Source organism: Rosa chinensis, chromosome 5 (genome assembly GCF_002994745.2).
Source record: "Rosa chinensis cultivar Old Blush chromosome 5, RchiOBHm-V2, whole genome shotgun sequence".
Lineage (NCBI taxonomy): Eukaryota > Viridiplantae > Streptophyta > Magnoliopsida > Rosales > Rosaceae > Rosa > Rosa chinensis.
Window position 1 is genome coordinate 84,933,113 of NC_037092.1, and position 72,089 is coordinate 85,005,201.

At 38.8% G+C, this 72,089-nt stretch overlaps 4 protein-coding genes across 14 annotated transcripts in view; all 4 read right to left on the reverse strand.

The window, feature by feature from the left end:
* Window positions 1-6,625: 6,625 nt before the first annotated feature.
* LOC112202287 lies at window positions 6,626-21,140 on the reverse strand. 9 transcript variants are annotated; one of them, XM_040506911.1, is made up of 5 exons: window positions 20,811-21,140; window positions 10,317-10,384; window positions 7,946-9,982; window positions 7,493-7,560; window positions 6,626-7,136 (listed from the first exon to the last, which is right to left on the reverse strand). In XM_040506911.1, the coding sequence occupies exons 3-5, from the start codon at window positions 8,143-8,145 to the stop codon at window positions 6,817-6,819; spliced, it is 588 nt and encodes a 195-aa protein (XP_040362845.1). In that variant the 5' UTR covers window positions 8,146-9,982; window positions 10,317-10,384; window positions 20,811-21,140; the 3' UTR covers window positions 6,626-6,816. The 9 variants fall into 9 exon arrangements, with proteins under 9 accessions (XP_040362845.1, XP_040362844.1, XP_024198994.1 ...); XM_040506910.1 differs by having other exon boundaries at window positions 20,734-21,140; XM_024343226.2 differs by lacking the exons at window positions 10,317-10,384; window positions 20,811-21,140 and adding an exon at window positions 12,207-12,537 and having other exon boundaries at window positions 7,946-8,724; window positions 9,915-9,982.
* A 2,778-nt stretch (window positions 21,141-23,918) lies between these two features.
* LOC112164688 (octanoyltransferase LIP2, mitochondrial) lies at window positions 23,919-25,285 on the reverse strand. Its single transcript, XM_024300974.2, has 2 exons — window positions 25,166-25,285; window positions 23,919-24,791 (listed from the first exon to the last, which is right to left on the reverse strand). The coding sequence occupies exon 2, from the start codon at window positions 24,786-24,788 to the stop codon at window positions 24,078-24,080; it is 711 nt and encodes a 236-aa protein (XP_024156742.1). The 5' UTR covers window positions 24,789-24,791; window positions 25,166-25,285; the 3' UTR covers window positions 23,919-24,077.
* Window positions 25,286-25,943: 658 nt separating this feature from the next.
* LOC112164687 (protein adenylyltransferase SelO) lies at window positions 25,944-31,149 on the reverse strand. Its single transcript, XM_024300973.2, has 8 exons — window positions 30,728-31,149; window positions 29,948-30,057; window positions 29,168-29,224; window positions 28,779-29,078; window positions 28,121-28,368; window positions 26,975-27,281; window positions 26,616-26,889; window positions 25,944-26,436 (listed from the first exon to the last, which is right to left on the reverse strand). Exons 1-8 carry the CDS (start codon window positions 31,109-31,111, stop codon window positions 26,182-26,184), a joined length of 1,935 nt encoding a protein of 644 aa, XP_024156741.1. The 5' UTR covers window positions 31,112-31,149; the 3' UTR covers window positions 25,944-26,181.
* A 38,537-nt stretch (window positions 31,150-69,686) lies between these two features.
* The window catches only part of LOC112165070 (disease resistance protein At4g27190), a 4,913-nt gene continuing 2,510 nt past the window's right edge, over window positions 69,687-72,089 (reverse strand). Inside the window, exons 2-3 of one of the 3 annotated variants that reach the window (XM_040505514.1) lie at window positions 70,866-72,089; window positions 69,687-70,153 (exon numbers count right to left, since the gene is read on the reverse strand). The exon at window positions 70,866-72,089 is cut by the window's right edge and continues 1,682 nt beyond it. In XM_040505514.1, the coding sequence (XP_040361448.1) occupies window positions 70,870-72,089 (1,220 nt within the window). In that variant the 3' untranslated portion in view covers window positions 69,687-70,153; window positions 70,866-70,869. Of the gene's footprint in view, window positions 70,154-70,475 lie in introns of those variants that run through there. The other 2 variants (XM_024301478.2, XM_024301479.2) reach the window with 2 other exon arrangements.

Below are 72,089 nucleotides of genomic sequence, written 5' to 3' on the forward strand. Positions count from 1 at the left end.
TCGATGTAGCCAAGTGCCTCCTATAGTTGTCGCTATTGACCGTAAGGATGCGGAGTCGTTCATTGATCCTAGCATCCTCTGGGATGACGAGGGACGCGAACTCGTCATCAATGTCAGTATTGCCAGTGGTGGCAACATTGGCCATCTTGTCACCTTAGGAAGTTCCTTTGGTAAAGATATTCCCTTGGCATCCCAATGATGGTGAATACAAAAAGACTCTGGTGCAAGTCCCACTGGGCGTGCCAAAATGTTTGGCTCCAGTTTTGTTGCAGCTGGTCAACAGTCTCTTTTCTACACGGGTGTGCCAACACCTTTCGGGTGCGATCATTGGGGGGTCCCTTGACCTGACTTCTTTCAAGCGATTGTGGACGAGGAGAGCACCAACCTCCTCGCCGGATTCTTTGTGCCTCGTGGTGAGGACTTTTGCTAAGCTTCTTTAAGAGCACACAATCGATACTCGACGTCGTAGATCGAGCAGAGCGAAAATCACTAGGAACTGGGGAGAACTTGCTAAAGCGTGACTTTAGCTTGGCTGGTTTGCGAGGGCATTACCCTTGCTTGGCTGGTTCCGTAACCGTTGTGGTCGCGGTACTACAGTCGGCTCCCGAGGAGACTAGGACCGAAGCACGTTGACAAAGGGTTTGGTGGCACTGGCAGTCGGCTCCTGAGGAGACTAGGACTAGAGTGTGATCACTGGTAAGAGAAAGAGAGAGATTCTCTGGAGAGACTTGAGTAGTCGTAGAGATTAGTTGATGAATTGTGTGTTGTTACTTCATCGTAGCCTCTATATATAGGCTACCAAGCCATAGTGGTTGGCCTTAAACAAATCATGATGGGTTAACCACTTAAGCACTTAATCACTAATGGAATTGTTAGGTTTAAGCACTTAAACACTAACGGAATTGTTAGGTTTAAGCACTTGAACACTAATGGAATTGTGGTAGGTTTTCCAATTAAGCCACCATAAAATGTAGTTGAATGCTTCCCCACGTGCATGTCATATTCCTTAATTGAATGGAGTATGAATATTCGCATTCTTGCAGCTTGCATAATCTTCCATAATTCTACAGGTAGGTTTTATTTAGCCTCTAAATAATATATTTCGAACTTGTCGACAATATATAGCTTAAGCCACTGACATTGGCTCAATTTCTTCAAGACACGCCTTGTCAGGTCAAAATGCTCATTTTGGGTTCAAACAACAACATTTGATGTACGTGCTTTCTGGACATGGATAAGTAATAAAGTTATCTATTTTCTCAACAAAAAAAAAAAATACTTATCCATTGTCAGCGGTCAAATTCAGAACTGAACCATTAGGTGCAGGAATAACCCCATTTGCGCACCAAACTACCGTTCTGTCTGGTATCTTGGCATATACCCTATAGAAAGCAAGAAAATATCTTTGTTTGAAGATGCGTAAATCCAAAGGCAAAATCACCAGAAGCATCCACTGTTACTCTACCATTAGTTTGTGCAAGTACAGAAACTGGAATCAGAAACAATGAGGAAATAAGCAGAAGCAGCCGTACAGTAAAAGACATTTGCATTTGCTGCACTAATGTGGGTGAACAATTGTTACAAATCTATAACCATACTTAATGAAGTATGCTTCGTGAAATTTATGGTAGTAGATACATCTTCAATTCTTCATTGACAGAGAACTTCCATTTTATTTTCAAAATTTTCGTGGCCACCAATTTGTAACTCTATTTAAGTCAACCTTTCTCTTGTATTGTTCCTGTTCCTTTGAAGAAGAAACTATGTAATTTCCTAGCCAAACTATTAAGACTAGTTAACAGTGGAAAAGAATGAATAGAAAGAAGAGGACAATTATAGGCCGTCGAATTTAATCTATAAGGAGGTGCTGTCAAATCTGAACTTAAATTTCGCACAGTAGGACCCGCTAGAAATATCGAAGGAAGAACGAAACCAAGAAAGACTGCAGAAATGATTGATACTAGAGAAGACTACAATGTCTTCTCCCAAACAGTGTGGTAGCCTTTTTGAGACATCAAACCTTCTGTTCTAACAATTATCACCGGTCTCTATCTGTTACTTTAACAGTGACAAAATCAGAAATGTACCGAGCATGCATGATAATTACCCAAAATAGAAATATCCGTTAATATCAAGCCGCTGTTCATAAAATGATACCATTCTCTATGTATCATATATTGTTGGCGTGAGTCATGCCATGTAATTAGGATTGTGAATATTGTGTATTATTAGGATTATTCTGTTGTAATATGTTTCCTAATAGGTCTGGTAATTAGTTTCCTAATAGGTCTTGATGTATCTTGTATATATACTCCATTCTTGGAGAAGGTAAATATCATCAGAAAATTCTCAATCTCTTATTCCTTTGTTCTGTTTGACTTGGTATCAGAGCCGAGATCCATTCGGATTCGGTTTGTTCTTTCCGCTGCGAATAGAGGGTTCTTTTGATTCGGTCCTTTTAGATTTGGTTGAATTGGTTCTTTTGGTTGGTTGATTCTCTTGCCTTGGTTCTTTTTATCGAATTGGTTCTTTTGCTTCTGCAAGTCGTGAATTGGTTCTTTTTCTTCTACAAGTCGTGAATTGGTTCTTTTTCTTCTGCAAGTCGTGAATTGGTTCTTTTGCTTCTACAAGTTGATTTCATCCTTTGTCCATCAGTTCATCCTTTTTGTTCTTGTGTCCGTCCATATCCATCCTGGTTCTTTGGTATTCTTTTTGTTACAATTTGTAGGGTCTGAAAAAAAAAAAAAAAAAAAAGGATGGTGGATTTGACTCTTACCGACGGTAATACTGGAGGACGTGGTGGTAGTCAAAGAGGCAAAGCGGCAGTCCAATTGGTGCCAGAACCTGACTTCTACGGCATTGCAGGGCAAGATCCCTCACAGGGTAATGTTTCCTTGACTAAGGGAACTCGAGGTAAAATTGGTGTTGCTTTACATGTTTCTGACTTTACTGGTAGTGATACATGGATAATTGATTCTGGTGCGTCTGACCATATGACCTATGATAAGTCCTTCTTTATGTCTATGTCATCCCCTTCTATATCCCATGTTTCTAATGCAAATGGTGCGTCTTTTCCAGTCTTAGGTATTGGGTCTGTTCAGGTTACACCATCCATTGTATTGCATGATGTGCTTTATGTACCTTCATTGTCTCATCATCTTTTGTCTGTATCCCAGTTGGGGTCACAAAATAAATGCTCTGTAACCTTTTATCCAATGTATGTTATTTTTCATAATCTGTGCACTAGGGTGATCATGGGCAAGGGAGACCTGAGGGGGAGACTGTTTCACTTGGATTGCATGTACGCAGAGCCAACACAAGCACCGGAACAGCCTTTAGCCCTGACATTGAATTCTGACAGATTAAGTGAGCTATGGTTATGGCATAGGCGTTTGGGTTATCCATCTTTTGGAGTTATGAAGAAGTCCATGCCTTCATTGTTTTTGGGAGTTAGTGAGTCTAGCCTGCATTGTGAAACTTGTGCTTTGGCTAAGAGTCATAGGTCTAGTTATCCTTCGAGTTTTCATTCTAGTACTATGCCTTTTGAGTTAATTCATTCAGATGTATGGGGTCCTTCTAAACATTCTACCCTTTCTGGAATGCGATATTTTGTGTTATTCATTGATGACTTTACTCGATTATCCTGGGTGGTTTTACTTAAGTCCAAAGACTCTGTTTTCTCTGCTTTTACAGCATTCCATAAGCTTGTTCGTACTCAATATGATGCTCATGTTAAGGTCTTTCGTTCCGATAATGGGGGTGAGTTTGTCAATCATTCTTTTCATGAATATTTCCAAGACCATGGCATCATACATCAAACTTCATGCTCACAGACACCTGAGCAAAATGGGGTGTCTGAACGGAAAAATCGTCATCTTCTGGACATGGCTCGGTCTCTTCTACTTAGTGCTAACATGCCTAAGTATCTTTGGGGAGAGGCCGTATTGTGTGCTTCTCATCTAATCAATCGTCTTCCGTCTGTCCCTCTTCAAGGTCGTGTCCCACTTGAGGTCCTGTCTAACTATGTTTCTATTCCATCTTCTAATACTCTTCCTGCTCGTGTCTTTGGTTGTATTGCTTATGTTCATCTATATAAGAATCAGAGGTCAAAGTTGGATGCTAGAGCCCTTAAGTGTGTGTTTGTGGAGTATAGTTCTCATCAGAAAGGTTACAAATGTTATCATCCTCAATCCCAGAAGTTTTATGTCACCATGGATGTTACGTTCAGTGAAGATGCATGTTATTTTTTACCTCCTGTGACTCCTTGTCAGGGGGAGAAGTCTTGTTATTATGAAGATTTGTTTAGTGGGCAAGATGGGAGACTATCATCCGAGTTCTCAAGGCTGGAGTGTTTTGGAACAGAACTTGCAAAAGAGGACAGCAGCCCACCGAATAGAGAAGAGAATTTGGGTGGAACGGAACTTGAAAAAGAGGACAGCAGCCCACCGAATGGAGAAGAGAATTTGGGTAGTCAGTTACTGACCAGTCTATCGGATCAGTCTGACCGGTTGGTTGAAGAGGAAGTTTCTGATTATGTTTCCGATGAAATTCTCGATGTCACCAATGCCGTTTTGAACAGTTCTTCTGTCTCTCCCTCTCCTTCAGTGGTCTCGCCTGCTCAATCATCACCCGAGGTATGTTCTAATCCTTCTTTATCTAATACTCATTCTGTGTCAACTAGTGTTCCTTCTTCTGTGTCAGATATTGTTCCCACCAAAACTCTGCCTAGTCGTTCCACCCGTGGTCAACCCCCGAAGCACTATGAACCTACTCTAAATGCCAAAGCTAAATACCCCGTTGCCAATTATGTGTCGACCCATAGGCTGTCTAAACCGTATGTAGCATTTGTGAATCAATTATCTTCTGTGTCTCTCCCTAGTAAAGTGCAGGATGCAATGAGGGATGAGAAGTGGATGCAAGCAATGACCGTCGAAATGGATGCTCTTGAGAAGAATTGTACGTGGGAGCTAGTATCATTACCACCCGGGAAGAAGACAGTTGGTTGTCGGTGGGTGTATACTGTGAAACACAATTCAGATGGATCGGTGGACAAGTACAAGGCAAGACTAGTGGCTAAAGGCTATACTCAAAAGTATGGAGTGGATTATGATGAGACATTTGCACCAGTGGCCAAAATTAACACAATTCGGGTACTTCTTTCGTTAGCTGCTAATCTTGATTGGCCTTTACAACAGTTTGATGTTAAGAATGCATTCTTGCATGGTGATTTGCATGAAGAGGTTTATATGGATTTGCCTCCTGGATATGGTACTTCTACTGGAGAGCAGGTGGTGTGCAGATTGAAAAAATCTCTTTATGGTTTGAAGCAGTCTCCCAGAGCTTGGTTTGGCAGGTTCACCAAGTTCATGAAGAAAATTGGCTACCGGCAAAGCAATTCAGATCACACCTTGTTCCTTAAACATCGGTGTGGTAAAGTGACTGCCTTGATTATTTATGTTGATGACATGGTTGTTACAGGTGATGACTTTGAGGAGATTCAAAGGTTACAAGATCAGTTATCTTTAGAATTTGAGATGAAAGATTTGGGTAATTTGAAATATTTCTTGGGAATTGAAGTTGCTCGTGGGAAGGATTGTATTATGTTGAGTCAGAGAAAGTATGTTCTCGACTTGCTGGCAGAAACAGGTATGCTTGACAGTCAACCTGTTGATACTCCTATTGAGCAAAACCATAGGTTAGCAGAGTACTTGGATCAAGTACCTACGAATAAAGCAAGATACCAGAGGTTAGTTGGCCGGTTGATTTATTTATCCCACACTAGACCAGATTTAGCCTATGCTGTTAGTGTGGTGAGTCAGTTTATGCATAATCCCAGTAAGACTCATATGGATGCTGTATTTCGTATTTTGCGGTATTTAAAGTCTGCTCCAGGGAAGGGATTACTCTTTTCAAAACACAGTCACTTGGATGTTTCCGGGTACACAGACGCGGACTGGGCAGGTAATATTACAGATCGCAGGTCTACTTCGGGCTACTTCACATTTGTGGGTGGTAACTTGGTTACTTGGAAGAGCAAGAAACAAAAGGTGGTGGCTCGTTCTAGTGCAGAAGCAGAGTATAAAGGAATGGCCCGAGGACTTTGTGAGTTGTTGTGGTTGAGAAATTTGTTGAGGGATTTGGGGTTCAGGCAGGAAAAGGCTATGCAGCTTTATTGTGATAATAAGGCTACAATTGAAATTGCTCACAATCCTGTTCAGCATGATCGCACAAAGCATGTGGAGGTAGATCGACACTTCATTAAAGAGAAGCTGGATGGACAGATCATTATGTTTCCCTTCGTTCCTACTGAAGAACAGTTGGCAGATATTCTTACAAAGGCTCTCTCAAGTAAAGCCTTCTATGACTCACTTGACAAGTTGGGCATCTGTGATCTGTATGCACCAACTTGAGGGGGAGTGTTGGCGTGAGTCATGCCATGTAATTAGGATTGTGAATATTGTGTATTATTAGGATTATTCTGTTGTAATTAGTTTCCTAATAGGTCTGGTAATTAGTTTCCTAATAGGTCTTGATGTATCTTGTATATATACTCCATTCTTGGAGAAGGTAAATATCATCAGAAAATTCTCAATCTCTTATTCCTTTGTTCTGTTTGACTTATATAACTAGTAGATATCCCGCCACTAGATTTATTAAACTTTATAATACACAACCCAAAATTCCTTATTATCTCAAGACAGAACAACTGCACTATGAATCAGAAACACATAAAAGTTAGAGAAGCAACCTTTGTTTCAGTCCAAATGAAGTTGCTTAAAGTTGCTGTATGCTCTTAGTTATTACCATATAGTTGGCTTAGTAAGACTTTCTCCTTCTCTTCTTCCTTTCCTCATTGTCTTCCACATCAAATTCGGAAGTAAATGGCATTTCTTTGTTGTTGCTAGAGTTGCACACCTTCGATTTCTTCTGTGCAGGTTCTCCTTCAAATTTGAAACTAGATAGCTTTTCTTTGTTCTGCACGCCCTGAGTGAACACCGTACCCGAGGGATGCAGACCTCTTGCCTGTCCCTCAACCTGTGTCATCCGATTACTGGTGCATTTAGGTCTTTCCATCCTGCAACTCTTTTTGATAAAGAAGTTGCACACCTTCCTTTGCGTCAGTGCAGGTGTTTCATCTGTTTTTTCATGGTAATATATAAACCTTCAATACAAAATGGAAACTAATAATAGGAAACCAATAAATGACAAATGCTTTGCTTGGTTTTTCTTTTTTTTATATCAAGATCAAAAAGAAATTACACAAAAACGCAAGACCCGGGGGAGAGGGCGGAGTGCTTCCGAGTGGAAAATGATTTTAAAACATGTGAGGCATATGGTTCCTATTACCAGAGAGCAGTATTTACTAGCAAAGACACTACCTAAAATAATTTTTTCCAGTTTGAGAAATTTGTTCAACAATATCTATCATAAGGGCTTCAGAAGTATATTCGTAGTTGAGTGCCTGATAGAAAATTAATTAACTTTCTGTTACCTTGATTACGAGATAATGAAGCCATAATCCGTTGGGCAAATTCAGCTACTCTTAATTTTTTTCCTCTCCTGTACGAGCATCAACAAGGCAATTGATTTAACAAGCATGAAATAAACTTTACATGTCACCAGTCATTTAATTGATGCCGATTTGAATTTACAAGCACCAATTTTAATCTTGACGTCATCCAGAATTAGGTACCCCATGCTCATGCAATATGCGGATAATTTTATTTTACGTGCATGTTACATGCAAAATGGGGAACCTTATTTACTTTATGTATGCAAAGGCTAAGAAGAGATGACTGCTTAAATAAATCAGATGGACACAATGACAATGATGATACTACATCTCTCTATCAAGGTTGAGCCCTACAAATGATGAGGATAGTGCCCTCCTCAAATAATATAAATAGATAATGTTAAGAAGACTTGGGATTACAGTAATAATTACCTTAAAATTCCTCTGTTATCAGACTGTTCATCTGGTGCATCTGATAATTGGCACGCCCAAAAAATGGTACTCCAGGTAGCGCATGTATGAACAACAGCTGATGAAACCTCTGGCACTTCTTCATGTGGCAAGAGATTATTTGATGAACCCATTGAGCTAGGCGGAGGAGAGGGAGGCTTCCAATGCTTTCTGATTCTCATTTTCGGTCTCAAAAAGTACCAAGAACAGATGAAAAATAAAGAAGATTATGACAGAAAATTGAAGATGGGGGTTTTGTTAGGAGATTGAAGATGAATTTTACAGAATGAAAATCTTTACTCTTGGGTTTCTTAAAAAGAAGAATGATAATCATCAAACAAAAGCGAACATGTAGTGTATTTAGTGGCCAAACATTGCAATTTTACCACTGTAACACCTCATAGGCAAATGTATTTTTCCCCTCAAAAACCCCTACAGGCTTAGTATGTGGTTACACCTCTTGATTTGATTTGAGTTATAGTTTCAATCTGAAAAGCATCGAAAATCACACTAAAGGATGCAACAATTCCCACAGATTTTGAAAAAAATAAAATAAGAAAACAAACTAAAGGGTACGAAAAAAAAGTTTATACCATGACTCCATGAGATGATTACACAGGAAAGGCCCAGTTTCTGATGTGAGACACAGAGCAACACAGAGGGGTGGGGATTGGTTTTAGATTTATTTTGAAATAATTATTTACACAAGGTGGAGGGTTTGACATAAAATTACCTCAGTAGGTACATATGGTGCCTTTCATCTGTCAAAAGTAAGAATTATCTATCACTAAATTTTCATAACTGCATTTCCATTTAAGCATAGGGTATCCAAGCAGATATAGTTGCAAGGGCAATTTCTATATAATAGATTATCAATGGATTTCACCTGGTCAGTTAGTGACCAAGGAAATTATGCTCAACCACCGTTGGATGTAAATCTTACATCCAACGGTGGAAATTTACATCCGACGGTGGTTGAGCTATTGGTCAGTTACTGACTAGGTGAACATCATTGAATATATTATTAGGTAACTCATTTAATAATGATACCCTGAACAAACTTTTTCTGTACAAATGTCTGCAGAAAACAAAGGAAAAATCATCCAGGAGTTTAAGATAGTTATACTTTAAAATCAACCAATTTAGATGCATCATGCATAAATTGGTCATTACCGCCAAAAACTAAAGATTACTCACACAAAATAAAGGCCAGACAATTAGTAATGCTTATATTTTCTTAAATTAATATTCAAAGTCCATGCTAGAGGGTCAATGAAACCATACTTTTTCTCCTTATACCAAAGCAAAAACCCTGACATCATTCATCTTTGCAAGATATAGAAAGAAAACTTCCCACTTCCCAAATGGCATGTCTTAATTAGTGGCTAGCCAGAAGCATTCCTTTCGTACTCTATTACTTTTGTTAAGTTTTTCGTCAATCTAGCCTTCAGTGATTTTGGGAGAAAATTATCATTACCGAATTTGTCTGAAAGCAACCAACATGCAGATTAAAATATTTTTTAATCGGTTAGTCTGACAGCATTGGTTATGCTCGTTTGAACTTTTCTAAATATGTAGTTGAGCAATAGCCATAGGCCTTACCCATGGATTAGCATCAGATGACTCTTTATATGTGATGTACTCAACTATTCAACAGTGTGACTCTCTATTTTTCATTTTCTTTCAGTTTTTTGGTTGAAGTGTATGCCTTTAGTACTGGATTTTTCAAATGTTTCAACAAATAATCATCAAAATGTAAATTGAGACATATAATAGCACCAGAACATTTTACCTGTTAAACCAATCATAGGAATTGATGACCATTGTGGCCATCACCTTTCTTTAAATCCACACGACATTGTTTGATTGTAGTTTTACATAAAAGCAGAAAGCATACCTTCCAAACTCTTTCTTTAGAAGGATTCTAATTTAAACAAACGTATTAGTTTACCTTGTTGAGAAGATGTACAAGAAGCAACAATATCAGCAGTAATTGCAGCAGTTGCACTTTCTCAAGTCCTGCAGAAAAGTCAGTTAGTTGAATTTACAAGACCTCATGTTCAAGATCCTGTAATCCAATAGCAATAAGCATATGAAAACTTTACTTACAATGTCAACTTATGAGTATCCAAATAAACCGATTCAGAGCTTCTTCATTCTCATTAAAAACAAATGCATAAAGTCATGTAGATGTATGAATCAAGCAAAGAAAATCATAGTTGTTGATGGATTCACTGGACACCTCAAATGGCAGATGAGAAATGGTATCCATTTCCCCAAACTATATAACTAATTGGCAATTACAAAATCTCAGCAGATGGAAAGGGATGAGAAAGGACAAGAAATTAGTTACCCAGGAGAACCAGTACGTAAGAAGTTATTTCCTTTCATCTGCTTCTCCTCACTATTCCGTTATGAGGCCTAAATGAACATAAAGTTAAAATCATACCTTTACAAACTCTAAGGAAATCTTTACCAAGTGAACTAAGCTTTTCAGGCGTTATGCAGCTTGCATAAGAGTTATTTTTTTTTTTTTTTAACAATGCATAAGAGTTATTTAATATAAAGACAATAACAAAATTAATGTGGGAAAATGCAAATTCCTAAAGTGACAGTGAACGGGTGAAGTAAAAGATTTGTATTTATTGTGTCTCTCCTTGTTAACAAAGTTTGAAGGCCTAATCTATGTACTGATTTTCTGTTCCATTTCATCATGAAATTGATTCACCATTGAAACTTGACCAGAACAATTTTATGTTGAATAGCTGGACCATTAAACATGTGTATACTCTTCTTCAAATAGAAAGTGATTATTTTGCAAGCTTTGTCGTGAACGAAGATGAGCAGCCCTGGGTCTGGTCACAGGTTGATAGAAACTAGGTTGGCTATTCAAATTCTCACCCTTATTTAGTAAACTTCTGTGAGGACAAGATGCAAGAATTTAGAGTTGTGACTGAAGTTTGCAGAGGGAGGTTTCTGGAAAAAATGCTATGAGCATATTCAATACTTGAAAACTACATATTCCTATGAGGAAGATAGCAAATCTGACTGTAACATGGGGCATTTATTTTATTTTATTTTCCCCTTTTTGATTACCTATGTGTGCATTGCTCAAATGCAGTTACTACTGGGGTAGCATTTAAAGATCTAAAGCAGTTACATGTTGTACTGAATCATAATTGAGATATTAACAGAAGTCGACTATCACAAAGACTCGCAAATGCAGGCAGAAGTCAATCACACCCTGGAGGAGGAGGGAAACTGCTACAAAGTAGAAGTCTGTGACCCGGACTCAATCAATTCTTCCATCTGACACAGTTTTGTTTAATTCTAAATCAAGTAAAGGCTTCCCAATTAGAGATGCATATAGCATATCAGGAAAGATTTAGTCCACTTAAAATATGTACAAGGCTTTTAATCAATTATGTGTCCTGGGTTGAATGCTCCTGTTTGTTGTTCCATTTGAAGACTCGTGTGATATGTTACTAAAGTGTTAGAATTGCTAACCACACATAGGAACATCTAGTACACGAGATTACTCATGAGTTGAACAATCCTTAGGAAACTTAGTCTACAAACATCATTACTGTTTAGTGTTTACCATAACAAACTTATAGCTAAATATAGTATATTCTCATTTCTAAATCTGCCACCCCTAGATCTCTTGAAATCTTCAATGGGTTCGGTTAATGAATCTCCCTACCATCAAAACATATAAAGGGAGATGATGTACAATGGTTCACATATGCATCCAACAAAACAAGAAACTCGTGTTATCACAATGGAGCGCCTTGAAGCAAATAACAGTACTAAATTGAAAAACAGAGACAGAGACATCAAAGAAAACATCAATTATCCCGAAAATGCTCTACTTTTTTACCAGACAGATTCATTTCATAATCTTAAAGATAAAAAGTACAATTGAAGCAACATCAATTATGTACAAAATGACTGAAATGTTAGGAACTCTCATTTCACCATCAATGGCTAAAATTGGAAACTGGCAATTTCCTAAAACAAATCAATACTATTTCTAACAGGGTTCCTCTGTAAATACAATTTTCTTTCTTCTCCTCCTAAATCTAACACTAAAATCAAACAACTTTTCAAAACCAGTAACAAACAAATCGAAACAAATAATGTATAAAGATCTCATCTTTCTACCTATATAACACTGAAAAAATCAATAAAGCTGCAAAATTGGGTTCTGTTTTCCCTAAACAAATGTCAATGTCTCCGTTACCGGTTGTGGGTCGGATTCGATTTGCTGGGTGGAGCCTTCTTCAAGCTAGTCTCTATGGGTTTGTGGGGATCCTCCATTGCTTTGTTGGGCTTGTTTTGGTTCGAAGAAAATGTGGCTACTGAAGGGAACAATCTTCTGGGTTGGTTTCTGGGTCTGATCAGATGGGTTTGTGGGTCTGAAAGTTGAGAACTTTGGGAAATGTGGAGCATGAGAATGAGGGCGAAGAAGGAAAGCAAGAGTCTTTGCGTTCTGGGTTTCATGGCGGAGATTGAAGAAGAGAAAATGGAGTAGTGTTTAGGAGAATCGATGAAAGTTGCAGACTCACAGTGCATGCTTTGGTTAGTTTGGTTAACAAGTGTGTGTGATATATATAGATTACTGACTAGTGATTACTTAATCAAATTACTTTGGTTAGAAATGGATGGTAACTTTTTTGGCCTAATTACATTTGCACCCTTCATGATTCCTTCACATTACACCTTGCACCTCATTACTATAAAGATCTCAATTTCATGCTCAAACCCTCAGTGTGAAAAAAGTAACATTTTTGGACTCGTTTGCTTCACGAATTGGGGGGATAGGGATGCGAAATATTTGTCTCAATAGAGAAAAAATAAGGCGAAAAATGGTTTCTTCCATACCCCAAGAGATTCATTTTCACTTTTCTTTTCTTACATTTATTACTCACATTTCATTATCTTATTGCATTAATTACAAATTTTCAACAATTTTCTTGATAACTTTCCTTATATTACTAAACACTTAAATAGAAAGTTCATGGGAAATTTAATTTCTCATCCCATGGGTTTTTCTTTTTGACAAACCAAAAGAGGTCTAAATGCAAACCACTGCAAGTGGCCTAGTAGTTCTTGTCTAGTTGGGTGTGCTCTCCAACCTAGGTTCGAACCCCGAAGTTGTCAAAGTGGTCAGGCACTGTGCTGCAATGCACAATTGGAGCATTTCACATGCGTCGAATGAGTTTATCTTAAGCCTAAGAAGCATTTGGGTTCCCCTTGACAAAGTAATAAATGAAAGGGAAAATCGTCCAAACAGTGTCTGAACTTTTCCAGACTATTAATTTTCATACCTATACTTTAAAAAATATCAAAATGGTACCTCAAGATTTAACCCCGATCCAATTTCCATACCTAGCAACAGTAAAGTCGTTAACTCCGTTAAATGTTGAGGGGTAAATTTGGTAGTTCATGTATTCCTGAAAAGAAATAAAAATAGAAAAAAATTCAACAAAAAAAATGAAAACTGATTCTTTCTTTCTTCTTCTGCTCCTCCTCCTCCTCCTCAGATTTCTTCTTCTTCTTCTGTTGTTAGGCACAACATTGTGCAGAGAAGACAATGATGGGTTCTGAGGCAGGTAGTAGTGAACCTGAGATGGGTCGAGGTTGTTGAAAACAGAGGAAGATGGAGAACAAGAAGACGAAGAGTCCACTTGGTTGAGCAGCAAGCTTTCTGGGTAAGCAAAGCTGGGCGAAAACGTCAAGTCTCTGACGTCAGAATGGCCCTGAATGCCATTGTTGTTCATGTACGTCCACTCATCTTTAACCTCCAGCATGGATTTGAAACTCGACAGAGAACCCATCTCGTCCTTGCTGGTCTCGGTGCCGGCGGCCGCGGCGGTTCTGGCCCACTCACCGGCGTCTATGTCCTCTTTGTCTCCGTCACTTACGACGTCTACAACCTCAAGCCACCACGCCTAGGGCTTGAAAACCCCGAAATTGACGAAACCCAATTCTCAAATTTGAATCTTTTGTTCCTCCTAACCGAAACAGTATCACAATTCTACCAACAGGATAATAAGCTAGCGAACCAGAAGATGTAATATTCAAACACATTGAGTTGAAGCTGATGGAAATTAGGCTGAATCGAATCTTCCTTGACCCTGTTCTTGAAAACCGGAGCTAAATCTGAGAGCGCGCGGCTATCTTTCTCCGACGAGAGCATGAACCGCACCCATTCCGGGAGCCGTTCGATGGGGAAGACGTACTTGACGAGGGAGAGGCGATTGACGGAGGAGATTGAGGTGAAGAGGAGGCCAGTCGGGGCGAGGAGGGAGAAGAGCTTGTTGGCCAATTCGACGTCGTTTGAGGCGAAGACGGTGTCGATCCAGCCGTGGGAGGGAGACGAGGGAGAAGAAGAGGATGATGATGACGTGGCGTCGTCGAAGCCGAAGAGCTTGCAGATGAGTCCTCAATGCTGTGCCTAACAACCCTCTGGACCATGGCTTTGATTTGGGCCGTGAAATTGGGTTTGACAAAGAAGAAGAAGAAAGAATCAGTTTTCATTTTTTATTTATTTTTTCTATTTTTATTTCTTTTCCGGAATACATGAACTACCAAATTTACCCCTCAACATTTAACGGAGTTGACGACTTTACTGTTTCTAGGTATGGAAATTGGGTCGGGGTAAAATCTTCAGGTATCATTTTGATATTTTTTAAAGTATAGGTATGAAAATTAATAGTCTGGAAAACTTCAGACACTGTTTGGACGATTTTCCCTAAATAAAAAAAGGTCTAAATGCGTCAAACATGCCTTCCATTCTTTTGATAGGTACATTGAAGAAGTGGACAAAAGCGACTCCAAGTTTCGCACAGTAGGACAATATCAAAGAAAGAAGGAAACCAAGAAAGACTGCAGAAATGATTGAGACTTGGAAAATTCGACCATGTCTTCTCCTAAACAATGACACTTATCCAACCTTATAATGCAGTTTGGTAGCTGGATCTATCACCTATCTCATCGGTTACTAATTTTTTAACAGTGGTAAAATCAGAAACGTACTGAGCATGATAATTACCCAAAATAGAAATATCCATTAATACCAAGCCGCTGTTCATAGAATGATACCATTCTCTAGGTATCATATAACTAGTAGCATCCTGCCACTAGATTTATTAAAATTTATAACCCACAACCCAGAATTCCTTATTATCTCAAGACAGAACAACTACACACTATACTGAGCATGATAATTACCCAAAATAGAAATATCCATTAATACCAAGCCGCTGTTCATAGAATGATACCATTCTCTAGGTATCATATAACTAGTAGCATCCTGCCACTAGATTTATTAAAATTTATAACCCACAACCCAGAATTCCTTATTATCTCAAGACAGAACAACTACACTATGAAACAGAAAAACATTAAAAATAGAGAAGCAACCTTTGTTTCAGTCCAAACAAAGTTGCTCAAAGTTGCTATAAGCTCCAAGTGATTACCATATAGTTGGCTTGGTAAGACTTTCTCCTTCTCTTCTTCCTTTCCTCATTGTCTTCCACATCAAATTTGGAACTAGATGGCATTTCTTTGTTGTTGATAGAGTTGCACACCTTCGATTTCCTCTGTGCAGGTTCTCCTTCAAATTTGAAACTAGATAGCTTTTCTTTGTTCTGCATGCCCTGAGTGATCACCTTACCTGAGGGGTGCGGACCTACTGCCTGTACCTCAACCTGTGTCATCCGATTACTGGTGCATTTAGGTCTTCCCATCCTGCAACTCTTTTTGATAAAGAAGTTGCACACCTTCCTTTGCGTCAGTGCAGGTGTTTCATCTGTTTTTTCATGGTAATATATATATATATATATATATATATATATATATATATAAACCGTCAATACAAAATGGAAACTAATAATAGGGAACCAATAAATGACAAATGCTTTGCTTAGTTTTTTTTTTCCCTTATATCAAGATAAAAAAGAAATTACACAAAAATGCAAGACCCTGAGGGGGCAGGAGGAATTCTTCCGAGTGGAAAATGATTTTAAAACATGTGAGGCATATGGTTCCTATTACCAGCTAGCAGTATTTACTAGCAAAGACACTACCTAAAACAAGTTTTTCCAGTTTGAGAAATTTGTTCAACAGTATCTATCATAAAGGCTTCAGAAGTATATTCAATCACGTTTGTAGTTGAGTGCCTCGTAGAAAATTTATTAACTTTCTGTTACCTTGATTACGAGATAATGAAGCCATAATCCGTTGGGCAAATTCAGCTACTCTTATTTTTTTCTTCTCCTGTACGAGCATCAATAAGGCAATTGATTTAACAAGCATGAAATAAACTTTACATGTCACCAGTCATTTAATTGATGTCGATTTGAATTTACAAGCACCAATTTTAATCTTGACGTCATACAGAATTAGGTACCCCGTGCTCAGGCAATATGCAGATAATTTTATTTTACATGCATGCAAAATAAAGAACCTTATTTACTTTATGTATGCAAAGGCTAAGAAGAGATGACTGCTTAAATAAATCAGATGGACACAATGACAATGATGATACTACATCTCTCTATCAAGGATGAGCCTACAAATGATGAGGATGGTGCCCTCCTTAAATAAATATAAATAGATAATGTTAAGAAGACTTGGGATTACAGAAATAATTACCTTAAAGTTCCTGTGTTATCAGACTGTTCATCTGGCGCATCTGATAATTGGCACGCCCAAAAAAAGGTACTCCAGTTAGCACATGTATGAACAACAGCTGATGAAACCTCCTGCACTTCTTCATGTGGCAAGAGATTATTTGATGAACCCATCGAGCTAGGAGGAGAGGGAGGCTTCCAATGCTTTCTGATTCTCATTTTTGGTCTCAAAAAGTACCAAGAAAGATGAAAAATAAAGAAGATTTGACAGAAAATTGAAGATGGGGGTTTTGTTAAGAGATTGAAGATGAATTTTACAGAATGAAAATCTTTACTCTTGGGTTTCTTAAGAAGAAGAATGATAATCATCAAACGAAAGCGAACATGTAGTGTATTTAGTGGCCAAACACTGCAAATTTTACCACTCTAAAACCTCATGGGCAAATGTATTTTTCCCCTCGAAAACCCCTACAGGCTTAGTATGTGGTTACACCTCTTGATTTGATTTGAGTTATAGTTTCAATCTGAAAAGCATCCAAAATCACACTAAGGATGCAACAATTCCCACAGATTTTGGAAAAATAAAAATAAGAAAACAAACTAGAGGGTACGAAAGAAAAGTTTCTACCATGACTCCATGAGATGATTACACAGGAATGGCCTAGTTTCTGATATGAGACACACATCAACACAGAGAGGGAGGCGGTGTGGTATTAGATTTATTTTGAAATAATTATTTACACAGGGTGGAGGGTTTGACATAAAATTACCTCATTATGTACATATGGTGCCTTTCATCTGTCAAAAGTAAGAAATATCTGTCACTAAATTTTCATAACTGCATTTCCATTTAAGCATAGGGTATCCAAGCAGATATAGTTACATCTAATTGCAAGGGCAATTTCTATATAATAGATTATCAATGGTGTTCACCTGGTCAGTTAGTGACCAAGGAAATTATGCTCAACCTCTGTTGGATGTAAATCTAATGGTGGAAATTTACATCCAACAGTGGTTGAGCTATTGGTCAGTTACTGACTAGGTGAACACCATTGAATAGATTATTAGGTAACTTAATGATGATACCATGTAAGCAGTCTTGTAAGAAACAAACTTTTTCTGTGCAAATGTCTGCAGAAAACAAAGGAAAAAAATCATCCAGGAGTTTAAGACAGTTATACTTTAAAATCAACCAATTTAGATGCATCATGTATAAATTGTTCATTATCGCCAAAAAGTAGAGATTACTCACACAAAATAAAGGCCAGACAATTAGTAATGCTTACATTTTCTTAGATTAATATTCAAAGTCCATGCTAGAGGGTCAATGAAACCATGCTTTTTTCTCCTTATACCAAAGCAAAAACCCTGACATCATTCATCTTTGCAAGATATAGAAAGAAAACCTCCACTTCCCAAATGGCATGTCTTAATTAGTGGCTAACCAGAAGCATTCCTTTCCTACTCTATTACTTTTGTTTATTTTTCGTCAATCTAGCCTTCAGTGATTTTTGGAGAAAATTATCATTACAGAATTTATCTGAAAGCAACCAACATGCAGATTAAAATATTTTTTAACCAGTTAGTCTGACAGCATTGGTTATTCTCGTTTGAACTTTTCTAAATACGTAGTTGAGCAACAGCACCCATGGATTAGCATCAGATGACTCTTTATATGTGATGTACTCAACTATTCAACAGTATGACTCTTTATCTTTCATTTTCTTTCAGTTTTTTGGTTGAAGTGTATGCCTTTAGTACTGGATTTTTCAAATGTTTCAACATAAAATCATCAAAATGTAAATTGAGCCATATAATAGCACCAAAACATTTTACCTGTTAAACCAATCATAGGAATTGATGACCATTGTGGCCATCACCTTTCTTTAAATCCACACGACATTGTTTGATTGTAGTTTTACATAAAAGCAGAAAGCATACCTTCCAAACTCTTTCTTTATAAGGATTCTAATTTAAACAAACGTATTAGTTTACCTTGTTGAGAAGATGTACAAGAAGCAACAATATCAGCAGTAATTGCAGCAGTTGCACTTTCTCAAATCCTCCAGAAAAGTCAGTTAGTTGAATTTACAAGACCTCATGTTTAAGATCCTGTCATCCAATAGCAATAAGCAGATGAGAACTTTACTTGCAACGTTAACTTATGAGTATCCAAATAAACCAATTCAGAGCTTCTTCATTCTCATTAAAAACAAATGCATAAAGACATGTAGATGTATGAATCAAGCAAAGAAAATCATAGTTGTTGATGGATTCACTGGACACCTTAACTGGCAGATTTCCCCAAACTATATAACTAATTGGCAATTACAAAATCTCAGCAGAGGGAAAGGGATGAGAAAGGACAAGAAATTAGTTACCCAGGAGAACCAGTACGTAAGGAGCTATTTCCTTTCATCTGCTTCTCCTCACTATTCCTTTATGAGGCCTAAATGGACATAAAGTTAAAATCATACATTTTCAAACTCTAAGTAAGTCTTTACCAAGTGAACTAAGCTTTTCAGGTGTTATGCAGCTTGCATTAGAGTTATTTAATAAAAAGACAATAACAAAATTAATGTGGGAAAATGCAAATTCCTAAAGTGACAGTGAAGAGGTGACTAAAAGATTTGTATTTATTTACATGCAATGCTATTGTGTCTCTCCTTGTTAACAAAGTTTGAAGGCCTAGTCTATGTACTGATTTTCTGTTCCATTTCATCATGAAATTGATTCACCCTTGAAACTTGAAAAGAACAATTTTATGTTGAATAGCTGGACCATTAAACATGTGTTTACTCTTCTTCAAATAGAAAGTGATTACTTTGCGAGCTTTGTTGTGAACGAAGATGAGCAGCCCTGGGTCTGGTCAGAGTTTGATAGAAACTAGGTCGGCTATTCAAATTCTCATCCTTATTTGGTGAACTTCTGCGAGGATAAGATGCAAGAATTTAAAGTTGTGACTGAAGTTTGCAGAGGGATGTTTGTGGGAAAAATGCTATGAGCATATTCAATACTTAAAATCTACATATTCCTATGAGGAAGATAGCAAATCTGACTGTAACATGGGGCTATTACCTATGTGTGCATTGCTCAAATACAGTTACTACTGGGGTAGCATGTAAAGATCTAAAGCATTTACATGTTGTACTGCATCATAATTGGGATATTAACAGAAGTCGACTATCACAAGACTCGCAAATGCAGGCAGAAGTCAATCACATCCTGGAGGAGGAGGGAAACTGCTACAAAGTAAAGTCTGTGAGCCAGGCTCAAACAATTCTTCCATCTGACACAGTTTTGTTTAATTCTACATCAAGTAAAGGCTTCCCAATTTGAGATGCATATAGCATATCAGGAAAGATTTAGTCCACTTAAATTATTTACAAGGCTTTTAATCAATTATGTGTCCTGGATTCAATGCTCCTGTTTGTTGTTCCATTTGAAGACTTGTGTGATATGTTACTAAAGTGTTAGAATTGCTGAGCACACATAGGAACATCAAGTACACGAGATTACTCATGAGTTGAACAATCCTTAGGAAACTTGGTCTACAAACATCAGTACTTTTTACCACAACAAACTTAAAGCTAAATATAGTATATTCTCATTTCTAACTCTGCCACCCCTAGATCTCTTTTCAATAACAATGGTTCGGTTAATGAATCTCTCTACCATCAAAACATGAAAATAGGAGACGATGCACAATGGTTCGTATATGCATCCAACAAAACAAGGAAACTCGTGGTATCACAATGGAGTGCCTCGAAGTAACTAACAGCACTAAATTGAAAAATAGAGACAGAGACTTTAAAGAAAACACCAACTATCCCGAATACGCTCCACCTTTTTACCAGACAGATTCATTTCAAAATCTTGAAGATAAAAAGTACAACTGAAGCAACATCAACTATGTACACACATGGTTGTAAACTCTCATTTCACCATCAATGGCTAAAATTGGAAACTGGCAATTTCCTAAAACAAATCAATACTATTTCTAACCGGGTTCCTCTGTAAATACAATGTTCTTTCTTCTCCTCCTAAATCTAACACTAAAACCAAACAACTTTGCAAAACAAGTAACAAACGAATCGAAACAAATAACGTATAAAGATCTGATCTTTCTACCTATATAACACTGAAAATCAATAAAGCTGCAAAATTGGGTTCTTTTTTCCATAAACAAATGCCAATGTCTCCGTTACCGGTTGTGGGTCGGATTCGATTTGCTGGGTGGGGCCTTCTTCAAGCTAGTCTCTATGGGTTTGTGGGGATCCTCCATTGCTTTGTTGGGCTTGTTTTGGTTCGAAGAAAATGTGGCTACTGAAGGGAGCAATCTTCTGGGTTGGTTTCTGGGTCTGATCAGATGGCTTTGTGGGTCTGAAAGTTGAGAACTTTGGGAAATGTGGAGCATGAGAATGAGGGCGAAGAAGGAAAGCAAGAGTCTTTGAGTTCTGGGTTTCATGGCTGAGATTGAAGAAGAGAGAATGGAGTAGAGCTTAGGAGAATCGATGAAGTTGCAGACTCACAGTGCATGCTTTGGTTAGTTTGGTTAACAAGTGTGTGTGATATATATAGATTACTGATTGGTGATTACTTAATCAAATTACTTTAGTTAGAACGGGATGGTAACTTTTTGGCCTAATTACATTTGCGCCCTTCATGGTTCCTTCACATTACACCTTGCACCTCATTACTCAAAAGATCTCAATTTCAAGCTCAAGCCCTCAATTTGAAAAAAGTAACATTTTTGAACTCGTTTGGTTCACGGAATTGGAGCGTTGGGATAGAAAACTCAATCCTTTCGTATGATAAGGATGTGAAATATTTTCCTGAAGAAAGAAAAAATAAGGTGAAAAGTGGTTTCTTCCATACCCTAAGAGATTCATTTTCCATTTTCTTTCTTTGAATTTATTATTCACATTTCATTATCTTACTGCATTAATTACAAATTTTCAACAATTTTCCTAATAACTTTTCTTATGTTACCATTTACAAAACACTTAAATGGAAAGTTCATGGGAAAATTAATTTCTCATCCCATGAGAAAAACAAAAGAATTATTTTCTTTTCTGCAAACCAAAAGAGGTCTAAATGCGTCAAACATGCCTTCCATTCTTTTGATAGGTAGATTGAAGAAGTGGACAAAAGCGACTCCAAATTTCCTGACCTGATTCTTTTTTTTTGTTTCACATTTCTATAGAACAGACATGAGAAAAGAATCATATTAGAAGTGGCAGATATGTTTTCATTTTTATAAGCGACCAAATAGTCAAAACTTTAATGTCATGACCATTGAAAAAAATTTGGCTTAAATTAGAACCATTTGAAATCTCATATCAGGAAAGTGAAATGTGGAAAAAATATTGACCGCATCTCTGACTTGTTCATCTCAATAGAAAAGTAGGCCTCACAATTGATGCGTCAACAAAAAGGTGTCCGACCACATCACTTGTCAAGTTGATCGTGCAATTGACTCTTTAGAAATTGAGATCGATCATGAAAACACCCTATACTTTTGAGGGTTGCAAAATATAATTTACCATCTCTTTTTTAGCAAAGAAGCTAGTTATATATTGTTTTTAATCCGAGACTAAACTAGGCTGCCTGAAACTGAAGTGAAGTAAAATTCCATCTCTTTCTATGAACTCAAGTGTAATTTCAATCCAGAAAGCTCGTTACAACTCGAGGAGATATTCCACTCCATGAAATCAAACTTTGACCAAAACTCGATCTCATAAGTTAGTTAACTGATAGTAAGCAGGAAATTCTACAATAACATGTTCTCTTTCAGAGATTTAACCGACTTGTTCTTTGTTTTGTAATAGGTTGGGACTTGGAAGCAGCTAATCATGTGATGCTGAGCTTCTTTCCATGACTTCTCTGCAACTGAAATATTTTACAAAATATCTCATGTGACTTATCACATGAAACCAAATCATATGCCTCATTCATTCCCTGTCCTTCCTGTGTTTTTGTTTAATGGAAAATTAGTATTCTATGTTAAGTGTTAACAAACACAGCTAAAGTTGGCTGGTTAAGCTTGCTTTCCAAACGTGAAACACCCAAAGTCTTCTAAGAACTGTCCTCTTCTTTAAACTTTTACGTTTCACAATCTTCTATTCTTCTACCACTTTTACACCTACTTGTTGTCCCATATGTTCAGATCCCTTACGAAAAATAAGGCTAGAAAACAATGTAATTTGTGAAGCAAGGTTTTCACCAGAACATTTTCCGATTTTCGTGTATGTCCGATCCATAAACTTTTCTTGGTAAGGCAAGATGAAGTTACGACAATTTGGCAAACAAAATGTCTTAGTATCTTTGAGGCAATCGTCAAAACTTGTCTTAACATCTATGAAGCCACTCTCTTAGCACATCTTGGCCCTCATAAGCTTCCCTGCTTCAAATGTACTCTTCACTTTCAGAGTTGCATCATTATTAGAATTTTTTCCACCTTGCAGCCACTTGGTCTCCTTAGTTCGGAAATAGGTTGAAATGAGAACATGATTCTAGTTTTTGGCAATAAGGAGATTACTTAAAGTATCAATCTGCCCAAGCCCCATCACGCATATGGAAATTGATCATTTTCTAATATAGCATGATCTTCCCTATTAATTTATGCGATTCGCATCTACTTGATATAGCAAGCTCTAATTGATCCACTTGGGATCAGAAAGTTTCAAGTCTTTACTCTGTTTTTAATAACGCCCGTGTGTTTATCAAAATTTTCCCTTATTCCTTAGTTGTTACTAATACTTCTTGCGAAATGATCCCCTACTGATCTTATGGCTGTGTTAATCTTGTACGTGTTCCAAACAATGGTCGTTTTGAGGTTAATTAAAGGTTAAACTCTTTAGTATTTAAGTGTTTAAACAACGTAGTTTTAAACATAAGTACAAGATCAACACAAAGACGATGAGTAGGGAAGTCGAGATCACATTCTTTTGCTTTCTTGTTGAGTAGTTAGGTTTACAGTCCATGTATGTCATGGCTGACGTCTAAAGTTTCAGTAAGGATCCAACTCCATAGACAGAAGTCAATTAGTCAATGAGGTTGAAGAAGGTTTATACTTATCACTAGATCTGATCAAGGAACCTCCTGAGAGTTGTATTAGAATATATTTGGTGAAATTTTCTTAAGACTATTTCCATTTGCTTGATTCACGAGTACATGTGAATTAAAGAATCTTTCTGCAGATAAAAGCATGTGGTCTATGTCAGCACTCAGCAGGACTATGATAGAACACGCTGATCACATCTAACCATTTGATAGAACACTGTGGACCAAATCCAGAAGCTCATGGTTTTCCGAAAGATTGTTTTATTGTATTCATAAAAATATTGAAAACAGGGCATCACCCTAGTACAGATGAGATAAACATACAAATCAGTAATAGGAATTTGACAAATGAAACCGATGAAAGAGCACGCAGCTTACTCAGTTGATTCATTTGAAAATCAATACATATCTCATTTGATTTCCCCACTGTCTGACAATAATGAAGAAGCAGAATCCTTCCACACAACATTACCATAACCAAACAATCTTGCAAAGCAAGAAATCAGCTGGTCGTGAACTACTTCTTCTGTAGGAAGCACCAAGTTCGTCTCCTTTCTCAAAGACGTAACTTCTTTATCAGCAATACCGCACGGCACAATATGCTTGAAATAGTTCAAGTCCGGATCAATGTTGAATGCCAACCCATGAGACGTCACTCCATACGAAATGCGCACGCCAATTGCACCGATCTTTCTCTCTCCAACCCACACCCCAGTCTCTCCTGCTTGCCCCGGACAAGCCTTCACGCCATACTGAGACGCCAATTCAATCATAGTCAACTCAAGCTTCTCCACATATCTCCGAGCCCCAAGCCCAATATCCCGAAGCGAAACAATGGGATACAAGATGGCCTGGCGCGGACCATGAAATGTAATGTCACCTCCTCTCTGCGTATAGTGCAGTTCAGCTCCTATTCCTTTTAGATCAGACTCAGGAATCAACAGATTGTGATCAGTCCGCCGCTTGCCAAGGGTATAAGTCGGCGGATGCTGCAGGGCCAGGAGAGTATCCGGAATCTTATGAACCTTTCTATCGGATACCAGCTTCTCCTGAAGCTTAAGTGCCTCCAGATAGTTGATAGTCCCCAGTTTCCAGACCTCAAGACTCCGCGGAACTCTCATTTCCTGCAGACCACAGCTAAATCAGTTATACCTTTGTCTATAGGAATCATCTCACATTGCACATTGTCTTTGATAGACTAGAGAAGCTGAGTAGCGTATTACAACTTCATAATCGAAAAACCAATACAACATATTATGATATGGTTGTTGGGTATGAGATTGAAGCTCAATATGGAGCTAGAATCAATCAAAATGGCGAAAGTGTTGCCCGGAAAGTCATTGAAGCGTTTGATCAAACAGGTGGTGGGCATTTTAAGCATGGATTCGCTGATTTAAGGCAGCTCAAACATTGAAAAAGAAATTACTGATATCACATTTTGAGTGGAGAATTAATATCCAATGGAGTTTCGGGAAACAGAGTGAATGGATTTTCGTACCTACAGATATCAAACAACCAAAGAAGAAGCAAAATCTTGAGGTTCTGAGTGGCCCAGTTGTTTGTTTGGCACGTATCGATCTATAATCATCTAAGCTAAACGCACCGTTCCAGTTTTTTTATTTTTTCCGTTTTATTAGGCAAAAATGATTTTTTTTTAAATAATTTTTTAAAAGAAGGATAAAGCGAAATTATATTTTCTAAATTTCAAAATGCTTTTGAAAGTTTAGTGGAAAAAAATAATTTTCATATTTTCTAAACTGAGAGAATAAAAAAGTAAAAACATCGAATTATTGTTTTCAATTTCTATATTTTTTTGTCGGTGAGCTGTGATTTATTGGTAAATTATAATTCCAACATTGTAAAGGTCATGAATTCGATTCTCTCTGACATATCTAAGCGTGGGGTGGGCTAAGGTTTTTTTTTTTTTTTTTTTTTTTTTAAATATATATATATATATATAAATAAAATTTAAAGATATTTTTTATTTTTACGAAGCTCAGAACTCACCACTAAAAATCTTCCCTTCTTTCGACTAAATATATAATTTCAAAGCTTGCCTAACGGACAATTTTTAAAGATATGTAAGAAAAAAAAAAGTGAACAGTAATGATTGAAAATAAAGGCACAATAAATATAGTATGCTATGTGGGCTATATGATTGTCCCTTTTCTAGTACAAATAGATTATCAAAACTTCAGTATCATCTGAGCCTTCAGTATCAAATAGATTGTTTCATCAAATCGGCTTTCGCAAATACTGCTTAATAGAATCTTAACTAACAGTGAACAATTCTCTAGGCTTTGTATTTTCTATGCATTTCTTTGAGCTATTTCACTTGCATACAGAAACCAGAATCATACAACATTAATGCTTTATTCCAATGTCGGAGTGGGAAAACTGAAATCGACTATTATATACGACAGATTGCTATGACCAAAGATAAACTGTTGGGTCAAAAACAAAAAGAGGCAATCTGCTTTTGTCATCTGTATAACATTATGATCACACAACAACTCATGATGAGCAAGAAAGCATGCAAACTCCAGGCCGATAAGCCCAGGCTGGGGGCAAGCGAGCATATTTTTCCATTCCTGGTTGCTCATCAAATGGTCGTTCCATTACTTTAAGCACCCTTTGAACCTCTCCAAAATCACCTTGTTCAGCTGCATCAATAGCACTCTGGCATAAGTAGTTTCTGAGAACATATTTAGGGTTCACCGCATTCATTGAGGCCTTCCTCTCCTCATCTGGGATGCCACTAGCAGATAGCTGCAAAAGCAAAAGCCACATTATGTGGGAGTTAAATATGAGCACAGAATAATCTTTGTTATTTGACAGGATATATATTATCTGAAGTGAACAGAGAGTCTCAAAAACTCATCGGTATCAAACTAATGTACTTTTGAAGAATAAAAGTACATGAAAACCAGAGTTTGAAGTATATGTACCTCCTCTATGTAGATTCTCACCCAGCTGATCCATGCCTCCTTCCGCTCCTGGCCAATATCTAATAAAACAGCCTTTAGTGGGTTTAACAACTCCTCATCTGGGATGCCGGGATCAGCTTTGATATTGGAAAGCAACCGGAAAAAATTTGTGTAATCCACTTTGTCAACGGCCATATTATTAAGAAGTTTACTAATCAACTGTTTGACATACTTGGGGAGACCAAGTTTTTTTGTCATTATAGCTTGATAATCATCCATGAATCTGGTTCCGTATCTGTAACAAAAGCAAAAAAGTTAAAACAACTAATTTCTAGTACATTTGGACCAGGAACAAATGAACGTATGGGAATCACAACTACCTTTCCATTGCATAGTTTGCCTCCTTCTCATTTATCAACTCGGCAGATGACAAGGTTCTGGTTAATTGCATAATATTCCATAAGCCAATATCAGGTTGATTTGCAAAACAATATCTCCTCCCAGGAAGATCAGTTGTATTCGGAGTGTAACTTGGATCGAATGCATCCAGAAATCCAAAAGGACCATAATCAATGGTGAGGCCCAAAATACTCATATTGTCAGTGTTCAACACACCATGAGTAAAACCAACCCCCTGCCATTTGGCAACCAAGGACGCAGTTCGTTCAGCAACCTCCACTACCCAGGCTGTTAAGATACCATCAGGCAAGTAAAATGACAACAAAACAGTTGATCAGCAATACATGTCGAACATTTATATCAGAAGTTATTTTGGCATGGCCAGTAAGGGTAGATGTGACTACAAAAGACCAACATTTTGCATAAGGGGAGATTTCCCATCTCAAAATCAGTTGCCCCATGTGGCAAACATCTAGCAATGAAAATGTACAAGATAAATAGAAGTTCATGACGAATCAACTCTTTTCTTTTCTTTTACATAATCCACAACTTATATAAGTTCATATTAAAATGGACCAGAATATCATACCAAACATCTAATTGAACTCATATACATGATGAAAATGAATGGAAGCATCTCTAGAACTAGATAGATTCCCGAAAAAAAGGTTGAACATAACGAGGCATCCAATTGCATTTCATTTGAACCAAAATATCAGTTGGACATAAGATGTATTCAATTTCATCTCTTATCACTTTTCCCATATGGGAGGTGAGTACACTACTAAAGAAGTTGTGAATGCAAAACTTCGAGAAAACTACTGTACCAAATATGTTTGCAGTGGAACTACTAGATCTGTCACTACTAAAATAGTCTGCAGCTATCAACTGAGTATACTAAAACCGTAGTCTGAATATTAAATAAACCCAAATGTACTTTCTAGAGAAAAGGAGAAAAGTAAGAGTTAACTGCTACTACAATGGCCTGAGATGGACATAGGAAAGCACGAGGTAAGAAAATATGACCCACAAAATTAGTACTGAACTTGTGAATTGAACTTTTATTTCATTACACAAGAAGACAAAATTATCATGCATCTTCAAAAACAATAAAGATGATTGATTACCTGCATACTTGTTAGACGTTAGATCCACGACTGAATGTTCATCATTGCCTGTACTGAAAGACAAACTCTCACTTTTACTCATGTTCTCTATATGAGGGAAGTGATGCCTAATGGTATAATCTGCTAGAGTACGAACAATGGCAAGGTCCTCATTTTCCCTAGAGGCGTGTATTTGGTAGGATCCAAAGCGGAGGAAGGATGGAGCAACCCTACAAACAATTGCACCTGGCTCCTCCTTTGGATTGCCACTGCAAATTAAAGAAAAAAAATTATAAGAAAAATGACGAACACATATTTTTATAAATTATGAGGTCCGGGAACCAAGTTTACAGTCTCAGTTGCAACATGCACCCTGGTAAAGTTTACAATTCCATTAATTCACCGATCTTTGAGGATGAGCAAGATATTGATATGTTAGCACCAGATGAACAATAATGTTTACAAATTTGGAAAAATAAAACAAAATGAAAGCAGACTAAAAGACTTATTAACCTATGAAACCTTGAACTTATGCAATGGTTTCAGAAACAATAGATTCTTAGTTAAGACATAGATATCCTCAAGATTTTTAGGAAATGTCAAAACAATGTGCCAGATGAGATACATATCCATTATTCAGTAGAAAATAGTCATTAAATTAAAGTTGTATTGAACATACTCATAAAACATGTCACGGGTGACAAGTTTTCCTGTTGTCACAAGACATAGAGCACGAGTTGTTGGAATTCCAAGACTATGCATTGCTTCACTGCAGAGGAATTCCCGGACGCTACTACGAAGCACAGCAAGGCCATCTGCAAACCGGCTGTAAGGGGTCTTTCCAGCACCTTTAAGCTGCATTTCCCACCTTTCAGATTTAGAGTTAAGAACCTCCCCGAGTGTAATAGCCCGACCATCTCCCAACTGTCCCGCCCACATGCCAAACTGATGTCCTCCATAGCACTGAGCATAGGGTGACCTGTACAAACATAAATAAATTATAATCCAGGCTGTATTGACAAAAACCCTAAATTGCACCTTATGAAAAATATTCAGAGAAACACTTACGATCCAACTAAAGGAGACGCTCCAGAGAATAAAAGGGGGAAATCTGGCCTTTCAAATCTGTAACTCCAAGACGAGATGCCACATTAGTCCCAAGAAACATGATACACATTGCGTGCAAAAAAAAAAAAGGTAATCACTCATCTCATCAAACTCACGTAACTAACATATGTAATATCAGTCAGGCGTTAATGGAACAGCAAGTCAGATACCAAAACAAAATCATTAATCGAAGCAACACGACAGAATAAAATTAAAAAAAAAAAAAAACAAATTTACTACGGATCAATACCATATATTGCTCAGTGATATATCAAAATTCCAGTAAAAAGCGCAGTTCAATCGAAAACAGGAATCTTGATAACCCTAAAACATCTGAAAATTTAGTGACTTTAACAAATCTATGCCCAGTGCAATAGGTTCAACCCACTACAAATGTCATTGAACTAAGAAGAAATATCTATACATCTAGGGGCCATATTTACTATTTTTCCACAGAGAAATTCTAATTGTAGAGTCAAGATACTTCCACATTAAGTACCTACCGAAAGGTTCTAGTGTAGAGATCAGCAAGACACTGATTTGGAAGGGTACCCACTACTTTATTTGACTCCCATAAAAGCCTCATACCCAATAGTTCAAACTATTCTCCCCAATTAAATGCAAGTTCCTCTTGCTGGATGTATTGAAGATACTCTTAACTTTAAGCTTATTTTCTCCTTCATGCTCTATAAAAGCATTAAACTTGATGTTTCATAGACTGCAATAAACAAGAATACTCACTCTTGAGGATCCAATTCAAACAACTCAGCAACCAACTCTGACCAGGCAACGAGCTGAGGATCATCAACTTGAGCTGACGGGGTTACTTTTGTAAAACAGGCACGCAACACCTGATAATCAAAACCGAAAGAAGCATAAAGATAAAAATCATAACATAACACTCCCCTTGCAATTAAAAATACAACCTATAGCTCAATGAAGAAGATGGTATCAGAATCAGAATCACTAAAACTCAATGTTCCATCCTGACTTAGCCACTTCTCGATTAATGCAGTACAGTTTTCACAGTTGACATGTTATATTAACAAATTTTCTATCTTTGTTGAAAACCATAAGCCGAAGCAAATGCCTTTAAGCTAGTAGACAAACACATGCTACACAGGATTCACTTTCTTCGACTACCTCAGCATCCAAGCACAACATTTTCCACGAGATAAAATACAACGAAAATTACCTAAATCCCAAAGAAGCATACAAATACAAATTTATACAAATAACACACTCCTATGCTTAGTAAAACTCAATCTGTAGCTCAAGAGCTAAATTAGACCATACTCCACTAACAACACGAAACCGGTAACTATCTTCGCCATTTCTCTATCGAAATAGTACAAATTTCTCAGCTGTATGTTCAAATTTAGCAAATTTTCCAAAGCATTTCAGCTAGTTCACAAACACATAACAGTTAGCTTTCCATTACTTGAATCGATTTCTCAAATTTCTCACACAAACCCTAACCCTAAGCCAAAAATACGAAATAGAACCAGAACCAGAGCTAACCTCTCGTGGAAACGTATCGGTCCTGGGATCACCAGGCAACTCTCTAACAAACGAGTTATCCCAGTTCAGATCTTCAAGCTTCAACCGCGCTCTCGGCGCGTTATTCCCACCGTCGGCGGCCAAGCTCTGGTTGCGCAAATCGCGCGTGACGGCTTCGACGGAGGCCTCTGTCGGTGGCGGCGGCGAGTCCATGGGAGCTGCTGATTGTTGGGGGCTATGGCCGGCGGAGCTGAGGTGGCATGCGAGGGTGGGAAATTTGAAGGGAGTGGAGGGGTAAAAGGGGAAATTCGGGGGGCGACGGCGGAAGATGAGGGCGGAGGTGAGAGAGGGAAGGAGAGAAGAAGGTAAGGAGGCTTTGGAAGAGAAATGCGAAAGGATTTGCATTACTTCTTGACGGTCCTCTGGTCTCTCTTAATAAATTTCTATTTCGGGTGTTTTTGCTTAAAAGTACGATTTTGTCTTAGAATATAACTAAAATTATTTTTTTGTGAAAATGTGTTGTTTTTGGAGAAAAAAATAAATAGAAGCACTGAAAATTCATACATTAGTAAATGTTTTTGTAGGAAATTATGAAGAAATTTCACTTAGATTTATTAAGATCATAAGGACATTCTGTAAGAGGTTAGCTCTTATTATGTCTTACAGTTCTCGTCTCTCGTTCTTGATAGTGTTTAGTGGTTAATTTTTTTATATTTAAACTGATTTAATTTTTTTATTAAGGCTAGTATTCTTGCTTCCTTTCTAGCTCTAGCCGATGGTAGAGTCGTGGATTTTTGCAAGATATATAGCATTGTGTTGTGAGATACATCCCACAACTTGATTGGTTGTCTTTTAGTTTTGTATTTCTACCATCGTTTTGGTGTGACTCAAAGGGAGGTTGACGATTTTAAAACAAGCTTCGGAGGACACTTTCTTTTCATATTTAAGGTTTTGGAAGACAAAACAATCACTATCTCACTATCTGATTGGTTGACTATGTTATTTTTTTTCCGATGACATGTTGACTATGAGCTTGCAATTAATGAAATTGACACTTAAACTTCAAGGAAATTGTCTACTTATCCATTCTCCTTTAAAATTAACATTTTCCATCCAATTCTTCAGCCACATGAATACAAGGCTACTCAAAAGAAAATATGAATATAGGCCCACGTCTTGGGTATGTGGGTATTAGAGTCATAGAGTGAGACAACAAAAACAAATTATCAAATAAACAACTCAAATGCTACAACTAGTTTTTTGTGAGTCGAATTCACAAAATTTAAAAATTTGTTAAATGTTAATATTTGAAAGGTCGGTAGTTTTCTTATTTAATTTTTGAAAAATACTTCAGTACATTAATGTACCGATACATCAAGTAGATTAGATTCAATACAGATGTAGACTAGCTCGGTACAAGGGTAGACTAACTCCATACATGTCTACCCTTGTACCGAGATAGTCTACCTCTGTATTGAACCTAGTCTACTTGATGTATCGGTACAGTAATGTATTGTAGACGATCCCTTAATTTTTCACGTAAAATTTTTCACATTTGAAATCACTCACAGTTCAACTCTATTATGCAAAGTTAACAAATTCGGAATCCTTAAAATTAACTAGTTAACCAAGATAAAAAAAAGTATTGTACTCAGCATTCCAGACTGATTCAAAAACATCATAACTAGTGTTACCTTCTAAACTTGTAAATGACAAGCTGGCATAATTCATCAAATAAATTGTGATTCACAATATTTGAGTAAGTGCAGTAATCTTGAAACGTCTTCTTCTACGCTATCCCATTTTTAGCTCCGGTAAGCACTGCATGCTGATTGTATGGTTGATATGCAAACATAGTATGTTTTATTAATTTGCTCCAGTATCTTATCACAAATTTAATTATGTATAATATACCTATATATAGAGAGAGTCTTTAGTATCTTATATATATTAAGGACTCATCGAGGACTTTCAAGTTGAACTGTAATAATGTATTGGACATTAATGTTTAAAATATCAATTACTGATCCAGTAATTGAACTTGAAAGTTTTCAGTAATAAACAATAGTGCAGAAATACTTGTCTCTAAATGCGTGCCAAATTTTCTCTTGCATTTGTAGATTATTGGTGTCATGACCTTCAAAAGGTACTTGGTTCATGAGAACTACTTCACGACAAATCAAGCTAAATAAATACACAGAAAGACCAACTAAACCGGCTATGAATGACGGCCCCTCATTCATTTTGTGTTTAACCCCAGCATGTACTCTACTGCTGCACACTCTTCCGGAGCCTTCTCCTGCTACCAACCAAAGAGTCGACCTCTCACACTGATCATCTCCTGTTCCATAAAAAAAGTGCTCATCCTCGACGCCATACATTGGACGTACTCATAGGACTCCTCTCTACCGTCTGATCCGACACTATTTGGGACTATTCTAGTGGTTTTTGATGTTGCAAAGCAGAGATATAGAACGATCCTAGTACTGTAGCTAGAGAACACACTCTCAAAACTTCTTCGCCTGGAGCAATTAATAGCTGAAGTGGATGGATGTCGAGCTTGAGGTAGTGTTCATATAACAGAGGATAGTGTTTTGGTAGCTGCTTAACATTTTCGTTAACAACTCAAGGCTTTCACTACATTGATCGTCCGAAAAGGATCGGAGACTTGTTTATTTAATAACTTCTACCTATCTTGGGAGAAGTCTTAGCCATATATACAACCATTATTCGCCAATTTGCTTTCTTTAAAGCCATATTATTTGAGGATGGCTTACAAGATTTTCATGGCCGGGAAGACTCGCACAGGAAAGTATAAGTAGTTTATTTTCTTTGAAGAATATTGGCAACAGAACTAGTCAAGAGGGACTTGTTCCTTGTCCACCTTTTTTCCTCATGGTTTCAAAAACTTGATCAAGACAACAAGACACCCACAACCACAACGCACAGAACACGTTATTAGTCACAATTATTACCAACTCTTTAAAATGTCTTTCCACAAGTAGCTAGAATGGTAGGTTATTATGTGCTAAATCATGGGCCGAAGGAGCATGGGGCCACAGCGGTCACCTTGCACACCCTGAATATCCGCTACGACGTGCCAACAGGCAACATAATAAAGAAAATTATATAGCATTAACTTTGAAAATCAAACGATAAGAGCAGATTTGATAAGTGCTAACATGTAACATAATAAAGAAAATTATAAAGCATTAACTTTAAAAATCAAACTATAAGAGTAGATTTGATAATTAATTGTCAAATCTACTCTTATAGTTTGATAATTATCAAATCTACTCTTATAGTTTGATTTTTAAAGTTAATGCTATATAATATTCACCGCTATATAATCTTTATTAGCAGTTAATAATCGAGCTAGGTACTACGTATCAGGCTAAACCATGCCAGTACTAGCGTCTATAATATTATTCTCCGCTAATAATCGAGCTAGGTACTACATACCAGGCTAAGCCATGCCAGTACTAGCGTCTATAATATATTATAGACGCTAGTACTGGCATGGCTTAGCCTGATACGTAGTACCAAGCTTGATTATTAGCGGTGAATAAAGATTTTTCAAGTATTTTTTGTGGGGGACTTTGAAATTCCAATTATTTATTCTATGATCAATACTGTTTGATTTCTATGTTGTTGTTCAATAGTATTCCCAAAAGCCTGTTATTGTTGTTCCTGTATTTCAATCTCAAATACCAAATGATTGACCTTCTTTGGGACAATTTTACTTCATGATGCTTGGTCTAGCCATGGGCATTGCTGCCTTTGCTTGGTCAGTATGATGGTTTGCAAGAAAATGAATCTTAATTATCATGACAAAAAAATTGCTTTGTACAACTGATCAAGATGTAAAACACTTGGACGTCAAGTTATTTTAGTATCTGTCGACTAGACAAAACAAAACAACAAAGATATATATAGTGTCCCGTCCCTATATATGTCTGCAAAATCATGCTTAACGTACAGTACCTTCGGAAGCTCAAATAGTTATCTAAATAGAAAGATAGAAGTAGCATGCATTTTGTAATTACTAGAAGAACGAATGGTTTGCCCTCGCTGTTTCGAATATCAAGATCGGAGGCAATGCAGGACGACCCAAGACAGAACAAACCAAACAAAAAGAGATGCTCAGAAAACAAAAATAATAATTTGGAAAGTAATTAATAGCATACTAGACAAACGAAACACTGGTTTTTTTTTTTCTTTTTCTTTTTTGGATAGAAAATCAAAGGGAAATTTGATTCTATACCCAAATTCACACACACCTTTTAGATTAAGGCCCTGTTTGGGATTGTTTCGCTTTAAAAAAAAATTAGCTTTTGTTCAAAATTTTAGATTTTATTGTGTTTGGTAAATAAATAAAAAGTAGCTTTAATTGAAAGTTATAGGTCACTGGCGGCATATTTTAGAAATAGCTTAGAGGTTGCTTTTAGAAGCTGCTGTGGATTAAGACACACTCTGCAGTTATTATTTACCAAACATGAAACTGTTTTAATTCACAGCTGATTATTCTCACAACACAGCAGCAACAGTTTTTTTTAGAAGTTACAGCAATCCCAAACTAGCCCTAAACCCATCTATAAGATTGTTTTAATATACACCCAAACCTATTAATTAGGTTTATCTAAAAAATAAAAATAAAACCTATTAAATAGGATAAATATTAAAACTCATTGTTGTTAAGAATTACTAAAGCTGCCACCATCCCCAAACTTTCTGCAGATGCAAGTCTTGAAACGGTTGTGCAAAGACATCGCCAAGAATTAATCAACTCTTGATTACAACAATTGAAATCAATACCTGGGTTGGAGGTTATGTAATCTCCATATTCAAAAGCTGGAATTAGAGGTGCCTAGATCATTCTTTAAATGATTTAGGTACAAATTGTGAACTCCCTGAATGATAGGTACCTAAATCATTTACTTATGTTAAAACCCACACGATGTTTAACACCTGGATGATAGAGAAAATTATGCAATTTACCTATGGTTCATTCTACCTAAGTTATCCCTTGATTGATAGGTACAAATTGTGAACTCCTAAATGATAGGTACCTAAATCATTTGCTTATGTTAAAACCCACATAATATTTAACACATGTACGATGGGAAAAATTATACAATCATACCTATGGTTCATCTAGAAATACCAAAACTAGCAAGACAAAGTTAATGACAAGGGTGTTGGATTTTTTTTTTAGGGTTCCATTGACTTAATGGTCATTACAATCAAGGTTTGTGGAAGAAGGTAGCAATTCATGGTATACAACGGCATAGCCTGTGCAACCACTTTAATGAGAATCTCTCTTCCTGCTGCACTAAGCAATCTTGTAGGCCACCCTGTAAGCTTCTTTGACAAGTTGTCTTTGAGATAGGCAAAAGTTTCAGATTTTGATCTTCCAACCACCATAGGAATACCCAAATACTTCTCATGCTTATCCACCACCTGAACACCCAAGATTGCAGCCATTTGTTGTCTCATATGGGCAGGTACATTACCACTAAAAACTACATTACTCTTTTGTAGGTTAATTTATTGCCTAGAGGCTCTCTCGTACACATTTAAAATATCCCGAATACAAGAGCAGTCCTGAGGAGAGGCATAAGAGTATAACATGCTGTCATCTGCAAAAAGTAAATGACTAATGACTGGAGCTCTGTCACAATTATCGCAAACATTGCCACTGACCACTTACCACGGATCGAGAAATAAGGGCCGATAACCTTCAGCACATAATAAAAATAAATAGGGTCTGATGGGATCACCTTGATGAAGTCTTCTGAGTGGAGTGACAAAACCTTTTGGTATCCCATTGATAAGGAAAGAATACCATACAGTAGATAGGCAGAACATACTTAAGTCCACCCATTGATGAGCAAAACCCATTTTCAACATAACCTTCTTCAAAAAATTCCATTCCAACCTGTCATAAGCTTTACTTATGTCCAACTTGAGAGCTAAAAAGCCTTCTTGACTTGTACGTAACCTGTGCATGTAGTGTGCAAGTTCTGAAGCCACTAAAGTGTTGTCCGAAATCAAACGATCCGGTACAAAAACACTTTGGTGCTGTGAAATGATCTCCGGCAAAAAAAATCTTAAGTCTATTAGCCAAGACTTAGAAGCAATCTTGTATAGTACATTGCATAATGCAATTGTTAATGTTAGAAACCGAAGGCTCTAATTAACGTAAAAGAAAGAGAGAGAGAGAGAGTGAGACACAAGAAGTATAGTGGTTCATCTCCGCCTTAGCGGGAAACTACGTCTACTTGAAGTGTTGCACTATATGGGCTTGGGCCTTGCGGCCCAAAGGGATTACAAAGTGTGTTGTAATGGGATGATGAGTAAGTGGGAAGGAGTCTCCTTTTATAAGGGAGGGAGGCTCCTTCCTTTACATTTTCTTCAATGTGGGACAAGAAGTCTCATTCTAGTCTAGAAATACATATTGTTGAGGCATATTGGCAAGCCCGAAAATGTTGCTTCCCAGCGAGGTCTTGGCCACTTCCGACTACCACGGGGTAGGTTGTATGTTGGGCTACAGTATGCATGTCGTGGTTGGCCCCACCATGGCTTGTGGGCCCCCTAAGAAGGTGTTACTTATGCTTGGTGAGATAGCAAACTAGCTTGCTAGTAGAGGTATCTACAAGTCCCCAAGTAAGAGGAGCTTCTTGGTTGAGGAGTTATAAACATGAACTCATCAAGCATAAGTGATGTCCGGGCAGCGTCCAGCCCCTACAAGTCCCCGAACTCCGTAAGCAAGAAGGGACTCTTTAACCTGTAAAACAAAGATAGAGGCGTACACATGTAGAGTGCTTCTTGTATTGGGCAAGATATGTGAGTTGCATGGATATGCATTGGCATATACGAATGTATGAGGTGCATGATACATGTTGATGTATACATGTGAATGACGCCGTGTACGATCAATTATGGCATATAAACTCGAGAACGCGTATGGTTGTGTGAACATATCACGAATAAGCATATGAATTGCATATGATACTCGTGGTGCTCGCAAGAGAAAGAATGAGGTCGAGTTGACGAGGTTACGCTCGGTGTAAGTTGCATGAGTGCAGTGAAGGCAGCGTTTGTAATTCGTGAATGATGAATACTCGAACGCTTGTGTTTGTTTGATTTTCGCTTGTATTAATGGAACACGAAAAGAATTTGATTTGTTACAAAAGACAAATGGTAGAAGAATTCAATGTTCCATTAGCATGTAGTATGTCGAGGAGACATGAGTGTGAAGCTTGGGATTGCTTGGATGGCAAGAGCGTGAAAACTTGAGGGTGTCGGGGAGGCTTGAGCATGAAGCTCGGGGATGCTGTGAAGGCGTGAGCGTGAACGCTCGGGGTTGCTGTGAAGGCGTGAGCGTGAACGCTCGGGGTTGCTGCAAAGGCGTGAGAGTGAAAGCTGGGGGATGCCGCGAAGGCGTGAGCGTGAAAGCTCGGGGTTGCTGCGAAGGCGTGAGCGTGAAAGCTCGGGGATGCCGCGAAGCCGTGAGAGTGAACGCTCGAGGATGCCGCGAAGGCAAGAGCGTGAAAGCTTGAGGATGCCGCAAATGAGTGAACGTGAAAGCTCGGGAATGTCGCGAAGGCGTGAGCCTGAAAGCTCGGGGTTGCTAGGAAGGCGTGAGCGTGAAAGCTCGTGAGTGGGAAGCTCGAATGGGATGCCTTGAGGCATAAACATAACCGTTGCTAATTATGCTGGGCTGTATGTACAAGTCCCGAAGTCCTCAGTCAAGGAGGGTTTTCTTGCGGGGTTAATACTAAAGCGTAGCTTTGTGAGTATTGCGAGTATAATTAGTGCAAGTACGTTGTCCATCTAGAATTGGTCGGAGTGAGCGCTTATGCCCTTTCGGGTGGGCCCCTGCTAGGCCCTCCAAGGAGTCCCCCACTCCTGACTATAGACCTCCGTATGGCGGAAAATTGTTTGATGAGGGGAGCTGCGTATAAGCAGTGGGTGTTAGGTATCGAACCTAGTCTTTGATACCCTAGCGTTGGTGGTTAATTGACAGATCAATGAATGCCATGGGCTACGTTAACCGGTCCCTTTACTCTTTCCCGGAGGAGAAAAGCTTGATTTCAATGCAGCATAGTGGTCATTGTCATTATGAGGCGTTGCCTTACCGCTTGGCAGTTGGTCGTAGACCATAGACTTATGGAGTCTAGACCCGTTTAAGTCTCTTTCTCATGGGGAAAGTTTGACAAAGTATGGTGCTCGGAGGCTAGACTATATGTTTACATATAGAGTATATGTAAAGTTTGTAATTGTATGAACAATGACAAATAAGTATAGCAAGTAATAATAAATGGATCTTATGGCCATGTGACATGCATATTAGGTAATTGTAAGTGTGATGGGTGTCTATATAAAATTTTGGGAGTAGCTTCCGATGAAAGCTATGAAGCATTGTGAACCTAGAGCTTAACTAAAGCGTGTTGGATATGTTTGAGCGAGTTAGGTTGTGTTCAAGCAAGTTAGGTGTAGTTGAGCGGGTAGGCGCTGTGTGAGCATGCAGGGCGTGGCCCAAGCAAGTCATTGCCATGCTCGATACCCAAGCAAGTCGTTATCCAAGCATGTTTAATTAAGTCATGAGTGTCACAATCTTCTAGATATGGCATAGGTTGTTTGAGTGTCACATGTTTATTTAATTTTGCAATAGAAGCATGGCATGTGTAGCATGTACTTGTAGCAAAGTTGTTAATAACATTTTTGTATGTTGTAAACATGCCTAAGGATCATATTGACATGTAGATGCATATCAAGTGTGATATATTGTGGGCATGCTTAAAAATAGTAAAGGCATAGCGATAGATCTAATTGTAAAAGAGTAAAAGATAAGATGTTGTTACTTATCTTATGCCGATTTGGAGCGAGTTGGAGTTGGAACTGATATAAGTACCCAAATCATGTTGGAGTTGTCCAAGCATGACACTCCATTACTTTGGCGGATAAAGTGTTCCGATGATGTACGTCAACTCGTAGTTGCGGTTGAATGCTCGATAGAAATAGTTGAATTTCCTTGAAACAAAATAGATGATTAATATGTGGATTTGTAAAATCAACATCAATAATTTGCATATGTACTTTGATAAAATTGTAAGCAAAGTGTATAAGTTGACATGTTTTATTGCCTCATATACATTTCAAATTTGGCAATGAAATGTTAAAGAAACATTTTCAATAAGTCATCATGTAAGTACTGGCCCTAGAGCCTATATATAGAGATTGATACCCAAATAGTCACTTTGCATATATCAATACAGATATTAATTGAACTAGATTGGGTACAGACCAAAGTTCATTGCTATTTTGAATGTGTAATTATGATGTTGAGAAGTATATACGACATATGGCATATATGCAGTAGCTATGAGAGCTTACTAGCTATATATGTGCATTTTGTCATGCCTTTTCAAAAGGCAATGAGGTTAATTTAAGTGAGTAAGTTTGCATAGATGTCTTAGCTATTCACATGCTTATAAAGCTATGATGCCGAAAAAAGGTGAATAGCATAGTTTTGGAATTGTAATTGAAGCATGGTCACTTGCACTGGCATGTAAACTAAATAGTCATAGACGTAGAACTGCAATTCCCATAAGCAAAAAACTTGCATGCATGTGTAGCTAAGCGGCTAAGTAGCCGGTACCCGTGGTAGCCTAGATTATTTATTAATTAGGCACATTTGTCTGCATATCACTAAAGAAGGTGTTAATTGAATCACCAATGATAAGGTTACACAAAGCCTAGTAGTAGTTGACGGTGGGAGCATGTAATACTGCAGGCTAGTCATGCATTTGAGATAGAAGGACTTTATCAAGGCATACATGCATATATGGATGGATATAAGCATTGTAAGTTGAGTATGCCTATGATTATAATAGATTATATGTATGAATAAGATATGCAGCAACATGAACGTTTGTGGCAAAAGCATAGGAAGACCAAGTGTCAACTACATCACATTATTGACAGGTGCCATTAGAGCCAAAAGTCATGCTGTTCACAAGTAATAGTTTAGTTTTGTAGAAGTAAGGCTTGAGGCGCTCACAACTCCAGTGCTCACAGTTCCATATATATCTCAATTGGCAGATAAATTAAAGGTGAAAAGAGGCTTAGCTTGTTGGTTTCTTTGACCAGCAATAGACTCAGAGTCCGAGGCCTTGATTGAACTCATCGAGGGTAGGTGGATGTGGCGGGCATCTGATTTGTGTGCAAAGAGAGAAGAAAGCGAGCTGCTGGGTGTAGAGAGCAAATTGCTTGATGGCTGGGTGTTGATAAAGAAGGTGACCGCCGATCCCATGCCCAGATCAATCGCAGGTTTGATGGTTTGTTGTTGGCGGTGTACAGGTTTGAAAGGTAAGCTAGAGATTTTTGGCTAGCAGTGATGATGGACAGCGGAGAAGCTGTTGGCTAGCGGTGGTGATGGTCAGCGGAGAAGCTTCTGGCTAGCGATGGTTTGAGCCAGCAGCGGGTTGCTAGCGGCGTTGTGGCTCCTAGCAGAGCTTTGGGATATCAGCGGAGCTTGGACATCAGCGGTACTTGGCCGGCGGAGCTTTGGGACATCAGCGGAGACCTTAATGCTCCATCAAGGCTTCGTTAGTGTTGGTACCTAGCTGTGCATTTTTGGCGGTGACGACCGTGTTAGCTTAATGCCGCTATGTTCAAGAACTATGTGTTACCGCAAGGCAGAGATGATCAAACTTTGAGGTTGATTGATTGGTTGTTCAGTTGATGGTGATCAAAGCTTCGTGAGTAATGATTGAGGACCGCTCTCCTTGACGCTGATCGAAGAAGAAGATGGGAGTTGCTATGGGTGTCCAAATCAAATTTGGATTGGGTACCCTCAATTGGGTTTTGTCGCTGGTGGCAGCTAGTGGTGTCGCTGGAGGATTTGGTGGTGCGTCCTGAGGATTTGGCAGAACTGTTCAGCGGAGTAACGAACCAAAAAGCTGTACTTTGCCTAGCGGTGGTTTTGTCTGTCATAGCAATTCGAAGCCTGAGAACCATGTTGTTGCCTAGCGGGACTCTTTAGCGGAGGTCTGGGTGTCCAAAGTAAATGGGCACCACTAGCATGGTGTTGCAGTGAGAGGCCAATGCTTGACGCTAAAAGAGGATTGAGCGCTGGGTGATGACCGCCAGGCGCTGATGATGAAGAAGATAAAATTGGGTGATGATTTGATATGATCAAGATGATGGATTGCTGCATTTGAAAAATGATGCGATATTTCGATGCTCTAAATGGAAGGCAATGAAGGTTGTTGTCGGCTTGACGATGTTTTGATCTTAGCGGTGCTTTGATCGAAGAACATGGGTTCTTGGCGGAGTGCCGCTTGGCATTGAGTTTGAAGCTTGCTCGAAGTTGGCTGGTTTACCTTGCTTTGGCGGAGGCTCCTAGCGGAAGCGGGGGCTCTCTAGCGGAGGCTCAGAGTTGTTTGAAGGACTCTTCGTCAAGAATTGGGATGATTCTGGTGGTCTCTGTCCAGATTTTGATTGCTCAACTTTTTTTTTGCTTTTGTTTTTTTTTGTTTTTGTTTTTTCTTTTTTTCAGCTTTGAGTTGGCATTGACCAGCGTTGACCAGCCCAGTGAGCGTTGACTAGCCTTGATCAGCGTTGACCAACCTTAATTTGATGTTTACTGAAGTTCATGATACGTGACAAAGCCCTTTTGTTGGATTCCCACAGACGGCGTCAATGTTAATATTAGAAACCGAATGCTCTAATTAACGTAAAAGAAAAAGAGAGAGTGTGAGACACAAGTATAGTGGTTCATCTCCCGCCTTAGCACTATCTGAGCTTTGGGCATTGCCCAAAGGGATTACAAAATGTGTTGTAATGAGATGATGAGTAAGTGGGAAGGAGTTTCCTTTTATAGGGGAGGGAGGCTCCTTCCTTTACATTTTCTTCAATGTGGGACAAGAAGTCTCATTCTAGTCTAGAAATACATATTGTGGAAGCATATTGGCAAGGTTGGAAAGATTGCTTCCCGGCGAGGTCTTGACCACTTCTGACTACCATGAGGTAGGTTGTATATAGTTTCGTGAAGTTCTACATAACCTGTGCTAATTAATTCACATATTAGCAGATCGACTTTGTAGATATTATAGTTGGCCGAGAAAATCAAAGATATGATGGGATTTGATGACTAGCTATAACTTGTAGACAATATCAGATTGTCGTCTGAATATATTAGCCATTTTTCTCTTCCATATATATAAAACATAATAAGTTCTGGTTGAACAGGTGTGGCCACCATATTAACAGCATCACCAAATATTTTTATGTTTTAAACGTATTTGGTTTAAAATGAATGCTTAGTTCCACCAATCTCCAGAATTGTTAAGATAAACTGATGAACAACTATTACAGACACAATAATTGAATTGAACACCTTGGACACTGGAACTACTATGTCCTATTATTCTTAAACGAAGTGTAATTTTTCCATGTACTTCAAAACTTGAACACTTTTTTGGCATCCACTTCAACAGACTACTGTATCAAGCTCTAAGCTCCAGGCTTAATTTCCTTTTGGCACTTACAAATGCTACTCTGATGTTATAATCAATGGCCAAATGCAAAATTTATGATTTTGGTTCTATCCTCCGACTTTTGTTTTTCCCCTTTTAAAGTTTAACTAGAAACTGATGAGACCGCGTACGATGAAGTAGATGCAGTTTGTTTCCACACACTATGCTGAATACATAAATTGATAAGTTTAGAGTTAATATAAAAATATGTTAAGGCTAATTCTATTTAGTTCCAAAGTGCAAGCTTCTTTTCTCTAAATTATCTATAAAGAAAAGCGAACTTGTTCAAATCCCATGCCCCCTTTGATTTGTTCAGCTAAAAATTAACATTTCTCCACTTGCAGACTCCATGTAAGTATTTGGGTCAATGCCATTCAACACACACTTTCCTATTGCCTCTAGGAGATCCGAGATTACAGAACATTAGGAGAATACTTCTCCTGCATTCACGGTAAATCAAGGAAACAAGAAGAAGATTGCAGAATCAGATATTGCAGAGAAAATCAAGGAGGATTGCCTCACTGATCTTGCGTTAAAGGTAGGACTCATGCATATCATTTTACATGATTTAATTTGATTTGCATATCGGATAGATGATCTGATATGCTTATCTTCATTAAAATGTTTTTATCTTGCATATCACATGGAGATTGGATATGCACAAAAATAGGAAAATTTATTTACTGTTTTAAAACTTTTACATACATATCTTATTCGGTGATGCAATAAGAGATCTGATTGAGGGGGAGTCTTGCTCCTCTATAAAAGGTTTTGAAACTGTTTTCTGAGGTAGGTTTTTGGATTTCAAAAATAATTGTTTTCTTTGTGTGTTGCTTAGTCTTCACCAACTGTTTTATGCCAAAACTCTCTTTGTTTCTTATATAGTTTGCTTTCTCACTACATACATATCATGTGTCATATTTGAGATCAGTGAGTTCTTGATACAAGCAACAGAGGGGGAGATCTATAGTATAGAGAATACACTAAGCATTGGCTACATGTGTAGGATAGTTTCTGCAATTGTAAACAAGTTAGCATTGTATGCTAGTAAAGTGATTGTGATCAACATCACTACTTGTAATTGTATTCTCTCTACACATAGTGGATTTATCCTTCGTGTAGGCTACGTAAACAGCCTCGTAGTGAAGTTTCCTTAGTGGAGAGGCTTACACTGCATCAGCAAAAGCTTGTGTTCTTTTTACTTGAGTTGTTTGATTATCTAGTCTTGTTCTTTATTCAAGTCATTGAGTTTTTGTTCCATATGGTGTTTTCACTCCATGGCCGTTTAGTTGAAGTGGAATGGCCATCTGAGAACTTTTTTTATTTTTTATTTTTTATTTTTGATAAAATGTTAACTAGAATATGTTAAGTAAAGCTTGGAAATTATAAATAAACGTCAACCTTTCAGACAACGAGGTCATTAGGAACACAAAGGTTGATGATATGACAAAGTTTTTCCTTTGAAACCTTGTCGAGGGCTCTCAATTTCCACACAATTAGATGAAGTATGTACAACACCTCGATCATTCATCATCTTCAAGATGATGAGGAAACACGAGAAATTTGCATCTAAAGAAAGAGACTCGGTCAAAATGATCTAAACTTAGACAACAGAACGGAAATCTGCTGTTGTGTGTTAACATAAATTCTATTGTACAAAGGTACAAATACATTTATGTTGTGTGAATGTAAGTAAATTGAAAACCTTTTTTTTTAGAAAAATATTGCACAACAGAGTTAAGCTTTTTCTGTGGTGTAAATGGGAGGCTGATTTCCCTCTATTTTGAGCTGATAATTCCCTCTCAGAACAAGCTCACCGATATGGAATTTCAACTCAACATAGAACAGTCTTTTCTTATCCGTTGTATGATTGAATGTTGTATGAAATATGACAAATCCTACTAGGTGTACCCTGTGCAAGATGCACAAATTTGTACAACAGATTGTTATGGATCTGTTGTCAGATCATGGAACTTGGTTGCAGAGCGCGGCAAAGTTTCACTCAAATCAAACATGGTAGGCATAGGCGTCAAATTTTCTCTTCCCTTGTTTATCCAAATTTTTATCTCTATAATTATTCATACAATAGATTTTTAACTATACGTTGTCTCACATACTTAAAAAAAAAAAAAAAATCACTAGCTTGCCCATGACCACGTTTCAATAAACTTTTCTCTATGTCTTCCCCGACTCTCTCTCACCATCTATGTCAATACTCTCTTATCTCTTTCACTCTTTCCTTTCCCTCACACCTCCGCCACCTTCCCCTCTAGCAAGACGTCATTGATAGCCCAGCCTTCTCTCACCGCCTCCTCTACTCCTAGGTCCACCTACCCCAACTTCCCTGCTAACCTGTGCATTGCGAGCACCCCATCCCTCGCTGCGGGGTCGAAAGCATGCCACAATCTCTCCGTGGGAGCATGTATCGAAGCCCCGCAAGCTGTCACCGGAGATACAGGCTCTTGTGGGTGTGGGTAAGTGAGAGAGAGCGGCGAAAGGACAACAATGACTGAAGAACACAACCCTCGTCGTCATGCCGAAGCAGGCCACCACCACCGCTAACCAATTCCACCCAACCGCCTAGCCCCCGCCTAAAACCATTCCAATTTCCACCGCTCCCAAAACCTAGGGTTTTGATTTTCGAATTTCCCAAATTTTCAAATTAGGGCTCTTAAATTTTCACCTGAAATGCATAAATGGCAGCTTCAGGAGAAGCTATCTCGCTTGTGCTCTCAATTCCACTTTATCAAGGCTCTAATCCAACGTACCCTATGCGATTATCAATCCTTATTTCAATTTGGCAGTGGATCTATTATTGGAATCTATTCTATTGTGGTTTTTGTGTTTTGATATGATGTTTTCGATGTGATGTTATTGTTGTTGAGCTTAGATTTGTGTTCTTTCCATTTTGATCCAGGCCTTGCAAAGTCGACTTTGGGATTTTGGGGTTTTCAGCGAGACGACGCAATCTCTCACTCTCTCACTCTCTTTTTAACTCTACAAATATCTGGCCATGATTGCTCAAACCCAGAAAGAGCTCCTTGCCTTCCATCACAAATAGAAAACCATCGATGTAAACTTTAACTCTTCTGTCAAGGTTAAATGATTATATGGTGTTTTTTTGTGTAGAAATCGAATAATTGTTTATAAAAGTTTTCAGATTTGTAGGTGGGTATTGTAAATGTTAACATGTGTTAAAGATTGCAATTTAAACATTTACTCGAAGCTTTTGATATATCAAAGTTGATAAACAATTGCTCGATGGGTATCAAAGATCGCAATGAATGTAAATATTAAGAATTATTCTCTTGAATTGAGCAGGTAAGTCTTGTTTCAAATCTGATATGTGAGTTGCTGTTGCCTTCAAAAGATGAAACAAAATCTTATAAGATGTCCCTTGATTTTAGGTTCTTAATTCTTTTGAAAGTGTCTTTTAGCAAGATCTAGAAGTACTATTTGATATAGGAATTACTAAATGAGTTAAGATGATCTGGTTCTACCTATTAGATCTTTTCTTAGCCTATGAAATGGCAGCTATTATTTTGATATCAATTGATGTCATGCTTTTGGATTACAGTACAAGGTCACATCATTATTTTGATATCAAATCACCAAATTGAAGCAGATCCAGCTGTCATTGCCTTGTTAATTGCTTGAAACAACATACACACATCTTGCTAAGAAAATGGTGAATTGATATGATCTTGTTTGTTTTGTTTTGTTTTAAGTCCAGAATGACAAATTTCCTATTATATCACTACTAGGATGAAGTTAATACACATCAGTCCCTAACTGATGTTAAAAAAAATATATAAAAAAATCCAATGTCTTAGTGGGCGATGTTAAAGATCGCCAAAACTTAGACATCGGTTGATAACTGATGTCTAATTTGGAATGAGACATCGGTTTAATGTTCAGAATCGATGTAAAAATGTTATTGTGATCACTATTTTGGTGTGTTTAGCCATTGTCAAACCTTCATATTTTGGCATAGATGCTTAATGAAATATAAGTCTAACAACACAATTATCCATTTTAACATCGTTACTGATTTTAGAAACGATGTCTGATAATATTTTACATATCGGTTCCCTTTAATTTTTGCTTGTGAGATTTTCTTGTGTTTGCTACATAATATTCCACTAGACATTCAATCTACATTCTGTAGTATATTTTGAATAAATATAAGTACTCATTTTAACAACGGTTCCTAAAGAAGAACGATGTCCAATGCTATATGGGACATCGGTTCCTTGTTCTATATCGATGTCCATAGTAATGCTAGACATCAGTTTTTGTTTTAAAACTGATGTACATTCTCTTTTATGACATCAGTTTTTGTTAGTAGCTTATATATTTTCTCTTTTTTGACATCGGTTTTTGTTTTCAAACTGATGTATTTTCTTTTTTCTGACATCAGTTCTTCTTCAGTAATTGATGTATTTTTTCTTTCTTGACATCGGTTTTTGTTTTCAAACTGATGTATTTTCTCTTTTCTGACATCGGTTTTTGTTTTCAAACTGATGTAATTTCTCTTTTTTGACATCAGTTCTTCTTCAGTAACTGATGTATTTTTTCTTTCTTGACATTAGTCTGCGAATTCGAATTGCTGTAATATCTCTTTCCTGACATCAGTTTTGTCATTTTAAAGAAAGTATTTGGTACTAGAAAGCTGATCCACAAATAACAACATGAAATCCAAATGTAATTTAAATATTAAGGAATTGCATTAATTTCTATCCAAAATTAGAGCTTGAGGTAATTTCAAAAATTTTGCACAACAAACCCTAACCTACTTTAAGGCTAGTCCAGAAGATACCACTACTGCAATAACTACATGCAGTATAATTTGTTCACAATTGCTGTAATCACTACATCTACTACAAAATGGTCTGCAAAATCTAGCCTTACTCAAATTCATATTGCTTGTCAAGATCTATAGCAAAGTCTACAAGTAGTCAGCCACTTCAATGCGCACCTCATAAAGTTGCTCTTGGGTTTATTGTATCCGACTCTTTGCCGCTCACTAGAAATGTATAGCACAACAAAAGTCATAACCATTTTATTATTTAAATCAAACTGCTTGTCAAACTATAATATATGCATTTACCTTGGTTGAAAATGAAAGAGTGTCATCATTTACAATATCTTTCATATATCGCATCACATAATAGCCATACTCAACTCCACCCAGTTGTTTAGGTACGCCCTATATATTAGGATTATTGAATTAGAAATGCATTATTGAATTAGATAATCAACCACATATATCATTACTGACCGGAAGTAATTTCACTTTGTGTTGTAGAGAATTGGAATTCTGTGTTTATTATTGATAATAGGAGCCCTTTATATAGGGAGTTACAAGGTACACAAAAGGTAATCCAAATAAAATTGAATACCTAGAATATTTTCCTATTACAACTCTAAACCCTAGTTTGAAGAGGCACACATGTCGACATCCTTCAACACTCCCCCTTGTGCCGCTCAAACTTGGTGATGACTCTTTGATCGTTGCCTCACTAAAAACCTTGTGGGACAAAAATAACCCTGGTCGAAGGACAAAAAGAGCACAACACGTCCTTCACTCTTTGAGATCGAACATGTAGACATCATGCCTCCCCTTAATGTCAAATATCTCCCCCTGATTGCTACAATCATGGGAATTCAGATAACTTTCTCAATCCGATGTTCTTCACATGTTTCTCGAATGTGGATTTAAGTAACAACTTAGCAAATAAGTCTGCTTCATTATCCTCTGGTCGGATTTGATTCACTTCAATCTTTAGAAGTGCTTGTTGTTGCTGATTGTAAAAGAACTTAGGCGATATATGCTTAGTGTTGTTGCCCTTGATGAAACCTAATTTCATTTACTCAATACAAGCTGCATAAATGCATGTAGGTTCATCTGTGGTAGACTTCAAACCACAAGTTCCTCGAATGTGTCTAATTACAGACCTTAGTCATATGCATTCTCTCATGGCTTCATTTAGAGCGATAATCTCTGCATGATTTGAGGAAGTAGCAACAAGGGTATGCTTTGTAGACCTCCAAGATATCGCAGTGCTTCCCATAGTAAAGACATAACCCGTTTGGGAGCGACCTTTGTGAGGGTCAGAGAGATACCCTACATCAGCAAACATCACCATCATTTTGGTGTAAGGGAGGAGGATGACGCCGACCACCCTTGGCGGTGGCAGCTTTGCCGGTCATGGCGTCTTGGACGGCGTCTCTTGGGCTAATGAGATCCGTTCTCATTCTTCCGTCATTCTTTTCTCTCTGTAGGGATAGAACAAGCCCATATCTATCGAAAGATTGTCTTTATACCAGTCCAATGACATTGCGTTGGCGTGGGGCTATATGTAGCCAACAAGTTCGTAACAATTGAGGTGTCCGGTCTTGTATTGTGATAAGTACAATAATGCGCCTATTGTACTCAGGTAAGCACTTTTGCTATTAACACGTTTTCGTCATCATCCTAAGGACGAAACGAATCCCTCTTAGGGCCAAGACTACGGACGACCATGGGAGTGCATCTTTGACTTAATCAAAATGCAAAGCATTTATTGACACGGTTACAAGTTCTAAATCTAGACAAAATCGTGTTCTCCCAAGATCCTTCATCTCAAACTTGGATTTCAGGTGTTCAGCGGTTTCCCTTAACTCTCAAGGGTTCCAATCATGTTTATCAACATAAACCATGACAATTGCAAATCCAGAACTTGTCATGAAAACGCAGGGGCATAGTTCATCATATCCCTTCCCAATCAAGTAGTCACTTTAGTGAGTATTTCACCCTTATTGCAAACGCGCTCCGTGGTCAAAAGCCACTTGATTTTGGTAAATGAAGTCCACAAGAACCTTCATTATATTCCGTATCTAGATCCCCATAGAGATACATAGTGACCACATTCGTAAGCTGCATGTTCAATTATTTGGAAACTACCAAACTGACAAGGTAGTGGAGTGTAATGACATCCATTACGAGAGAATATGTCTTCTCATAGTCGATTCCAGGGCGTTTTTGTGAGAAGCCTTGCGCCATAAGGCGAGATTATCATCTCTTTTTCTTATCACGCTATCTAACGAAGACATATTAATGTCAACAAGTTTTATGTTAGGAGGTGTTGGCATCTCAGGCCCGAAATCCTTCCTTTTCGTTAGTGAATCTAATTCAACCTGGATCGCATCTTTCCATTTAAGCCAATTTTCTCTACGTTAGCATTCTTCAATGGAGTAAGGTTCGATGTCACTGGTCTCAATAATTCCACGTCCTCATGTACATTAGTGTAGTTTGTAGAGATCTCTATATTCTTAGGAATTGGTTCTAACATTGAGGCGTCCCCCAACGATGTCTCTTGGACATAACCACAATCTAGGATATTCACATGAGACGGATTTTGAGTATCAATGATCAATGGATCAAGTTGTGTCAAACTCGCTCTCTTCCTAAGGCGAGAATCCATCGAACCTATGGGTCTCCTACGCTCTCTAGCTAGCGGAACCCATGGCCTATGACACCATCATGCCACTTTGTGGTGTCACCATACCACCATCCATGGTACGTAGTGGTGCCGTACCCATCTTCTCTAGGTGGCACCATGTCCTCCTGTGGGGACATCAATCCTTGCAGACATGTTTGCAGCAGGTATATGTGATCTAGTCACTTTTAGGGGATCAAGATGAGACGTAGTGGCGACAGACCACGACAATTCCTGTCGTTTCTGTTGAACGTTGACGTTCTAATCTCCCCCTAACGACGGGAAGACTGTCTTATCAAAGTGACAATCCACAAATCCAGCGGAAAAAAAAAGATCGCCTATCAAGGGTTCTACATAGCGGACTTATAGTTGGAGACTCATGTCCAACAAATATATCTATGCATTCGTTGCAATGACTCATGTTGATGCGTTGTGGCGGCGCAATTGGCACATGAACCGCACACTCAAATATGCATAAGTATGAGATATTAGACTCGAACCCAGTCACTAGCTGTAACACAAGTAAAAGTTGAGAGGCTGCTATGAGTCATAGACGAATTAGCATAGCTGCATGCTATATTGCATAACCCAAGCGGAAATATTGGTGCGCATTACCAATGTCCGGGCTACCATCGTAGTCGTTTAATGGTGGCTTTTCCACGAGACCAATTAGGTGTGTACATGGGAATATGATACTTGATATCAATACCCAATTATATGCAATAATCATCAAAAAATTTCGATGTAAACTCTCTAGCATTGTCAAGACGAATTGACTTAATAGGATGATCAGGGTGGTGAGCCCTTAATTTAATGATCTGTGCTAGGAGTTTAGCAAATGCAGTATTTCTTGTGAACAATAGCATGACATGTGACCATAGTATCGATGCATCAACCAACATCATAAAATATCTAAATGGTCCGCAAGTTAGTTGAATAGGTCCACAAATATCACCTTGGATTCTTTGTAAGAATGAAATATTTTCTTTAGTGTCCTTTGCATAGGATGGTCTCAATCCTAATTTTGCTAAAGAGCAGGCTTTGCAAAACGAAAGATGGGCTCTAGAAGTAACAAGGGAAGTATCCGGTTGAGCCACGAAGTCACAATTGACTTTAGAAGTAGAAAAAGGAACCAAGGAGGTATTGGTGGCGTTAATACCACTTTTGGGCCGCAGGGGGTAGGCGGCGCCAGCCTTACCTTGGATCAAATTTTGGTTTTGACTTCTTTTTGTTTTGAAAAATGGATGTCCATGTGAAGTCTTTAATACACGGATCATCATGTCACGACCTGGGTGTCTCAAACGGTCATGCCAAAGCCTATATGTGTCAAAATCCCATAAGTCATCTCTCATGACATGATTGGATTCAATAATTCGAATAGTGGTTGCATACAACCCACTAGATCGACACATAAGTTTCTCTAATACTCGTTTATGTCCGTAGTCATTAGAGGTGATGCAAAGGAACTCTTGTCCATTCTCACAATGTGTTTCCACATGAAAACCATTGGCTCTTATATCTTTCAAATAAAGTTCAAATTAAGGTATGTCTAAGACATTAAGTAAAAGAATCGACACTTTATTAATAGCCAATGATTACATTAAAGTTTCTTAACCAAAGTCTAATCCAAAAATAAAAGTCAAACTTAGACAGATTGTAGTCACTCAATCCGTTCGGTGACTCCAATCAAATATGACCAGGAAAGTAGGAAGAGATGTCGGTGGAGCGAGGCACTCTTAAGTACCACTAATCTCAATTACTTTCGTAGACATCATACTTAATTAGGTGAGCCAAGTGAGAAAGAGTTAAAACAAAATGTCATTTATTGATTTAAGGCATAACTACCATTACATAATTCTTGGAAAAATAAAAGACTATTCGAAATAAAAATCTGCAGCATTTTGTCTTCATCGCCAGATTTAAAGTCTTTTTGAACTCGATGTCTTGATCACTGTGAGGCAGCTACCTTCTTAAGTACATTGCAAACTCAGGCCCATTGATCAGACATTCCATATCAGAAATAGATACCATGAAGAGGATTCTCCCTTGATTGAGGCGCATTGGCGCAATGTGCATGGTCCCTAGGACCTGAGGTGTTGGAAGAGTATGACCATGGCCAACGTTGGCTCTATGGTTTCCAACCCTTAGTCCCTCAAAATCACGGCTCCTACGGTGGCCTGATTGTCGCCTTTGGCGACTACCTTCATGGCATTTCGGTCATATGGATCATGACGTCTGTGGCGACTTTCTCAAGCCATGGGATGATGCTCTGGATAGCTATCTCGAAGCCTATAAATTTCTCTTCTCACAAGCTCGTTGTCTTGCCTTTCAGCAATTTCCATAGCTTCAATAAGCTTTTTGAAAGCTTGTGATTTGTCTTGCATTTATATGAGTCCGAAATAAATCACAGGACCTTAGAGCATAGACAGGGAAGGTATTGAGGGTTTTCTCAATCAATTGTTCTTCTGTGATCGTCTTGCCACAGAAGTGAATCATTCCTGTGATGCGGAGAGCTTCCGAATAAAATTGTATGACTATATCAAAGTCAGAGAAGCGAAGATCATTCCATTCTGCTTCTAAATTCGGAAGGATGGAGTCACGAACATTGCCATGACGTTCACGAAGCGCTTGCCAAAGCTTTATGGCTCTATCCTCATTCATGAACTCAAACTGGAGGTCTCTATCCATTTGACGCATCATTAGGGCAAGTGCCCTGGAATTGTCAATCTCAGTTTGAGGGTCTGGAGCAGTTCCTTCAGAACAAAGCTCTTGGATTATGTGCAATAGATCACGGAAATAAGATGGAGCTCAATGTCCTGAGCCCACAATAGGTATCTTTTGCCTGCATAATCCAATGGAACAAAATCGAGTATGTTCGAGTTTGACATCCTGAAAAAGGGTGAAACAAGAACGAATTAGTTTCGGAGCTAAACTTCCACGAAAACTAATAATAATAAGATTTCCGAGCTATGCTACCAAGAAATCAATTTCCAAGAATAATTGGATTAGACCAAACAATGATGTTTTAATATGGTCACAATTGGACGCTCTTAGTCCGAATATTATGAACACTCTTAGTTCATTGATTACGAACGCTCTTAGTTCGTTTATTGTGAACACTCTTAGTTCATTGGTTACGAATGCTCTTAGTTCGTTAAGCGTGAATCCCCACAATTCCGCTTATTAAATACTTGAAACCATGTTCATATTATATAAATCCTGCAGGAAATAAAAGGAATTTAAAATACAAGAAAGCAGGAACTTTAATCGTAAAAACTTACTTGGTAATTTGAAGCTTTGCTTCACGATTCTTTATACACGCGAGTGTTGATGCAGGCGTGTAGCTAAATTAGGATTGCCAGAATCTGGTCGAAAATTGGCAGTTGGTGGGCTGCCTTTCTCTCCTCTCTTTTTTCAGCCCAGGCCCACGTTGACTTCTTCTGGCTTTTGACTTCTTTTTTTTTTTTGAGCCCGCGTCCACCTTCCTCCCTTTTCCTTTTCTTCTCTTCTGGCCGCCCTTTTTTTTTTCTCAATCTTTTGCTGGCACGTGGGGTGGGAGATTTCCCCTTTTTTTTTCTCTTCCTTTTCTTTCTTTTCTTCTACGCCTTTTTCTTCCTCATGTTTTCTAGGTTTTTTTTTTTTTTGTCTTGCTGGCAGAGGCTAACTGGCTAAATGATGGAGTGCAGTGGAGGCGCTGGGCAGTCTCTGGGTAGCAGAGGGGCCGCAGGAGGCTATTGAGTGAAGGTTATTGCAGACATGATGTGCAAGGTGGACGAGGGTGGTGAAGGAACTGCCGGCAGGATGAGCAAGGTGGCTGGCGTGCTTCTTGCGCGGGGCTGGATTGAGTGTGCGCTGGCTGTCGGCGTGCTGCACGCTGGCTTGAGTGCTTGCGCGCGGGTTGGGCAGGACAAGCGCTAGCTGTGTGTGGGAGCTGCGGTGGCAGGCTGCGGTCTTGCGAGTTGGGCAGGGCTGCACTGCAGAAAAGTAGGGTTGCAGCGAGGAGGTAGGCTGGTGGGCTGGTGCGCAGGTTGCGGTAGGCTGGTAGGTGCGCTGCAGGGGCTGCAGGGCTTGCGGCAGGAGGCTGCGGTGTGCAGCTAGGGTTGAAGGCTGTGGCAGGTTTTTGTGGTGGTGAGTTTTAGGGTTTTTTTTTTCTTTTTTTTCTTTGGGCTAGGATTAGAACTCGTGCTGATCACATGTTGTAGAGAATTGGAATTCTGTGTTTATTATTGAGAATAGGAGCCCTTTATATAGGGAGTTACAAGGTACACAAAAGGTAATCCGAATACAATTGAATACCTAGAACATAATGTCGACATCCTTCAACACTTTGGACACTTTCTTATAAGGATAAAACAGGGGAGGCTAAATGGCTAACCTTCACGAACATCAATTTATAATGTTCCTACAATTTCAGCATAGATGTGTACAATCAAATTTTATAACACCAATAATCATCTTTCGGTACTTCAGATCATACCTCTATTTCTCTCTGATCTCTCATTGAACAGCGTTCATGTTCTTGCTAAATTACAATGAATTCAACTTGATGCTTACACACATCCATCTTTGCTTTTATTTCTACAAAACTAAATGCATCTTGCATCTTCAAATTTAGTTGTGGTCATGCAATACCATACTTATGTGCATCTATATACCAATTTGAATGACATAGTTTGCAGAACACTATAGTCTGCGATCAAATACTTCCATCATATATCATCATGGTCATGTACCCATTGAAAAAAAAAATATTTGGATCCAAAGAAGTGGACTCACTGAAAACTATCCAGAGGCATGATTTGGTCAGTTTTTTTTATGATCGTTGAGCTAGTTAAGCAAACTAAAATCATTTTATCCTTTCTCTTCTTGTCTTCAGAATAGTATAAGAAAATGTATGCAACAAGGAAACAAAGCAATTGTAACCAAAATGCTCAGAGAAATAATGTTATTAGCTGAACAACACATCGAATACTTAATTGCCAATAATGAGTAGTTAGGCGGACTATATATAGTACTATGAAATTACCATCTTTGTTTTGGTTCCTCAACAGTTGTGCCACTATGGAAACATGGACACCAGTCCTGCACTCCTGCTAGCCCATGCATGATAATGAGCATAAAGCTGCTTATAAGCCATACGTATCATGGAGTCCCCCCCCTGCAAACGAACAGTAAGTATGTTGATGACTGTAATTGGGGATATATTGTGATGCCAGGCACAATCTAACAATAAAATATATATTGTTGTAAATAATTATGGCTAATATCATGTAAATAGATGGAGAGTCATATATGTCTTTCACTATAGATTAGTGATTGATATGATTGTGAATAGGAGTAATTGACGTTGCTATTAAACGTTGCCTATTTGTATACATCATGTACTCCTATATAAACTCCCTCATGGTGAGATGAATGGATACAATCTGATTCTCTATGTCCAAACTTTCTCTCTCTCTCTCTCTCAAAATTTTTTCTGTTTTACAACTAGGGCTGTCAATTCTGACACGACCCGATAACACGACTCGAAACCCGCACGAAATAAAGCGGGTTGAACCCGCACGATTAAAAAGCGGGTCGGCCGTGGGTCAACCCGCCATGACCCATTTAATAAATGGGTCAGCCACGGGTCAACCCGCCAACACGAAGTGAACCTGTATAACCCGATTATGCTATACTTCTTTTTGAAATTTTGGACGTTGGGAGTATTTGATCATAAGATTAGACAATTTGAAATATTTTGCTTTATAATTATTGGATTTAATTATTTATGAATATATATAATTATTTATATTCTTCGTCTTGTGGAGTTTTTAGTGAATTTAATTAATTTATGCATTTTTTTTAGTTAAATGGGTTGCATTGTTAACCCTTAAATGAGTCATTTTGTCTAACACGACACGACTTATTTGTTAAATGGGTTAAGCGGGTTAGAAATGGGTAACCCGTTTAATAAATAGGTTGGGTTTGGGTTTAAATTTTTGACACGATTATTAAATGGGTTGGGTTTGAGTTTGTATCTTGTGACATGACAAATACTTTGACCCGACACGAATCCAACCCAACACGACCCATTGACAGCCCTATTTACAACACGTTATCAGCACGAAGCTCTAACCCAAGCCCTAGCCAGGAAAACCCCCCCCTGCTGCAGCCTGTTTGCACGCCCCGAAACCTCTTTATCGGGATGTCAGATCAAAATCTTTCCTTCATCAAAGTTGTTTGTCTCTGCCTCTTCTATCTGACCTCCAAATTTCAGCCCTATTGGAGTCGTTTTGAGACCTATACACCATTCGAAGTGGGAGCTGTTCATAAGAGAATCTGCTCCGTGTTCACGACTAGCTCTAAGATTTGGATCGAATAGCTTTGAGATTCGGGATTTCCTACCAATAGAGGCGAATATCTCTTGGATTGGCTGAGAAGACAACCTTCTCAGTTCTACACATATAAACTGAAGATTCATCCGCTCTTCATCAAGTAATGTTTCCAAAATCTAATTTTATATTCATGTTTATTGAGCCTATTGATTGAACATGAAAAATCCTCCATGATGCATGAACCCAAAATTCTAATTGTTTTATTTGGAATATATATACCTGTTCATGTTTTGGATTGATTGGAAAAGAAAAAAAATTAGGATACTTTGGCTGCACTTGGTCCAGTAGCACCAATTCACAACTAGAGAGCATCAATCAATCATGCAAAAATAAATTCTGCTATTTCTGGGATTCAAACCCAGCCACAGTGTGTACCAGCCCAGCATGTTGTCCACTATGCCATTATGGCCAATTGGTAATTATCACCACCATTTAATATTAATACTGCCAGAAGCAGATTCAACTCCATTTAATTGGTGATTGACCAATTGATTCAATTCATGTTTTAGTTTTGATTGACATTTATCCAAAACAATTGCCATAATAATTTCACAATGTATCTTTTATTACTGCATCTGAATATTGTGTATTGCGTGATTTATGGGCTTAATTTTTGGTTACACAAATTTAAATCTGCCATTATAATTCTTTATGCTAGAAGCATTATGGGCTAAATTATTACGTGATTATTACATAAACATTATGCCAGAAGCATTTGCCCAATTTATTACCTATACGAAATGCCAGAAGCGTTAATGGGATTTGAACCCATTTCCTTAGGTACATAACCGCTGCATTAATTTATTTACATTACGATTTAATAATATATATTGAATTTGGTTATGTTATAATTGAGAATATTAAATGTGGCTGAGTCAGAAGCTAAAACCAAGCCCAAAGTCACAACAACAAATCCGAGCCAGAAGCTCAGGCCCAAGGTGCAAGGCTAGCACAGAAACTCACCACGTGTGGCCATAACAAAGGTTATGAATCTTCTCAAAGTAGGCTCATCCAGTTGGATGCGATGTCTAGGTAAGGTTCAGATGAGGCTATGTACTTAAGTGAGCCTCGCTCCACCTAAACCTCATCCTCCCTTACCTGGTCGTATTCAATTGGAGTTACCGAAAGGGTTGAGTAATAATTTTTCACTCTTTGGCAGACCAACCTGAGCCCAGCAGACCCACTCTCCCTGCACAGGACCTAGCAGCCCAGCAGGCCTCACATACTCTTTGACTAGCGCATGAAAGCCTAGGTCACGAGCCCGATAGGCTTCAATATCAAGCCCACTCCTTCTTTGGTCCAGCAAAATCAAAATAAAAGGAAAAATGATTTAATATTGTAAATAGATTCACCATATTTAATATGTGTAATTAATTGCAGAAGCATTTATTTACATAATTGTGTGATAATTAATCTGTTATATTACTAGCATGCAATTAATATCTCAATTGATTTATGATTTCCATTTATCCAATTTGTGAGATATTATTACAATTTACTTTATTCAATATTATTGTGTTACTTGTCCAAATTTTCGCATTAGAATATATGTGTAGAAAATGTAGGTATCTGATGAACCAATAGTTCATAAATGAACCAGTAGTTCATACATAAATCGAACTTGTAGTTTCGATAATGCCATTTAAGAAACTTGAAGTTTCCTTCATAAATTCACCACACATGATAAAACCAGTAGATTTTACATGTCTAATCCGATTTTACATACCATGTTATAGAACCTGAAGTTCTCATTACTTGCTTATGGATGATATTACCCAAAGCACTAATATTATTTGTTCCTTTCCTGTAAGAAATGTCAAATCTCAACATGTTTGACTTTGTTACTTTGGAGGTCTCTAGAAGAAACTATCTAAAGTGAACTCAAGATGTGAAAATTCATCTGACTGCAAAGAAGATGAGATCAACAATCAATGCTAACAATGTCGTCATTGAGGCTTTTAATATGAGTGCCATAATTTTTATAAAGAAACATATGGGAGAAAGCACTCCAAGTTGAGTATCTGATGAAGAGGATATACAGACTCTTTGGGTCGCTCTGGAAGAGCACTTTCACCATCAGATGACCATTTCTTACTTGAAGCAAGACATGATTGGCAGAACGAAATTAACCCATATGGCCGTCTGCCACTTGGCCAAAGTCCAAGAGGCCACGTAATTAGGCTCCACGTGGTAGGAACCATGATGCCATAACTCAGCAAGCCCAAGTTGAAAGGAACACTGGTCCAGTCTGTCGCCACCAGAATCAGCATAATCTTTGTTATCGATGTGGAGGAATTGACTGCTAGTCCCGCACCTGTTGTGCGATAGCCGAAGCAGTAGATGAGTATTACGCCGGTCGCGGAACTCGAAATACCAACTTTATTGAAGGGTAATTTTCTATCGATTCCACACTAGAGATCATGGATTTTCAGGCAGTTACTAAACATACCGAGGATTAGAACTCGAAGACATGGGTATAATTGGTCCCTTGTGTCATATATATTTCATCTTAATGAATGAAACATCTTCAGATTATTTTTGGTGATTTATGTTTTCAATCATTTTGGATTATGAAAATGTGGTTATGTTCGAATGTATGTAATTCAATAAACTTATTTATACATGTGATCCATTGAATTAAATAAATGAATAGACATATTCTGTGGGGAAGTTTGTTGTCTGGTTAAAAGTATTATTACACACACCATACTCCCAGATCGGAGATATTTTTCAAACTTATTGTCTATTCATACCTCTGTGACAACCGTATCAGGCCAATCCAACCTGATAGAGGGTTATGGCAAAGCCCACTATATGTTGTCTAATGGTACTGAACCTACCATTAATGAAGCCTTATAATCTCCACGTTCCGGAAGAATGTTATTGAGTATTAAGGATATACGAACCAACAGTTACCAAGTTGAAACCACTGAGAAAAATGCGTGGAATATCTTTGCATAACCTCCGAGTGTGCGGCCAGAAGCGTACATTAGAGAAATTGAAATCTGTTAGCTAGAAGATAACTAATTCAAGCAACTACTTGCTATGGCATGACCTTTTGGGACACCCAGGTCAAAGTATGATGCACTGTATCCTCAACTCATCGCAGGTGCATCCCCTTCTGAATAAGGGTCTTGTATATAATAACACACTATGCTATACTCGTTAAGAATATTTAATACTAGACCATCATATGCAAAGACTAGTACATACACCACCATTTTTCTGCACAGAATGCAAGGGAAATTTGTGGACATATCCAACCACCATGTGGACCAGTTAAATATTAACGGTTTTGGTTGATATATCGACAAAGTGATCACATGTTACATTATTGTCTGCAAGAAAACGCTGCTTTTGCTAAACTCTCACCCAGATCATGAAATTGAGGGTTCACCACTCGGATTATCCCATAAAGTCTATAAGACTTGATAATACCGGAGAGTTTACATCGAAATCTTTCGATGATTATTGCATATCCCTTGGGATTGATGCTGAACATATAGTTCCCTATGTTCACACCCAAGATGGTCTCGCAAATAGAATCTTGGTAATGCGCACCAAGCTTCTAATTTCTGCATGAAGCTATGCAATCTTGCATGCAGCTATGTTGGTCCCGTTGAGGCCCACTGCTACCAACCTTACTCCGCGTTACAGCTGGTGACTGGGTACGAACCTGATGTTTCGCACTTACGCGCATTTGGGTATGTAGTCCTCGTGCCAATTGTGCCGTCACAACGTACAAAATTGGATCCTCAACAAAGGATGGGCATACATGTCGATTATGAATCTCATCCATTATGTGCTCTTTCGAGCTCTTGACAGGCGATCTCTTTACCGCTAGATTTGTGGATTATCACTTTGATGAGACAATCTTCCCGCCGTTAGGGGGAGATAAGAACATGACTGTTCCTGATGAACGGCGTGAATTAACATGGAATGTGCCCACAATGTCTCATCTTGATCCCCAAACCGCATGAAAATAGTGAAGTGCAGACAATTCTAGATCTATAGAGTATAGAATACAATATGTCAGACACCTTCTCTGATCTAGCTAAAGTGACGAGATCATATATAATTGCTGCAAATGTGCCTGCAAGGATAGACATCCCTGTAGGACATGTCGTCTCAGATGAACGAGGTACGACCATGGCGGCTAACCAGTCATCTATCCCTACCCAGAAGCGAGGTAGACAATTAGGTTCGTAAGATTCTTATCCCCGAAAGAGGATAAACTTGGCACAAATGAATCCTCTTAACATCGCAATCTCAAACCAACTCATCTCACGAGATAAATCTGGATTATGGGTATGTCCTAGAAGAGACTATGTTGGGGGACGCTCCAACATTTGAACCCACTCCTGAGAATAGAGAAATCTCGGTAAATTTAGTGAGATTTGGAATTGGAATGAGATCATCATTGATGATGTGTTTGTATTTGCGGTGGCCACCGAAACTATAACAAGCAATGAAATTGAACCTTGCTTTATTGATCAATATCAATGAAAAGACGACTGGCTAACAAGGAAATAAGCAATCCAGGTCAAAATAGATTCCTTGACAAAGAGAAAGGTGTTTGGACCTGTTGTTCCTACACCTCCTCATGTTAAACCCGTAGAATTTAAATGGGTATTTGTAAGGAAGCGTAATGAGAAAAACGAGATTGTGATACACAAGGCTCGTCTAGTGGCGCAAGAATTTTCTCAACGCCCTGTGATTGATTACGAGGAGGTGTATTCTCTCGTAATGGACGTCATAACGTTCCGCTACCTTATCAGTTTGGTAGTTTCCGAAAAACTGAATATGCAGCTTAAGAATGTGGTCACAGCTTATCTCTATGGGGATCACAATACAGAGATATACATGAAAGTTCCTGAAGGACTTATGATACCCGATACAAATAGTTCTAGACCACGGAACACGCTCTGCATTAGTTTTGTGGCGTTTACTTTATGGATTGAAACAATCTAGACGAAGGTGGTATAACCGTCTAAGTGAATATTTGATCGGGATGAGATATGTGAATAATAAACTATGCCCATGCGTGTTTATTAAGGAAACAAGTTCCGGGTTTGCAATTATAGCGGTCTATATCAAAGACATGAATTTGATTGATATTCCTGAAGAGATCAAGGAAACCGCAAAGCACCTGAAGTTGGAAATTGAGATGAAAGGCCTTGGGAGAACAGATTACTGTCTCGACCTGGAGCTCGAGCACAGTGCAAATGAAAAATTTGGTCCATCAACCAAATTACATCCAGAAGATGTTAAGACGCTTTAATGAGGATAAAAGCAATCACACCTATGGTCGTCTAAAGTCTAGAAAGAACCGTATCATCTTGCAGATGATAACGAAGAGATATTGGTGCCAGAAGTCCCATATCTAAGTGCAATAGGTGCATTATTGTACTTGGCTTAATGCCCTAGATAGGACATCTCATTTGATGTGAACTTGTTAGCTAGATATAGCTTTGTGCTAACACGCCGCCACTGGAATGGCATAAAAGACATTTTTCGCTACCTTAGAGGTACGACGGATATCGGCTTATTCTATCTCTATGCATCAAGGAATGGATCAAACCCCCTTGATCCTCAGAATGATGCTCGCCTTGTTGGATATGCTGATATAGACTATCTATCAGACCCGCACAAGACACTTTCCCAAACTGGTTATGTCTTTACCTTTGGGAATACTGCAATTTCTTAGAGGTCTATGAAACAGACTCTTGTTGCTACCTCTTCTAATCATGCTGAGATTCTAGCTCTTCACGAAGCAGTACGTGAATGTATATGGTTGAGAGCCATCACAAAGCATGTTCGAAGCACATGTGGACTGTATTCCACTACTGATGAACCAACCACTATCCACGAAGATAATGCTACTTGTATTGAGAAAATGAAGATGGGTTTCATCAAAGGAGACAACACCAAACATATTGCACCGAAGTTCTCCTTCAATTAGCAACAACAAGAGCATCAGAAGATTGAAGTTAAGCAGATTTGATCTGAAGACAATCGTGCAGACCTCTTTACCAAGTCACTACCAAAATCTACATTCCAGAAGCATATCCAAGGTATTGGTCTACGTAAACCATCTGAATTACCTAACATGTAATTTTCAGGGGGAGTTGAAATCAGGGGGAGTATCCTAAAGCATACCCACTTGACCATCGTGTACTCTTTTTGTCCTTCGTCCAGGGTTTTTTTGTCCCACTGGGTTTTGTTACCTGACAAGGTTTTAACGAGGCACATCTTTAGCATGGTCACCCCAATTATAGTACATCCTGAAGATGCTTTAATTTGACATATATGCATTTGCTCATCTTTTCCCTTCGACCACGGGTTTCTCCCACTGGGTTTACCGGGCAAGGTTTTGGTGTAGCAACTCTAATGCATCCCTCTCGTAGACATACTATCTACTTATAATGCTGATAAGAAGACTTCACCTATCTCTATTGTGATACGACTACTCCACATTCACGCGCGTTGTGCTCTTTTTCTCCTTCGACCAAGGTTGTTTTTCTCCCACAGGGTTTTTATTACTTGGCAAGGTTTTTGACGAGGCAACTTAGAAGCGCTCAGCCTAGGCAACACTATTGACATGAAATATCCAAGGGGGAGTGTTGTAAATAATTATGGCTAATATCATGTAAATAGATGGAGAGTCATATATGCCTTTCACTATAGATTAGTGATTGATATGATTGTGAATAGGAGTAATTGACGTTGCTATTAAACGTTGCCTATTTGTATACATTATGTACTCCTATATAAACCTCCTCATGGTGAGATGAATGGATACAATCTGATTCTCTGTGTCCAAACTCTCTCTCTCTCTCTCTTAAAATTTTTTCTGTTTTACAACATATATTATATTACTATAGTATAATGATATAATATATATGAAATATGCAGCGTATCAAAAATTAACTGAATAATGTATACCTGTTGTAGAGAAACTGAATTTGAGAGGAATTTGCTGTGTATTCTCATTGATAATAGGGGCCTCTTTATATAGAGGATTACAATGCATAGAATCTCAATCATACAAGGAAAGTAATTCTACATTGATTAGGATTCTAGATCCTTCTAATTAAATCCTATTACCACTAGGTCAAGTAACCTAGAGTTTGGGCTAAACACAAATTAGGTTTTCCTTGAACACTCCCCCTTGTGTTGCCCAAACGCGGTGCTTCTCTCGTTGCCTCGTTAAAAATCTTGCCAAGTAACAAAAACCCAATGGGACAAAAATAACCTCGGTCGAAGGGGAAAAAGAGCACAACACACCCTTCACGATTCGAGGTGAACATGTAGACATCTCCCCCTGATGTCTGCGCCTCCCCCTGATGACTACGATCATAGGAGTTCAGATAATTTCCGCAAGCCAATTCTTGCCACATGTTTCTCGAACGTGGAATTGGGCAATGACTTAGTAAACAAGTCTGCCTCACTGTCCTCAGATCGAACCTAGTTCACTTTGATCTCGAGGAGAGTCTGTTGTTGCTGATTATGCTTGGTGTTATCGCTTTTGATGTAGCCTTGCCTCATTTGTTCAAAACAAGCAGCATTATCCTAAATGCTTGTAGGCTCATCTGTGGTAGACTTCAAACCACAATTGTTCGAACATGCGTAATTATGGATCCAATCCATATACATTCACGAACCACTTCGTGAAGAGCAATGATCTCTACATTGTTCGAAGATATAGCGACTAGGGTCTATTCTGTAGACCTCCAAGATATCACGGTCTTTTCCCATGGTGAACACTTAACCAGTTTGGGAGTGACCATTGTGTGGGTCAGAGAGATACCCAACATCAGCAAAACCTTCCAAAACACATGTCGTTTTGGGATGGGGATAATGGACGCAGGCCAGTGTTGGCGGCGTTCATGGTGTGTGATGGGTTCGAATCCATCACTCTTTGTAGGGATAGAATAAGCCCATGTCAATCGTACATCTCAAGTACTGAAGGATATCTTTTACACCAATCTAATGGCGTCGCGTTGGCGCAGAGCTATATCTAGCTAACAAGTTCATGGTAAATGAGATGTCCGGTCTTGTGCATTGAGCTAGGTACAATAATGCGCCTATTATACTTAACTAGGGCATTTCTGCCCCTAGCGCATCTTCGTCATCATCCTTCGAACGAAGAGGATCCTTTTCAGGATCAAGACTAAGGACGATCATGGGGGTGCTTGAAGGCTTGACCTTGTCAAAATTCCTAAGCATCTATCGACACGATGCTCAAGTTCTTAAACCGAGACATAATCGTGTTCTCCCATAATCCTTCATCTCAAAATCGGATTTCAAGTGTTCAGCGGTTTCCCTTAACTCTTTAAGGGCTTCTAATGAAGATCATGTCCAACATGAACCTCGATAGAATCCGAAACTTGTCATAGAAACGCGTGGGCATATCCCTTCCCAATCAAGTAGTCACTTTAGTGAGCGTTTCAACCTCTTTGTAAACGCGCTCCATGGTCTAGAGCCACTTGAGTTGGGTAAATGAAGTTCGCCATGAACCTTCATGTATATTCCGTATCTAGATCCCTATAGAGATACGTAGTGACCATATTTGTAAGCTGCATGTTCAGTTATTCAGAAACTACCAAACTGACAAGGTAGTGGAGTGCAGTGACATCCATTACGAGAGAATATGTCTAATCGTAGTCGATTCCAGGGCGTTTTGTGAGAAGCCTTGCGCCATAAGGCGAGATTACCATCTCTTTTTCTCACTACTCTTTCTAACGAAGACCCATTAGTCAACAGGTTTTATGTTAGGAGGTGTTGGCATCTCTAGCTCGAAAACCTTCCTCTTTGTTAGAGAATCCATCTTAACCTGGATCGCATCTTTCCATTTAGGCCAAATCTCTCTACGTTGGTATTCATTCATCAACGGAGCGTGGTTCAGTATCATCTGACTTAACAAACTCATGCGCAACGAAATACGCAACTACATCATCAATTATGATGGAGTTTCTATCACACGTCTCATGTACACTAGTGTAAGTTTCATAGAGCTCTATATTCTCAGGAATAGGTTTTGACGTTGAGGCGTCCTCCAACGATAACCTTAAGCCGGAAGATTCTCATGAGACGGATTTTGAGTCTTGATGATCAAAGGATTGGAATGTGCCAAAGTATCCTTCGAACCCACGGGCCTCCCACGCATCCTAGCTGGGGCCATGGCCTGTAACGCCAGAGTGCCACTTTCTTTGGCATTGGCACCATGCCTACCTCCGTGTAGGGTGGCGCTACGTCCTCTCGTAGGAACGTCCTTCCTTGCAGGCATGTTTGCAGCATATTTGTGTGATCTCGTCACTGTAATAGGGATCGAGATGAGACATAGTGGGGATAGGCCACGACGATCCCTGTCGTTCCTGCTGAACATCCTTGTTCTTATCTCCCCCTAACGACGGGAAGACTGTCTCATCAAAGTGACAACCCGCAAATCTAGTGGTAAAGAGATCGCCTTGCAAGGGCATTAAGTGGCGAACGATTGTTGGAGTCTCAAATCCAACGTAGTTGCCCATTCGTCTATAAGGACCCATCATAGAGCGCTGTGGCGGCGCAATTGGCACATAAATGGCTCACTCAAATGTGCGTAAGTACAAAATACGTGTACCCAGTCACTAGCTGTAACGTAGAGGTACATTGAGTGGCGGTAGGTCGTAGACGAATTAGCATGGTTGCATGCGATGTCGCATCACCCCAAGCGGATGTAAGAAGATTGGTGCGTATTACCAATGTTCAGACTACCATCGTAGTCATTTCCGTGAGACCAATTGGGTGTGACATGGGAATGTGATGTCCAATATCAAGCCCATTGCAATATCCATCGAAAGTCTTCGATGTAAACTCACTAGCATAGTCAAATCCAATTGACTGAATAGGATGATTTGGGGAGTGAGCCCATTGTCATATGATATGTGCTAGGAGTGTAGCATAAGCAGCATTTATAGGTGGACAATGGCACAACACGTGACCAGCGTGTTGGCGTGTCAACCAACATCATAAAATATTTAAGCGTCCGCAAGTTGGTTGAATCAATCCACAAAATCCCCATGGATTCTTTGTAAGAACAGAATGAGTAATGTCATATCCTTTGCATAGGAGAGTCTCAGTCCTAATTTCCCTAAGGAACAGGCTTAGTATAACGAGCGAGAGGCTTTAGAAGCAACCAATGAGAATTTTGGTTAAGCCTGAGCGTCTGAAACGCTATTTTGAAGCAAGTTGGTGATTGCAGCATCACCTAGGGCGCCATCACCATGATGGACGCCATCCATGGAGTCATGGATAGGGACTACGCTAGCCCTAGGCTGGTGGTGGACGGAGGCGGTGCCCTAGGCAGCAGCATCGGTCACACTTAGTCTAAGAATCAACTTTTGATTCATGCTTCATTTCGCTCGAGAGAAAAGGTGTCTGTGTGAAGTCTTTTTGTAGACGGATCATCATATCATGACTAGGATGATCTATCCTGTCGTGACAAAGCCAATATGTGTTTAAATCCAAGAGATCTTCTCTCATAAATTTATTGGATTTAATAGCTCGAATAGTGACATAAAGTCCACTAGAGAGACACATAAACTTCTCTAAGATGCGTCTTTGTTCGCAATCATTTAGAGGTAATGCAAAGGAACTCATTTCCGTTCTCTACATGCATTTTCGCATGGAATTCGTTGGCTATTCATAGGGTACTATGTGCCCTAAGAGCGTAGAAAGTTTCTGTGACAACTATAATCGAGGTGCCATTTGGCAAGTGGAACTTGGGCTATTCCATGTCCTTGAATTAATATTGATGGCCTAGCCATCGTAGTCACAAAGTCATATGCTGAGAATCAAAATTGAGTCATAATGAAAAGCACTCGAAATTTTATTCATAAGCCAACGAAGTACATCATTGTTTCTATGATCAAAGAAAATCTAATCCAATAAAAAGTAATATGGCAATCGCCTACATCTCTTGGAAAATAAAAAGACTTAATCAAAATCGCCAATTTCTTGGTCTTGATCCTTGTAGTCTTCCACCCTTAGATCTAGATCGCCATCTTGATCTTCTTGTGCCATGTAATTCGCTTCCCTTGCTTCACGATACGTCTTGTATGCGTTTGCAACATTCTGGGATGCGGTACATGTTTTGGCCCAATGTGCAGTTGATCCACATCGAAAACAAACATCATTATGGTCAGGCTCCCTTGATCGAGGCGCCATTGGGGCGTGATTTGAACGACCTATCCTCTTGGTGGCGTTACCACCATGGTCGGAGGCTCCGCCTCTCTCTCTCTCTTCACACGTTGACCTCCACGGTTCCGTGCACGCCTCTCTTGGCGATTTCCTTCCTCTTTAGGGCGAACATATGGACCAGAATGTCCAGAATTGTCCCTATCCTTAGGGTTTCGCTCCTTGCGTCCTCCATTGGGGGCGCGACTATAGTTAGACTCCGGAATAGGCTTAGTTCCCACAGGTCTAGTATTATAGTTCTTCACAAGGATATTATCGTGCTTTTCAGCTACGTTCATGGCGCCAATGAGCTCATGAAACCTTGTGATACGTCCTGCATTTACATCAATCCGATAATTCTTTGAAATCATCAGTGCAGAGACGGGGAAGGTAGAGAGAGTCTTCTCGATCAACATCGTATCTGCTATGGCTTGGCCACAATACTCCATCAGAGACTTGATACGAAGAGCTTCCGAGTTATAATCAAGCACAGACTTGAAATCACAAAAGCGGAGGCTATGCCATCGCACTTCTAAATCAGGAAGCAGGGAGTCACGAACGTTGCCAAATCGCTGCTCAAGTTCTACCCATAGCTTTCTTGGGTCTTCCTCATTGAGGTATTCATTTTGGAGCGCGTCATTCATGTGCCTTGTCATGAGAATTATGGCTTTAGCTTGTTTTGCTTCAAAAGCAGTAGCTTGCTCAATGGAGAGCACGTTCTGACTAGGCTCTTGGATGGTTTCCAGAAGTCCATCAGCCTTAAGATGTTAGCGCACATCTCGAACCCACCTATGGTATCCTGCGCCAGTTGTCTCGAGTGGAACAAAGTTCAACTTGTTCACGTAACTCATCCTGAAAAACAACACAAGATTAGGGTTAGTTTCGGAGCGAAAAAGGCTACCACGAAAAACTATTAAATTTCTGAGCGTAGTCGCTTCCAAGAAATTAGGAATTTTTTGAGTGTAGTCGCTTCCAAAAAAAATCCGATTCCAAGAGGGGTTTTGGATTAGATCGAAACGACGATGTATATGGTCGATCGTTTTCTTCTCAACAAACTCTAAGTTTGAAGGACTCTACAAGCTCCAAGCTTGGAGTGAGCACGAACCCCCACAGTTCGGCTATTGGTCTCCCCTATGAAGAAGAAAGGGGGGTAGAAGAAGGGATGTTGGAAGTCCCCGAGAAAAGAAGAAGAAATTGAAAAAAACTTCAAAAACGGGAACTTTTAGAAAAATTACCTTAAAAGATGGCCGGAAAAGTGGTCGCCGGAAGTTACTGTAGCTGACCGGAAAAGTCACCTGAAAATGGCCGGAAGTTGCCGGAAAAGTGGCCAGAAAAGTGTTGACCGGCGTTGACCGGCCGAGTTGCTGATGTGGCAGTCCGGAGCTGACGTGGCAGAGAGGCTTGGTGGCTTGGTGGCTTGGCGGCTTGGCGGCTTGCTGCACGTGGGCTCACCCTTTTGGGCTAGGGGCTTGGGCTGCAGCAAGTGGGCTTGGGCTGGGGCTTCCTCCTCCTTTTTTTTTTTTTTTTTTTTTTTTCCTTTCTGCCAGTTCAGGTTAGGAAGATTCCGGTGGCGGGTTCGGTGGAATTTTGGCCGGTTCCGGTGATGAAATTTCCGGTTCCGGGTTACTGGGGTGTAGACGCTGCAGGTGGTCGAGTATGGCTGCAGGAGGTGGTGAGCAAAGCTTTGAACTGGGCAGGGGGATTTATGCTACTTCTGGTGGCCGGTTCGGATATTTTCCGGCCGGTTTTGTGGGCGGGGCCGCCGGTTCTGGACTCCTGGAGTTGAGATCTTCAAGGTGGGCGGCGGTGGTTTCTGGGATTTGAAGGCTACGAATTTAGGGCTTTAGGGTTAGGGCTTCGTGCTGATAACGTGTTGTAGAGAAACTGAATTTGAGAGGAATTTGCTGTGTATTCTCATTGATAATAGGGGCCTCTTTATATAGAGGATTACAATGCATAGAATCTCAATCATACAAGGAAAGTAATTCTACATTGATTAGGATTCTAGATCCTTCTAATTAAATCCTATTACCACTAGGTCAAGTAACCTAGAGTTTAGGCTAAACACAAATTAGGTTTTCCTTGAACAATACCTTATTTATCTGCAATTTGTATTCTCAGAGTAAATGGACAACAAATTCACGAAGATGCATGCCTGAGTATCTACATGAAATGTCTGTGTTTGTTTTATCTTTTGCAGAAATCCATTATCAGCATCAGTTGATTACTAAAATGAGAGGATGAGTGACCATACCATATTGGATATTAATGAGAAAGAAAAAAGCTAGTTACAATTTCTGGTAGATCATTGAACTCAAAGATTGACAGAGAAGCTCTATGTCACCAAACCACCTTTTCTAAAAAATTAAGGCCAGCCCTGGATCTCATTTCAAGTTATTGACTAAATAAGAACACTTTAAAGCTAAGAATTTGATAGGGACAAAATCATCACTGTCGATGAACTAGTCGGAATATCAGATTTATGGGTGTACTAAATATGTCCTTTGATCCATACATATTTTATGATACGGAGACATACCTTATCACGTCCAGAGTGGAAAGTGTGAGAGCTTTGATTCATTGTCGATCCTTCCCCGTAGTGTGCCCATATGTTGGTGATCATTTAGTTGGACTTGGTTTCTGCTGCTGATGCCAGAAGCAGAGATTGGAAACCGGGGCACTTGGTTTCTGCTGCTGAAGTCAGAAGCAGAGATTGTAACCCAGGGGCACTCATCCACGTACAAGTGTTGCAATGAAGGGCACTCGATTTCAATAATAATAGTACTGCTGCTGGTACTGGAGAACCTTGTGAGCTTTAGAAGACGTTTCAAAACTAGGTTTTTCAATTGTGGAAGAACAATCTTGTTGCTCTCTGTTTCCTCAGTTGCTTCAATTAGTCTGTCCAATCTACTACAACACTCTACCCAAACGTCTTCCAATTGCAAAAGACATCGAGCTACTTCAGATGTGAAGAGATATTTCAGTATTGGGCAATCCTTCAAGTAAAAGATTTTGAGGCTCTGGAAGATTCCAGGTGGAGCAGGACCATTCCATATGTTTATTAGCCGGTACATTTGTCTCAGTGAAATCATTCTCAACTTTGTAAAGACAACGTGTTGTGGTTCATCCCCTTCAAATCCAAACACATAATTCATAACTACATAAGAACATACTAGTTTTTCCAGACTCTGTAATCTGTGCAACAACTTTGACGGTAAAAGTGGTTTCACCAACCTAGAACAAGATTGCACATTCAATATCTTAAGATTACGTACAGAGCCAGTTGGTAAATCACCAACACATAGCTCCTCCAGGCAATGCCCGAAATAGATTTTCAACTCTTCCAAGTGCTCAAACACAGGTTCATTTGACCCCTTAGGCCATGTAATTGTGTTGAACAACACTTCTGCATATACAGATTCTAGACAAAGATACTTGAGTCCATGTAATCTCCCACGGTCGTGTTCCTCGAGAAGGTTAGTTAAGCCATTGCAGCAGTTGTACCATAAATCCTCTGTTTTTTCTGTCACCACACTGATGAACCAATTGGGTAAGTTATTCATGGTTGTGTCAATGATCAATGCTCTTGAAGAAGGATGTGGAATGTGATCTCCCCTAGTGGAATTTCTGAACCCGAATCTTCTGATACGTATATAAAAGTTGACCCAATTTGGAATGGGCTCAACATTTTGAGGCAAGCATTCTACACCATATACGGAAACCTCCAAAGTGTTTAAACGTGACAAGACAGTTAACTCATCAA

Coding starts and splice junctions, on each gene's coding strand:
- LOC112202287 (XM_040506911.1), bottom strand. CDS start 8,145: ATGAGAATCAGAAAGCATTGGAAGCCTCCCTCTCCTCCGCCTAGCTCA. Junction 7,561..7,945: donor GATAACAGAGGAATTTTAAG/GTAATTATTACT, acceptor ATGCTCGTACAG/GAGAGGAAAAAAATTAAGAG. Junction 7,137..7,492: donor TTCATTATCTCGTAATCAAG/GTAACAGAAAGT, acceptor ATGAAAAAACAG/ATGAAACACCTGCACTGACG.
- LOC112164688 (XM_024300974.2), bottom strand. CDS start 24,788: ATGAGAGTTCCGCGGAGTCTTGAGGTCTGGAAACTGGGGACTATCAAC.
- LOC112164687 (XM_024300973.2), bottom strand. CDS start 31,111: ATGCAAATCCTTTCGCATTTCTCTTCCAAAGCCTCCTTACCTTCTTCT. Junction 28,369..28,778: donor ACCCGTGACATGTTTTATGA/GTATGTTCAATA, acceptor TTTAATTTGCAG/TGGCAATCCAAAGGAGGAGC. Junction 26,437..26,615: donor TGAGAATCTACATAGAGGAG/GTACATATACTT, acceptor TTGCTTTTGCAG/CTATCTGCTAGTGGCATCCC.